General features: G+C 35.3%; 4 protein-coding genes across 4 annotated transcripts; all 4 read left to right on the forward strand.

The window, feature by feature from the left end:
* Positions 1-9,609: 9,609 nt before the first annotated feature.
* On the forward strand, positions 9,610-18,717 carry LOC108670405 (the record flags this gene model as incomplete). The annotated part of the gene is given in 10 exon segments (XM_018157875.1): positions 9,610-9,706; positions 10,448-10,510; positions 10,924-10,962; positions 12,171-12,329; positions 12,596-12,856; positions 13,782-13,907; positions 14,107-14,193; positions 14,566-14,718; positions 15,155-15,280; positions 16,867-18,717. Coding segments are annotated over 10 exon segments (1,215 nt in total), but the record flags the coding sequence as incomplete, so codon positions are not given.
* Positions 18,718-19,662: 945 nt separating this feature from the next.
* Positions 19,663-25,000, forward strand: LOC108670403. The gene is made up of 7 exons (XM_018157871.1): positions 19,663-19,684; positions 21,682-21,837; positions 22,138-22,407; positions 22,817-22,936; positions 23,368-23,457; positions 24,087-24,239; positions 24,993-25,000. Exons 1-7 carry the CDS (start codon positions 19,663-19,665, stop codon positions 24,998-25,000), a joined length of 819 nt encoding a protein of 272 aa, XP_018013360.1.
* Positions 25,001-30,030: 5,030 nt separating this feature from the next.
* LOC108670404 lies at positions 30,031-32,941 on the forward strand. Its single transcript, XM_018157872.2, has 4 exons — positions 30,031-30,249; positions 30,545-30,671; positions 32,019-32,177; positions 32,649-32,941. The coding sequence occupies exons 1-4, from the start codon at positions 30,241-30,243 to the stop codon at positions 32,939-32,941; spliced, it is 588 nt and encodes a 195-aa protein (XP_018013361.1). The 5' UTR covers positions 30,031-30,240.
* Positions 32,942-32,951: 10 nt separating this feature from the next.
* On the forward strand, positions 32,952-35,762 carry LOC108670406. The gene is made up of 6 exons (XM_018157876.2): positions 32,952-32,961; positions 33,037-33,159; positions 33,760-33,846; positions 34,263-34,430; positions 34,662-34,808; positions 35,547-35,762. Coding segments are annotated over exons 1-6 (633 nt in total). The 5' UTR covers positions 32,952-32,960; the 3' UTR covers positions 35,654-35,762.
* Positions 35,763-52,690: the final 16,928 nt, after the last annotated feature.

Genomic DNA, 52,690 nt, shown 5'->3' on the forward strand with positions numbered 1-52,690 from the left:
TGTAATTCTTGCTAAAATCTATCATTTTTCGCTGCATCATGTTCTTCCCGGAAATATTTTTCAGAATTTGCAGCATCAAGTAATTTTTTATACATGTAAATTTTTGTTAAACATATCACCGTGTAATTCATGTTAAAATTAATCATTATTTGCATCACCTTGTAATTCTACCTGAAATTTACCATTATTTGCATCACCTTGTAATTCTTACTGATATTAATCATTATTTGCATCACCTTGCAATTCTTACTGATATTAACCATTATTTGCATCACCTTGCAATTCTTACTGATATTAACCATTATTTGCATCACCTTGTAATTCTTACTAAAATTCATAATAACTTTCAGCATCGGCGGTGCCCATGACTCTACGCGTCACTACAGACGGTGATGAGACAGGCGAAAGATCCAATACAGGCTTCAGGCTCGCATACGAAATCGGCAGCTGCTGAGTGTACAGAAAAATTTCATACATAAAATAGTTAATTTTGCTGACCTCTGTGACCTAATTGCTACTAATGAATATTGTGCTTGTTTGATAAAATATAATTAGAGAAATATAGACTAATTTGAGCTGGAGTCTTACCTAATAAAAAAGTTCGATTATATCACTTCCAAAGTCATTCTATGAAGGTATAAATAATTATACATCCAAGTAACCCAGAGCAGGAGGAATATAGCTCTATATTTAAACATCGTTGTCGTTTATGGTGCCTATTTCCATTTATTTACAAAATATTCGGGCATTAGCATTCTCATTAGCATTGATTTTACAATGAAATCAATAAAAATCAATTATTACAAATTCGAAATATCTTTTCTACAATGACCTTAAAGAAATTGCGCTGCATTTTATTTAGGCATTGCGTTGTTTCTAAATATTAATTACTATTATTGGTTTATGTTTTACTCTACTTATTATTGAAATGCGCGCATTTTGACAGAGCAAACCATAATCTAATTTAATCTCATATTTTCTCATTCTGCAATCATTTTGCAATGGCAGGGCAAAGTTTATTTTAAACGATAAATAATTTAATACCGAGTTCAGAAATTTCAGCTCTGATTATCTAAATGTACCAAATTAGCACATTTAATACTAATTCTTCTTTCGTGATAATGACCGACCATTATTGTTAGCAATAAAAAATTAAATCAATTCGTCTGTCTATATTCTACCTTGTTGTATAATATTATTGTATAATATATTATTTTTCAAATTTAATAGTAGCACCAGATAGGGTAACATGGGGCAGCGAGCCCACTGCGGGTCACGGGCCCATAGCGGGTTTCTCGCTAAGTATGGCAGATATTGGTCCGTGTTCTCTAAATAATAACTTTCAGCATCGGCGGTGCCAATGACTCTACGCGTCACCACAGACGGCGATGAGACAGGCGAAAGATCCAATACAGGCTTCAGGCTCGTATACGAAATCGGCAGCTGCTGAGTGTACAGAAAAATTTCAAAAATAAACTTTGCTGACCTCTGTGACCTAATTGCTACTATTGAATATTGTGCTTGTTTCATAAAATATATTAGAAAAATATAGACTAATTTGAGCTGGAGTCTTCCCTAATAAAAATGTTGTATTATATCACTTCCAAAGTCGTTCTATGAAGGTATAAATAATTATTCTATATTTGCACATCGTTGTCGTAAAGCGTGTCTATTTCCATTTATTTACAAAATATTCGATAACTATGATTCTCATTAGCATTGATTTCTCAATGAAATCAATAAAAAATCAATCATTACCAATTCTAAATTTCTTTTCTATTATGACCTTAACGAATTTTAGCGGCATTTCATTCAGGCATTGCGTTGCTTTCAAATATTAATTACTGTTATTGTTTTTATTGCACTCTACTTATAATTGAAATGCACGCATTTTGACAGTGCAAACCATTATCTAATTTAATTTATAACATCTCCTATTTTTAAATTCTGTAATCATTTAGAAATAATGATAAATAAATTTAAAAATAATATGAATAATTTATACCGAATTCATAAATTTCAGCTCTGATTGGCTAAATGTATTAAAATAGCGATATTATTACTGATTCTTCTTTCGTAATCATGATCGACCATTATTGATCGACCAATAAAATAAAAAATTAACTTAATTCGTCTGCCTATATATTACCTGCAGCATAATATTCTTCTATAATAAAATATTTTTCAAATTTACTAGTAGCACCAGATATCGATTCAGAACGAGAGTAATAATATAAAAATGAACCATAGTACAATACATGCATGAGGTTGTCACCAAATCACCGAACAAACTGGTTAGTTAAATTATAAATGATTCCATTAATTGATTGTTCCGTCGCAAACAAATTTAAGTTATAAATTTTGACAAGATTTCGCTGTCGAAATCAAATCGTAATAATTGTAAATAATTACCAATTACTGATATAGGTACCAAATACTATATGATAGACATGGTACACCTGTGAATACTTAATACCTTTGGTTTATTTTTTATTCACTTGCTATTTTTATTCCGGATTTTTAATTCTTAAATAAAATATTTAACGAGAGTATTGTAAAAATTTCAAATTATTTTGTACTGAAAATTGTGATCTTTTTACCAAAATAAAAGTTTACAGCCTAAACATCAACATCTTATACTTCTTTACGTAAATCAACATACAGCCTCTTCACATAATTTCCTCAAACATTTGTTTACAAGGAAAATAACAGGTGAAAAATCTGCGGTGGTTATAATCATTGTACGGAATTTTTAATGCAGTTGGAATGATATATGCAGAACAATTGACTTGAAAATCCAAGATAATTGATAATTATATTAAAACTTGTCTTGATTTCGACAGGCAAATGATGGCTTACGGTGAGTGTCAGAATCACAAATACAGTACCTTAATTTATTAACTATAGAATATACTCGATGTGCATTTATGAAGGATTTCAAAGTTAAAATTTCCAATTATTATTTGTCCGAATTTTACTTTATAAATAGAAATTGTTACGGAGTTAAAATGCAAATTAAATTGACTATCAGATCATTAAAAAACTTAACTGAAATGAATATTCCGACCTCGGTATAGAAAGCCTCGCGACAGAGACCTGGTTTCCCATAGACGTTAGCCTCCCACAAAGTGTCATCAGAATAAAGGTCGGGAAAGCTCCACTGGAAAAGAGTTCCGTGCTGAGAATGACTAAACATTTTTCATGGTTTGTTCACTAAAACTTCAATGAACGCGTTTTATTTAGTTTCATTTTATCGGTGGAACCAAGTACATCGTGAGATGTACTGAAATGTCATTTATCGAGCCGAAAACCAAGTACATCGTGAGATGTAGGTTGCTCTACCAAAATGTTAAATAATGGGAAATTGTTAATCAATTGAAATTCGTCAGTGAAATGTACTTTATTGGTTATTTAAAAGTAATAAGAGAGTTGAAGCAAAACGAGAAATTTAAGGTAAACAAGACGTCGATAACTAAAAATAAAATGCACACATTACTTTTATAACTAAATAATATTCATTCAATATAATATCGGAGAAGTAAAACGGCAAGAATTTTTTGCAATTTAGCTTTATTAATTAGTAAAAGTTTAACGTTTCACGTGTTATCGCAAAACTTTCTTTTCGACATGCGACTTTCCCCTTCACTAGCCAGGTGACTACTTCCACTACAAAACCCTTAGTGCTTGGCAGATTGATTGATGATTCTCTACAATCACCACGTGCATTGTATAAGCTGATTAACAAGGGTGCTGAGTATGTAACAGAAAAACAAACCTGCTGAGTACGGTACAGTTACAATTTTTTGGAGCGCCGAATATTTGCTAAGCACTGACTTGATAAGGCTTTAAAGAATTGAAAGGCTTTGGGGTGATCGTAAGGCTGCAGTGTAATGTACACCGATGGTAATTCAGAACCTTTAGGGAAACGTTGACAACAGCGGGCATGACAAAAACGATCGAGAGAAAGTCTTAAATGTCGAACGTTTAATTGGAAGTCATTTTGGAACATCCTGCTGCTGATCGACACCTGCAGAAGTGCTCGGTGCCGCTACTCTTAGGCACCAATCTGAAAAATAAAAGTTTCGCTCCGCTAACGTTCCCGGGAACAAACTTTCGTCGGTGTGCAGTGACAATCAACTTCTAGAAAATTCGATTAACGCGCCTCTAAAAGGTGGCCAAATAGCCATTCAATTCGAACTATAAATAACGAGACTGTGACCTACTTCGCTTCCATTTCGAGAACAGCAGCCCCTGTCTCTTATACACATCTAGATGTGTATAAGAGACAGGNGAAGACTGACGAGCGTCCACACTATTCAAATTTTATTTGAGTTTAGTGCGCTCTCGGCAATGGGGGAGGTAGTATCAGCCTCCAATACCTCAATGAGGGTTGATAGACAGCATTCCTACCAGCACCAGACCGCATTGACGACTTCATTTCGGCACATTCTTTTCGATAAACCGTACGAAAAGAGTTTATTTCTTCGTTACAATGTATTTGTTCACTGTAGGATCAACTTCCTTGCACTTAGCAATCAATATCGCATAGGCATGTGCTCTCTTGTTCTTATCACTGTAGGTGTTGATTGAATTTTCCACAAACAAGGGAAACTACGATATAATTCGATAAACTCAAAAAAGAAATCGTGTGACCTGTGTCGGATATCATGTGATGACATTTTGATGTAAAAAACTAGAGCTAGCGAAATACAATGTCACACCTGTCAACATCTGTCTCTTATACACATCTATGAAAAAACTGGTAGCATTCATACAACTTAAAAACATCAATTATCAAAAACATAATGTAAAATCGTCTTCATTAAATTAAAATAAATTAAGATCGTCTCCTTCTGCGAGGTCAGTCATTTTCCCGTTAATTTTGGTGCTGGCGGAGGAGAACCCGACCGTTCGTTGCAATTGCTTCTCAAGATCCAGGAAATTATTGGGTATAATAAATTGATATCGTCTCCCCTCTTTGCGGCACAAGTCATCGTCCCGTTCATTGCAGTTGTTAAAGTATCTAAAATTTATTTTAAATTAAAAATTTAAATCCTTCCCCCACTCTACGGCCCAAGTCATCTTCCCTCTCTTGCGGTTGATAAAGTATCTAAATTTTATTTTAAATTAAAAATTAAAATCGTTCCCCCTTTTTGCGGCAGAAGTCATCTTCCCGTTCATTGCAGTTGATAAAGTATTTGAAATTTATTTTAAATTAAAAATTAAAATCGTCCCCCCTCTTTGCGGCAAAAGTCATCTTCCCGTTCATTGCGGTTGCTAAAGTATATAAAATTTATTTTAAATTAACAATTAAATCCTTCCCCCTCTCTACGGCACAAGTCATCTTCCCTCTCTTTCGGTTGCTAAAGTATCTAAAATTTATTATTATCATTAAAAAAAATAAAATCTCCCCCGTCTCTGTGGCACCAGTCATCTTCACGTTCATTGCGGTTGATAAAATATTTAAAATTTATTTTAAATTAAAATCGTTCCCCCTCTTTGCGGCACAAGTCATCCTCCCGCTCATTGCGGTTGCTAAAGTATTTAAAATATTATTCAAATCAATTTGCCCCCCCTTTTTGCGGCACAAGTCATCTTCCCGTTCATTGCGGTGGCTAAAGTATTTAAAATTTATCTTAAATTAAATTTGTCCCCCCTCTACGGCTCAAGTCCTCTTCCCGCTCATTGCGGTTGCTAAAGTATCTAAAATTTATTTTAAATTAAAAATTAAAATCGTTCCCCCTCTTTGCGGCACAAGTCATCTTCCCGTTCATTGCAGTAGCTAAAGTCTCTAAAANCTACTACTACTGTGGTAAAAAAGTATGATCGTGATTTAAAGTGAGTACTGTGGGTACATTGAGATGAATTATCGCACATCTTTAATTTTATTACTCAGAGATGAATGACTGAGAAATTAATGGATAGTTGTATGACTCGTATAAGTGAAAAGGCACTTCTTCTTTACCGATGTTGATCCTACTCCGACAGAGAAAAGTATTTGACATAAAAAAATGCCTGTTGCTAAATTGGTAAAAAGAATACACTAAATAGTAATTTTACGTGATTTTTATTCCAGTTACTCAAACATGCGGAGAAACTACAACCCGCAATGGATCATCTTTCATTAACCCCAGCAGTCCCAGCTCAGACACGACCGTGAGCAACTGCGTCACAACAGTCCAGCTGCTGGACAACAATATATGCCAGCTGAGGCTGGACTTTGTGAGCTTTGAGCTGGAGCCGCCGAACGTGAACGGCGTATGTGAAACTGACTTCATGACCATCACAGGATCAGCCAATGACGCAACGATCCCAAAACTGTGTGGCTCCAACACAGGCAAACACAGTGAGTGTTCCATTCTTGTGTAGCAGCAACACAGGCAAACACAGTGAGTGTTCCAATCTTGTGTAGCAGCAACACAGGCAAACACAGTGAGTGTTCCAATCTTGTGTAGCAGCAACACAGGCAAACACAGTGAGTGAGAACAGCACTGGATTATGCTAGTCGTATTTTCGTTAAAAAATCTCAGGAATAAAACGAGAACATCAAGAAAGGAATTGTAACTAAAGCATTGGAGGAATAAATTTTCAATGGGAAGGCGATAGAAAATTTCTTATAAAATCAAAAAATATTTTTAGGAAGAATATTTTATTAAAGTCTGTAAAAACTGCAGTACGTGCTTGATTTTTTACAACACTTTATCGACAGTGTACGTGGATGTGGATCCCAACGGAGGCAACCCAACCATCAACATCGACACAGGAATCACTTCATCACAGAGAAATTGGAACATAAAGGTGGATCAGATCGCCTGTAATTCTCCATACAAAGGTATTCATTACTTGCAAGATTTCCAAAAATTTAAAATTAAAGGAAGTCATTCCGAAACGTTTTACTTCATTCCGAAACGTTTTCGCTCTCCGAAACGTTTTCCTTTTTTAAGAAATGGTTAATTTTCTGGTTATTTTATTTGTTTTTAAATTTTTGATGAACTTGCTCTTTAAGCAGTCAAGTGATTTTAATACTTGCAAGATCTTCACTTAAATTCAAACGTATAACGCATCTAGTAAGCCTCTGCACTTAGTTTCTTAGTTATTAATTTGTTTCAAATTGAAAATTATACACCAAGCAAATCTTCACAGAGAAGTGTAGGAAATTCGAAAATTCTTTACTGCATATCCATGGAAATATTCTTGATATAATGTTGAAAAGTGTGAAATATTCAACACGTGAAATAAATTTACGTCAAATAATAAATAGGATATTGATATCTTATTAAAGCATTGAATTGCAGTGACTTAATTATTCTAGTCCCAGCGAGAAGGTCATGCCGAGCGTGCGTTGACCCCAGGTCAAACGGTACCGCTGATACAGAGTAGAGGCAGCGTTATTGTTACGCTAGTGCAGCGCAGGCTGCGGTGGAGGTCGGGTGTAAGTGTAGGGGCATGTAAAGTTGATAAAATAATCACGTATCTGACTAACAAGTCACTTTGATAGTCCTAATAATTTAGAATACCTTTTATGTGCGGGATGATTTAAGTGATAATACGCTTTGGGAAAATATTCTTGTTATCACTATTCTGTTTTATAGCACCTATAATGAGCTCCAATTATTGTTACTATCACGAAAAAGACTCGTTATTAGAATAATTATTAATGGAATAATATAGTTTTGATCACGAGCGCGGATGACTTCGTAAGGAATTTCTCACCTCACCCCGGCAGTCTTAACATATAGAGATAGAAGGTAACGACAGTGGCTGGATTAAACGAGATTAAGTTGTGAATGGCATTAAAATCGTCTTCCAATCGTCATATATTGTTCACGCGGATGTTTTATCAAATCAATACCGCACGGGCATATACAGTTGTCGCAGATTTGCGATAGAATATTTCAGTAAATAATAATAATAATCGCAATAATCGTCGCAATTTTCGACTGAATATTTCAGTAAATAATAATCAATGGATAATAATAAATGTAAATGGATATGAGCAAAGCTCATATCCATTTACAAAAATTACAATAACTAAACAAATACAGGAGCCTTGAAATAGGCGCTTTATTTACATAGTTTCTATCCTGTTCAAATATCTCATATTCACAATCTGAGTATGAGGCATGACCAGTGACATTATTCAGACTAGGAGGCATAAGTCATGCGTCGATGGAAGTATAGGCTGATGAATGGGCGGTATCCCATGGACATTGCCTGCTAATTGAAATCAACCATTACGTTGACTATTGACTGTTTTTCCATAATAGATCTTACTTTCTTGCTGTCATTCACGAACAAAATGAGAGTTTAAGCATAGACTTCAACCTATATGGAAGGAGTTACCGTGTAGAATACATACGACGCTCGGTTATATACATATTTCCCTCCTATGAAACACAGGCATATAAGAAACCCATTTGTAATCATAAAACGTAACTTAATAGGTGATTGTGTTATTAAGGTTCTCGGAATTAATTTGTCAATTAATTACAGCAAGAAGTAACCCAATTTGCGGCCATATGGGAATTCCGAGGAATGCAATATGATATAAAATGATTGCTCCTTGAAATGATAAATGTTTTTTGTATGAGGAACTATTACTAAACTCAATCAATGTCTGAAGTATTAATTTCATTTAAAGGAAGATTCTCCCATTGAGGTCAGTGCTAGAGAGAGTGCAAATCGTACGTGCCTAAGCGATGAGTACTTTTTCAGCAGTGTGAAAATTAGGTAAAATGTATAATAATATACCATTTCTACCAAGGAATTCTAGCGAAAGCTCGCAAAATAAAATTTTTGCAAGTCATGCCATTAAAAATTTCTAAAATACCTTTTTCTGTATCAAAATATATGAGAACGAAGATTCAGAGGAATGTTTTTAGGTCATTGCAAAGTCCGTCATCTGCCGAGACACTGTAGATCTCTGACATTGAATCATGACTGATAACTGTAAGCTGTTGCGCTCTATTACACGTCGTCGTTTGCTCATGGAGTTCAAACTAACACAGCCGAGACTCAAGCGCTACTGAAGTGCAAACGCGAAAAGCACTTCAATAGTTAATATTAAAAACCATATTGACGATTGTTTCAAGTAAACATATATCTGTATCTGTAAGAATAATTTATGTACCGTATTTCTCCATGGGAAAAACCACGTATAACTCCACATTTCATATCAAAACAGTTGCAGATATTTTTACCCTATCATATTCTTTGGAAAAAATAAAACTATTACTATATTTAGGCCAATATCAGAAAGTAATAAATAATTATTTAGACCTATATCAGAAAGTAATAAATAATTATTTAAAAGTAATAAATAATTATTTAGGCCTATATCAGAAAGTAATAAATAATTACTTATGCCTATATCAGAAAGTAATAAATAATTATTTAGGCCTATATCAGAAAGTAATAAATAATTATTTAGGCCTATATCAGAAAGTAATAAATAATTATTTAGACCTATATCAGAAAGTAATAAATAATTATTTAGGCCTATATCGGGAAGTAACAAATAATTATTTAGGCCTATTTCAGGAAGTAATAAATAATTATTTATGCCAATATCATAAACAAATATATAATTCTGCGTACACCCTCTTGCAGCTGGCTAGAGGGACTGCGATGGCTGCTGCGGTGTTGCTGGTGGCGCACGTGGCGTTAGCGCGGGTGCCCGCGTCCGGTGGCAGCAGAACACCGAGATGTGAGTGATAGCCATGGTTGAATTAATACATGTATTAATTCAACCATGAGTGGTAGCATTCTAACGTCGCCAATACGGCGGTAACTTTTGTAAATGTTTGTTTATTCCATTTTTGTTTGTTCTTAGTTTCACGACGAGTGAAATAATAAACTGTATTTGGGATTTAATTTTGTCAGCAGTGTTAAATCTGGCTTAATATAGTTGTACGATTAATAAATATAACAATCTTCTCCTCTTTAGATCGGTGATCTCTGATATGCAGGAATTTTGAGTACAAATATTTTAATCGGAAAAAGATTAAAGTTCCAAAACTTACTTATAAATGCATGCTGAGCTGGGCTTCGTTTATTGTCAGGTTTGCGGATTGCTATGTAAAACGTTAAACAATTTCATAAACACGCTTAAGCCTTTAGTTCGATAAAAACATCAGTTATGGCCAACCCAGGCCAGGTTTTTTTTCACGTGATAATTCCATTTATTTTTTTATGCTTACAGAGTTATAATTTTAAGAATATAATTATGATCTAGAACATATATTCATGAACTTCCAGAAATAACTTCCGATGATCAAAAGCATAACGATTAAAAAATAAAATTACTTGCTAAATTTTAGTTCTCCCGACTGAACAATAATAACAATTTCAGTAAGCGCTTAAAATGATTCCAGACAACCTAAAATTCTTATATATTATAAATACAATTAATTTGAGGAAAACTTTCAGTCAATCATTTTCTCTTCAGGGTTCTGGGACCGCCTATTTGGTGCCTTTCCATCCACCAGCGGCATCACCAATAGAGTGACGGGTAAGGAAGCACGTGGTCGGGAACAATATATAAAATTTCTAAAATACCTTTTTCTGTATCAAAATATATGAGAACGAAGATTCAGATGAATGTTTTTAGGTCATTGCAAAGTCCGTCATCTGCTGAGACACTGTAGAATCAACATTAAATAGGAAGCAATACAGTCGCATATTTGTTATTTATTATTTTATTCCTGTGTAAAATTCAATACAGTTGCATATTTGTTATTTATTATTTTATTCATGAGCAAAATTATTTTTTTAGTAATGAAAAACTCTTTAAATTCTGAAGCCAACAAACACGCGTTGCACTGTAGCATAATTGTCGCATAATTTCAAATAAATATTCCCTTCTCAAAGAATTAAATAAGTTCTCCAGTCTCATTAATAAAAATTAATTTGTTTCTTCCCAAGGTGCCTTCTCCCGGAATTCTATGGACGAAGCTTATTCAGGTGAGTTCTGTTCAGTAAAGAGTAAGTTCTCTTTAGTGTCACTAAAAACAGGCTGCATGTTGATTAATAAAAAAAACTAATTGAAAAACATCCAATCTCATAATTAATTCGATGCGCTCATGAAAAATTTTTCCATTCACGTTCGAATTTTATTATTGCTTCAGTACGGGCTTTTATTTACCGTACACGTTGGATTAATAATGACTAAATTATAAATCGAATCCGATTGACAATTTTGTTAATCACGAAAGTGAGAAGATGTCAATTTCAATTGATTTAAACTTTTTAGACACATCCTGTTTGTTCGATTACTTTTACCACGTAAAAATGGCTTCTGCATCGCAGCGATGAAAGTTTTGAACCCTTATTGCATAAAAACCGCTCTCAAAAGCACGCCTAACGCCCTTAGCGCTCGCCTTGGTAGGCCACAAAAACTTCAAGTTTCTTCTGACAAATTCCCAGGATCGGAAGATCGAACTTGACACACCGGTTGTACTGTCGCAAAAATGCACCTGGCCTTTTTCCACTTTATTCAACTTGAATAGTCATTGTTGAAATTGACATAATTACACTTAATAGAATGTTCCTTGTAAAAAATCCCTTGTTTTTTCGAAACTCGTACATCAACTTACGGTTGGAGGATGAATTTTCTCGCAACCAAACAACAGATGTTGGACAGTGGCTGCGCCAGTTCTTGAGAGGCTGTTCAGGCCGCTGTGTCTCGTGTTAAAAAACAGGACCCTTAATGAAAGCCTTCAACGAAAATGGACACTTGGACATGTCTACAATAGCAAATCATGTGCCTTTTTAAAGAGTCTAATATAGTCTCCATTCGATGGCTTAATTGGATGACACCATGGCTTGTGTTGAGGATTGCTAGCTTGAATGCTTTCTCAGTATTTGTAAAGAAGACTCCATGTTTGTATTGGTTGTAAACAATGGGACTTTTGTCCAATAACTTTCTCCTGTCATCTTTCTGCGAATATTTTTATATGAAAAGATATACAAACGTTTTTTGTAGATTGCACAATGCATCGTCGTTTCATTCGAGCAGACATGTGATAAGATATACGAAATCAGTGAGCAAACTTAGCATCACCAAAAATTGACGGATACAAATTTAAATTCATTCATAAATTTGGACTTTGAATGTATCCAAAACTCAAACGACTGATTACACGCAAAATGATTTTAAATCAAACCAACAGTGCTGATACCTCGAAGTGGAGCAACTCCAGTAATTTGCCAAAACACCAACGATGACAAATTTGAAGAAGGAGTGTGCCTGCGCGTCGCAGACTGCGCGCTCGCTGGTGGCACAAGCTACGGCTCATGCGCGGGGGGAATAATAGGCGCCTGTTGCGTGTGTGAGTCATCGAGATTCGCTTGAAATGGATATTAATTGTTTAATTTTATATTGACAGCTAAAATATTTGTATAGATCCTGTTGTTTTCTGGTTAATAAAAAGAAATTTGAGTTACCCTTCTGAGACATAGAAGGACGAAATATCTGTAGATATTACAGCCAGGAATGTCAAGGCTAAAATTCTCTGATTCCGAATTTAATAACCACCAATTTTATCACTCATTCCATATTTAATAACCACCATAATTTTCTTTCCTTCGCTTGCAGTCGAGAAGAAATGCGATCAAAATTCGAACGCGTACGTTACGCAGTTTACAAACCCACGATACCCGAGCCCGACGACCGGTATTGGCGAGTGCAAGCTCACGGTAAATCCAATGCACGATAATGTGTGTCAGTTCAGGCTGGACTTTGACGAGTTCAGCGTTGTTGGGCCAGATGACTCGTCAGACTGTGTGACTGACTTCCTCGGAGTGACTGGAGGCTCTTCTGTACCAAAACTGTGTGGTGACTTGACTGGACAGCACGGTTAGTGTAACAAACAATACTTCATAATATTTATGTATTAGAGGCTCTTCTATACCCAAACTGTGTGGTGACTTGACTGGACAGCACGGTTAGTGGAATAATACTTCATAATATTTATATATTAGAGGCTTTTCTGTACCCAAACTGTGTGGTGACTTGACTGGACACCACGGCTAATGTAACAATACTTCATAATATTTATATATTAGAGGCTTTTCTGTACCCAAACTGTGTGGTGACTTGACTGGACACCACGGCTAGTGTAACAATACTTCATAATATTTATATATTAGAGGCTTTTCTATACCAAAACTGTGTGGTGACTTGACTGGATAGCACGGTTAGTGTACCAATACTTCATAATATGCATATATTAGAGGCTTTTCTGTACCCAAACTGTGTAGTGACTTGACTGGACAGCACGGTTAGTGCAAGAACACTCCACGACATGTGCATGTATGGTGGGTGGCATGTAAAGAAGCACTTCGAGGATTATTTGATATGAGTGTGCAGCATCGTATTTACCATGATTGATAAGACAGTGACAATCTGAAGACTTTTTCGATAAAATTTTGATTAATAATTTTTAATTTCTCCCGGGCATGAATTGGACTAGAAACTTACTAGCATGTGATGAAATTGAATATTAAACAATCGAATAGAACTTTAGATCTATGAGAAAGAATAGCGATTTAAAAATGATTACCACTAAAGTTTAATTTTTTTAAATATCAGAGGGATGCGATGCTTTTTATATATATTCTAGCTCTCTCCTAGTTCAATTTTATATTTTTTATTTATTTATTGTGATGCAGGAGGCGAGCTATCGTAATAAATTCAATAGCATAATTTGCAAAGTTCCTTATAAACTTCGCAAATATGTTCCAAATATGTTGAATAATCATATAAATAATTTTTGTGACAGTTTACGTCAACGTGAAACCGGCTTCAGGTCCGATTGAGCTAAGCATGGACACCGCAACCACGGATTTTGGTTCTCGTCAGTGGAACATAAGAGTCACGCAAATACCATGTGGTTCTCCACAGCTCGGTGAGTGAACTTATAAAGATGATCTTCTTGCCATATATGATTCCGCTAAAGGTATAGGATATAATTAGCCGAAATATTATCCAAGTGCCTCTTTCTTATTTTGTGTTTAGCACACAAATGTTACTCTAATTTTCTGCTAAAACATAACTCAAAAGTATACTGTAATTTTCTCTTATTAATTGCGTTCAAATTTTTTCAGCGCCACCCGGCTGCCTTCAGTTCTATAATCAAACTTCAGGAACTGTACGCAGTCTAAACTTTAGGGACTCACTTCCCCTTGCCGGAGGTAAATCTGCGCGAAGTTTTTTTTAAATTGTGTAATTAGTATTGAAGTTTAATATCTGTACGTTTTCAATTTTGGCATTAGATATTTTGTACATTTTATGAAATAATTTTACACATATTATGCATGTTGTACTACACATATAATGAATCTATTTGTTTTGAAACTTACATATTCTTACATCTGTACGTGTTCAATTTTTGTATTAGATATTTTGTACATTTTATGAGATAACTTGACACATATTATGCATGTTGTACTTCTTATATAATGAATTCATTTGTTATGATACTTCCATATTCTTTGAATTGGGTAAAAATCAGCGGACTGAGTACAGTATCTTCGAATAAATCACTATTATTTATTCGTTGGCAGAAACTTTCCAACTTCAGAACCAGAACTACGGTGTGTGTATCAACTCTAAAGTTGGTTACTGCGAGCTCACATGGACAGCGTCGAACGAAGGCTTCGGATACTCGTTTACGGTCACCGGCGACGCTTCTGCCAACAAATCGACGTTCGAAACAAGTAAGTAAACAACAATTTCAACGAATAATTTATACTTTTCCTGCTATTTTATTGTGAATAAATATTGATTCCACTTGTCGCTACTAAGTATTATGTGTCACATCGTTTCAAATTAATTTGTAGAATCTTTTCTCAAGTATTCTAATTACATGTCAAAATTAATCGTTTTCAGCGCTTCAAGAATCACCTTCCAACGCAATGCTTTCGAATTTCAAAATTGAAATCACGAAAAGAACCTCGCCGTCAGTGTTGATATTGAACAATACTTCTCTACATTTCATCATTTTGATCATTTTCATTCGTAACTTTAGTTCATTTTCCAGCCACTGACAATGATATTGCAATGATGTAACATTAATATTATCGATATTACAATATTAATGATGCAATATTAATATATTTTTAAGCGATACTAAGATAATAATTTTATCCCAAGTGTACGGCCCGGCGCACTGTAACAAGGATTACGTGACGATCCCGGGGGGCATCTACGAGGATGCTCAGGACAATCCTCAGCAGGAAGACCGCTACTGCGGCACAAAATTCCCCACCCGCGTCAGAAGTGAGACCATTATTTACGAGTATATTTATGATAAATTTGGGAATAACGGATGTTTATGATTATATTTATGATAAATTTGGGAATGATGAATATTTATGATTATATATATGATATTATATTTATAATATCATTTATTTAGTATTATATTATATTTATGATAAATTTTTAACGGAGACTATTTTTGATTACATTTATGATACATTTTTTAATGCCGAATATTTATGATTACTCTCTGATAAATTTGTGAATACCGAATATTTATGAGGACTCCTCTCGATCATTGAACGTATAAAATAGTTTATGTTGCGAGAATGAATTAGTTAAATTTTTAAGACATTTCGTGGCGAAATTGTTACGGCGCGGTTCGAATCAGCGGTAACGGATACGAAAGGTTACGGTTCAAATCAAAAGTTACGGTTTGAATCAACGGTTACGGATATGAAAGGTTACGGTTCAAATTAAAAGTAACGGTTCGAATCAGCGGTAACGACATATATAAAAGGTTACGATTCAAATCAAAAGTTACGGTTCGAACAGCGGTTGCTGATATAAAGGTTACGGTTCGACTCAAGCCGCAGTAAAGTCATGATTTCAAGTTTTTCCATAATTAACTGTCACGCAAGGCTTTTTGTGCGGCTAATAATAATTTCCAGGTAAGTTGTTTGAGGAAGACTAGTTCAAATATAAATCTTAGTGTTTTACTTGTATAAATAAACATGGTCAAAGTTATATGAGCTTATTTCTCTTAAACGAGTACAACGTTATTCACTCAGCGTCACTTCTCATGCTAACATTGTAATCAGAAAAATTTTCGAAAGCTTGCATAATTTTCCTTTCTTTATTACTTCATATTTTTTATCATTGAGAGTGGGTATATTGTAGAGTGTATGGCTGCTTGTGAAAGTTTTGATTGCTTTGAGGAGGCTGCAATAGAAGGGATTATATTTAGCTGCATATTAATCGTTATCCGTCAACAATTGCTATATGCAGCCACAATTGACTTGTACCCAATTTGATTAACAAATTCCTTGGTCCATTAATTGGTCATTTTACTATCTTGAAAAAGTTGGTGGTTTGCATCTCTTGCAATCGCTCAGCGGGTGTGCGCTATCTAGTTGATTCTTACACGCTCTCAAGAAAAGGATCTAGTGCTACGCTTTAAAAAAATCAACTTTCTACTTTAGCGCGCGGGTTAGAATTATAAATGCAGAACGGGGCCTCATTCTTTTCAGCTGGAGGCCGAAAGCTGTTTGACCTCCAACCTACTTTGAAACATTTCTCCTTGAGTTTCTCCCTTTAAATTGAAATAGATTAGACTTGCTTTACATTTCAATCATGATTGATTGTTAAAGCTTTTCATCTCGCTGGAGCATATCTGAGCGAATTATTGCTTCGAAGTTGATCATCACATGCAAATTGAGACAGTAGTCATTAAGTGGAATTCTACCCTTCACTTATTTATAATATGGTAATATAATATAATATAATATAATATAATATAATATAATAAATAATATAATATAATACTTATTTATAATATAACTTTTAGAATTTAATTATTAATTTTACACTAACGCTCCTCCTAGCCTCGTCTCAGCCCTACCGCCTCTACGTCAACACGGACGTGGCAGAAGACGGCGACATTCGCAACGCTGGATTTGCTCTGAACTTCCGGCACAGTTTGTGCTAACCTCAACGACGGTTATATTTTTGTAACGCCATAAATTTCTGCTAATTTTATGGTAGAGATTTGAACATCCAGGATATACCTGAGTTACGAAATGGATCATCAGGAAAGGTTTACACGATAATAAGACTTCGCGAATTAATTTTGTATTTTTTCAATTAGCAACTTTATTTCGATTAATTGAAAGTGCATTTAGTAGGATAGAAAGGCAGTCTTAATCAGAGGATCTAGAAATTTTGATTCCTGCTCGTGGCAAATTTTAACTACGCGGAAAATTGTTCCATCCACTGCTCTTTTAGCATTTTTTTCGTGTAGATACACTGAAAATCGGCTTTGATTACCTGATTTAATTTTCATCATTTCCGCGTGTGAATTTATAACGCTGCGTAAAATGAGCATCCATCACTCTGCCCTTTTTTTTGCAAATCACGGAGACATTCATGAGGAGAAATTCCTGAATTCTATCGATTTGAAATCTCGTATTTTCACACTTTCTGTTTCTCAGCAGTTTCGCTGGCTGACTTCGTATTTAGTTTTTTTATACTTGTCATACAAGTCTACGACCGAAGTCTTAAGGAGTTTCTACTTGTGCCCCCAGCTAACTCTTTACAGCCTTGCTATCTCTAAGGATTCCAGTTTTTTGATCTGGCTTCGTTTCTTGATTCCAAAAGAGAAGGAAGTTGGGCATTATCTGGATATGAATTTTTCCCGTCGCTATCGAAATTCCATGCATACCCTTCCTATTCATTGCATTACACTGAATACCTTTTAGAAATATGTTAAGTTCATCGAATTTATGATCATGGTAAACAGTACACTGAATACTTTTTAGAAATGTGTAGAGTTCATTGAATTTATGATTAGGGTAAATTTGATTTCTTGAATATGCAGCCGAAGTTCACATGTACAATGTATATTGTATAAATAAATGTCGCTTTCGGTAACATAATGAGAAAACTCGCTCTGTTAACATAATGCCAAATAATTTTTCTCTAGGGCTTGACTCAGTTCTAAGTTCAAAACTTTTACACGAAATTCAAACTTCAATTGATTTTTGCTCATTTCATTTATACAGACATTTTTCAATGTGTGTCTGAATTGAGAAACGAAACATTTTTACATTCAAATGTTTCGTCATGAATATTTGTATATTCAATATTTGTTTAGAATATTTGTATGTTCAAATGTTTCCTGCAATGAGAGGTCTTTGTGTTTCCTTTGTATAGCTATCACACGAGACCAGCATTTGTTCCAGTTGTTTGGTAATGTGTGCGTAGTTATAGTTAAGATATTTATTTATTTATTCGATTTTTTGGTCAGTTAACCACTTTTTCTGTAATTATAGGATCTAATATTAACTACAGCGCCTTGAATTCCTCTTCTGAGCATTTAGTAGATAATAGAATATGAATATACATAATAAGAAGCATCTTACATCTGCATGAGGGATGGTTTAACCTGATAACAATCAAACTACATCCGTATGCCAGAATTATGTGTATTTCAAATATTTTAAAACAAATATCAATAGAATTGTGTTGCATAAAAAATTCCTTGTTATATATGGTAGTGACTTGAATTCGCTATTTTCATCATTTAATTTTCTTTACCAGTTAAAGATACATAAAATATAGCTATATGAGTTTTTTTCAACTTCTTTGCCCCTACAATGGGGCTTCAGTAATTAGCCAACAATTTTTCCGCACAAATAAAATACTGTAAATACATACTGAGGAGAAAATCAAACAATGGAGTTGTTTATATTTAATCCTACCTTCAGAGCCTTAAGACATTAATTACTGCACTTGTGCGGCCAGCATTCAATCGAAAATAACTCACTAGATTGCTTGAATCGCACATTAACTAAAAATTTAAAAGCGAAGAAAACTCCATAAAAATTCAACATATCTCTATTGAAAACGTTTCGGAGACCAGCTCCATCGTCAGTTCGATAAATCTAGAACACAAATACAGTCAGAAAATTAAAAAAGTATGAAGTCAAAAGAAAAAACTTTATTAATTAATGGAGTCAAAAGAAAAACTTTTTTAATTTTCTGACTGTATTTGTGTTCTAGATTTATCGATCTGACGATGGAGCTGGTCTCCGAAACGTTTTCAATAGAGATTTGCTGAATTTTTGTGGAGTATTCTTCGCTTTTAAGTTTCTACGAAAATAAATATTTTATAAACAAAACGTAAATATATTTTTCTAAATGGATCGTAGCAGCTTCATCGTTATTCAGCAGTACTCTAAATAATTCTGATTCAGTATTATATGATTTTTAGTGAAGATCGGCGAGTTAAGTGAAGTATTTCCCGAGACCTAACTCGTGTATTATTGACGGAAGCTACTTAAGTATCTGGCCAAGATTATAATTAACTTATTTACTTTTACTTGTAAAAGAAAAAAGTTGAGGTGTACGTAAGAAGTATAAATTCTTGATTCCATTTATGCGAACATACAAATCTGCCGTTACAATAAAAATGCGTCAAAACTCATTTAAAATTGAAAATATTTATACATTCAGACTTTTAAATGAGGAAGAGTAATGGAGTGAAACTCTTGCTTGAAAATATCCGGATCTCGCGTGTTTCCAATGAAAAACGCTGTTGAATCTTTTCCGTTATTTTCTATGCTTCATATATATGAATAACAATAAATTTATATATCATAAATATATCAAGTTATATAAATATGACTTCAACGTATGAGCTCGGTGAACCTTGATTGCAACTTCCTAGTTGAAGGTCTGCTCTCGAACGCTCATATTTATCAAGAACCGAATCAATAAGCCAGCCTTTTAGCTGCTGCCTCTGGGGCATCAAGTTTTTATAAGAGAATTGGTTGCAAAAAGTGCGCTTTCTAGGAGAGGTTCCGGGTGTCATCTTGATATAATGCTATATTGAAGCCTTCACGCGCGAATTTATTTTGCTTCTTTTCTTAAATATTTTTTGCAAAATAGATGATGGGAACAATCAATTTTTGCTGCACGGATATATATAAATGATTAGGAACAAAATTTGCTAAATTAACTATGAAATGGTGGTATAAAATTAAATTTTAAACGGACTTACATTCCTGGAGATAAATATTATTATAAATCGGCGAATCAAATGTTTTTTACTGTGACAACCTTATTTAAAATAAAATATTACGGGTCGGGAAGACTTCAAAACAGTTTAATCAACGGTGTAATGCATAAATGCATTCTATATTTCAGCCTGACATTCTGTCCTATTTTAGAAACTTCTCTAACCCGGGCCAGGTCCAGGTTGCATTTACCAGGCAAAGCATTTATTTCCCGTTAATTTTTGCGATTTATGATTTTTTATAAAGCGATTAATTGTTAAAAATTTTCATAAATTTAATGTAGAAATCATGCATAAATAGAAAGGAACTACATTGCATCGAAAATTTAATAAGCATCCTGAAATAATTTACTGATTTTTCATTGAATTGCAGTGATTCAATTGTTTTAGTCCCAGCGAGAAGGTCATGCCGAGCGTGCGTTGACCCCAGGTCAAACGGTACCGCTGATACAGAGTAGAGGCAGCGTTATTGTTACGCTAGTAATAAATAGGATATTGATATCTTATTAAAGCATTGAATTGCAGTGACTTAATTATTCTAGTCCCAGCGAGAAGGTCATGCCGAGCGTGCGTTGACCTCAGGTCAAACGGTACCGCTGATACAGAGTAGAGGCAGCGTTATTGTTACGCTAGTGCAGCGCAGGCTGCGGTGGAGGGTGGGTGTAGGTGTATGGGCATGTAACTAAAGTGGATAAAGAAGCATGTATCTGACTAACAAGTCACTTTGGTAGCCCTCATAAGTTAGATTTAGTTATGTTTGGGATGATTTACGTGATAATAAGCTTTGGGAAAATCCTTTTGTTATCACTATTCTGCTTTATAACACTGATAATGAGCACCAATTATAGTTACTATTACGAAAAAGAATATCTATTAGTAAAATTAATGGAAGAATAAAGTTTTGATCACGAGCGCGGATGACTTCGTAAGTAATTTCTCTCCTCACCCCGGCAGTCTTAACATGTAAAAATAGAATGCAACGACAGTGGCTGGATTAAACTAGATTAAGTTGTGAATGACATTAAAACCGTCTTCCAATCTTCTTGCACAATTAGAAAAATTACCGTTAACGGTATTACCGGCGTTTCAGTGGCAGGTCGGCACGTGAAAAGAAACACCGTGTCGTTGTTTTTATTCTAATTTAGTACTAGAAATTCATAAAACATCTGATAAAAACGGCGGAACAGTTTATTTTCACGGGGCAACCGGCCACTAGTGGAATGCCAGTGGGACCGTTTTTTCACCGTTTTTATAACAGTGTATATTGTTCACGCGTAATACATGAAAAGAAATTAAAATATTTTATAAAATCAATATCGCATGAGCCTATACAGTTGTCGCACATTTGAGACAAAATATCTGAGTAAATAAACTCGCAATATAGCAAAGCTCATTCTAATTTAAAAAATGTCAAGAACTAAATAAAGACAGGAACCTGGAAATAGGCGCTTTATTTACATAGTTTCTATCCTGTTCAAATATCTCATATTCACAAATTTATGTACGATTGAAAGAGATTCAAATTGTGGTTCCAATCCTAGCTTATATTTCAGTGTAGTGCAGTGAGATATTTTAACATAGAATTATAATAGATGATTAATATTATTAATCTTTCACGTTTTAGTCATCAGAGCCTCGTTGTTGACGATAGAGCCAAAGGTGTGTACAACAAGCCTCGCTGAGCACCCTCAGGGCTACTGCTACTCCAGACAAGACTGCGCTCTTCTCAACGGCACCAGCGCTGACTCTTGTGATACAAACTACGGCTTCTGCTGTACCTGTGAGTCTTGTATCGCACTAACTTTGATGATGAGTAACTGTTTAACTTATTTAATAATTAAATAGTTTAACATTAATTTAATAGATGAAATTATTATAGTTTTGATTGTGAAAAAGTTCCCATAAACGCTATAAAATAAGTTTATTTCAATGGTGTTACAGAAACCAATGCTAAATAATCTAATTAAGGTCCTCTTATTTAATGTACTCGTTTATTATGATTGAACTGAAAAATAATGATAAAACTAAACCGAACTCTGATTTATCACCCAAAAATTTTTATCCCTTATAACGTTTCCAGTCAGTCGTACGTGCGGCGGCAGCACACTTACTAACATCACAAGTTTCGTCAACCCAAGCTACCCAAGCGTGGATAAAACGTCCGGTGACTGCAGCATCGAAGTCGCCTTAATAAGTAACAACATCTGTCAGCTGCGCTTGGACCTGCAGAAGTTTGTTCTGGCCCAGCCAAACTTAGATGGCGTTTGCGACACCGACTATTTGAGTGTTAGCGGGACTGCCAATGATGCGGATATTCCGAGAATTTGTGGGACGAACTCCGGACAGCACAGTAAGTTAATTAATGTCTTGTCCTGAACAAATTGTCCTAAGCATAGTAAGTTGTCCTTAAGAAATGTCTTACCCTTATGTCCTAATTTTTTTAAAATTGATCGAGAGTTTTTAAAGTGATTGTTATTTTCAAATTTGCATAGTGTTTCATCAATTCGCATTCATCAGCTTAGGTTTAGAAGTGTTAATTTAACATGTTTTCAAGGAAAATATTATGTTTTGGCATTAAAATTATTAATAAAATTTTCAATTTAAATTCATCTTTCAATTCAAGCCAGCGTAAACTAACATTGTCATTATTAGGATCAAATTAAAAATTTAAATTGAAGTTTATCTGCGAATAAAATCAACACTTATATAGTTTTGCCTACGGTTCATAGAAATAAACCAATTCTAATATCTAATTTCAGTTTACGTGAATGTGGATCCAACGCGAAGCCCAAAGATTATTATGAAAACCGGAGCCTCTGAATTTGAAAGATCTTGGAACATCATCATCACGCAGATTGATTGTAACTCTCCTAAAAAAGGTATTTCAGCCACTGCATTACCATTAATTAACTGAAAAACTTTATCCAAACAATGATGTAACGAATCACTTTAACGCCACATCGGAAGCAAAGGTAACGTCTTAAATAACCAAACTTGGGCTTGTGTCGAATCGATTTTGTAGTTCGAACCATATTTTGGAAACTTTCCAATGCGAGAATTTTTATATATTTTTCAATTTATATGACTTTAAATACATGTTTGATTGAAATCAATTGAATAAAAACATTAGAGTCATATTGATATAAGTAATTAGATTCACGTCATAAAGAAAATCGGCATGAGTTCATGTTGAGAAATTTGATATGCTAATTAGGCACAGCTAACAATAACATTTAAATTATCCCGAAGCACTTAGTGGCATAAATGCATAACTCAGAAAACAAAATAATTAATTTTCTTAACGTTACAGCTCCCGATGGTTGCTTACAGTACCACTCTGAACTCACGGGCGTCGTCGAGAGCTTCAACTACCGGAAGCCAACAAATATTATTGAAATAGGTCTGTGAATGTTGTTTTTTTAAATGGGAAGAAAAAGAAACATTTTTATTCAGCCTAGCGCTTAGAATTTCAAATTCCAAAGTAACAATTATTTACAGTCAATCAATTCCAGAACTTTTTCACATTTAGGAACTCTGATAACTGGGTTTAGCTTAATTTTTGAATAATGTCACATCTTAAGACAACTAGCGTTCCCAAACGTACGATTCATCATGCATGGATGACATCGAAAATCCATAATGCTTAGCTTTATTTTTCCGGGGGACATTTATTTCCTTCTCAACAAATGAGACTTGCAGGGCTAGCTAGATACGTGGGAGACAAAATAAATAGGATTGAACATTCACATGCCTGCGTTTATTGTGTAGTTACGAGAAAATTGCCCACAGCGATTTTATTTAAATATTAAGAATATTCTCCTCCCATATGCCACTGCTTATTATGTTGTAACGAGGGAATTAGGGAATTATCCATGATGTTTTTGTTAAAATTTGAAGATAATTCAACATTCACATGTTGCATTTTCAGAGTAGTTACGAGGTAATTATCCACTTGTTGATTTCTCAATAATATTAATGACATTCTAGTCATAAGCCAACGTTATTAAATGAATTATCTACTTTTTTCAGACAGTAATCAAGTGCAGCGTCATTTGGCCAATCTGAACTACGCGGTGTGTCTGGCTCGTATGGGGGGATGTAAGATAACTTGGACGCCATCGCAAACTGAATCACCTTACGCTTTCATCATGTCCGGAGATGCCAAAACAGATACGGTCCAAAGTAAATATCAATTAGAACATAAATTAATTTTTCTCGAAGTCCAGGATTCCTCAAGTGCAAAAAATATCCTTTTTCGATTGAGGAGACTTAGAACACAAATAATTTTTCCTCATAGGCGACGTGCATTCCGAGATTTAATGTCCTTCCTCGAAGGAGAAGAAATCGAACAAAAATAAATTTTTCTCGTATTCCAAGATTTATTACGGGGATAAATATCCTACTTTGAATGAGAGGAAACATCAGCTCACTTGCATGCTTCTATCTCATATTTGAACTCACCAACTTTTAATCTTAACTTTTATTGTGGTTAAAATTTCAGAGGTTAAACCTTCCTTTTCGCGAAACTCTTAAGTACCTACACTATCAAGTTATGCATATAAAGAAAAACTTTCATTGGCATCTAGCGTTGGTATATTTGAGCGTTTGCGTGTAAACCAAGTTGCTATTGATAAATAAGTCTACTCACTTATGCTCCATTTCACTATTCAATTATAAACCATTCTTTGCAAATTAGTAAATAAAAACAGAAAATTTATTTGCAGCAGAAAATTCAGTTACTTTCGTGACATTTTGTTGTCATTAGAAGTTCAAAATATTGATTCCGAGTGAATTAAATTACAAAAACTTGTTGGAGCGTTATTTTTTACGGTATTCGGCTGTTAAATAACACTCAATTTGGAACATCTCACTATTGGATTAGTCATTCCTTATATCTTGACTAAGGATTTTTGATTCAAATTTATCTGCCATCAGTTGTGTAAATTATTGAAGGTATATTCGGAAAATTCTTCCCATTCATAGGATGGGAAGAATTTCAGTATTTGTTGGACTTCTTGTATACTTTCCATGCGACTATTCGACAACCTGAATGCTTTCCAAATCTGACGTTGTTCTTAGATGAAAAAAAACTAATAAAGTAACCCTCAATACTCTTACTTGTACGATGTATAATGAATTCAATCCAGCTACCTTTATTTGAATCAGAAGTAATATTAACTTGTGAAAGCTTAGCATAATCGGATTAAAAATTACTTAGGAACGGCCTGTATCGAGAAAGACTCTCAGCACCATTGTAATTTTTACAATTGCTTGAATCCTGACCTCTGTTTGCAGTTGGAAACCCGGACACCGGAAGCAGGAAAGGCGACCAATGCACTAAAGACTACGTACTCATCCCGGGCGGACAGTTCAAGCCCCCCAGTCCAGCTGGCTCTAGTGATAGATATTGCGGACTGAGCTTCCCCGATTCCGTGCAATGTATGTGATCGTAGCCAGCTTCGTTGTTATTTTGACAATTTTAATTTTGATAACAACAATAATTTTAATTTTTTTAATTTTTAATTTGAAGTTTCAGTTTCACATGGTAAATTAATTTTTACAATAAATGGCTGATTTTTTTCAATGTTTCTACGCGTTGTTTCGGTGAATATGCCTAAAAATAAGAGATGTGGAGGAATGTATGATATAAAAACAGCGAGGATACCCCAATTAAGGCTTTGATTCAAAATTTAATTCAACGTTATCGTTGAAATAGCATAGAATAACATAGAAATAGCATACCAGATTCAGAATACCAAGTATATAACATTACACTTATAACATTACACTTATAAAAGTACACTTATAACATTACACTTATAACATTACACTTATATCTCAGCTAGTGCATCTTTATTTGTGAGAACATAATTCATTTTATCAACCTTCCTCATTCGGCGAAAAATTAAACATTAATATTTCAATCTAGCTTGACAATTTTACAAATAGTATTTCTGTAGAATTTGTTCTCGTAGTGAATAATGGAAATTATCAAGTCTTCGATCATTGATTAGGTTGAGTAAACTTGCATCAATGTAATTCAATTCTGCAGTGTGCTCATAAAATCAAAATTTTTCTTGCAATTCATCATCATTATGAATAGATAATTATTTACAGGATTCAAGTAATTCTTGCTTAAATTCATCATATGTTGCAGCATTATGTTAAACCTTCCTACTAACCTCTCAAATAATTTACAATATTACGCATATTTTTGGTGAAATTTAAAATTTTTTGCAGCATTATGTAATTATTTTTAAATTTTTTCCTAATTTTCAGCATCATGTAATTCATGCTAAAATCTATCATTATTCGCTGCATCATGTACTTCCCGCAAAATTTTTTCATAATTTGCAGCGTCATGTAATTCATTATACATGTATTATTTTCTTAAGCATATCACAGTGCAATTCATGCTAAAATTAATAATTATTTGCATCACCTTGCAATTCTTTCTAAAATTCATAATAACTTTCAGCATCGGCGGTGCCAATGACTCTACGCGTCACCACAGACGGCGATGAGACAGGCGAAAGATCCAATACAGGCTTCAGGCTCGAAATTGATTGTTCCGTCGCAAACAAATTTAAGTTATAAATTTTGACAAATTTTCGCTGTCGAAGACAAATCGTAATAATTGTACAAAACTTTAGCGTGACCTCCTTTTTCGGTGGAAGGAAAGGTTGAATTACACTTCTAGAAAATAATGTAAAGAAAACCATTCAATTTAACTGAATTTATTTAATCTAATTTGTGTCGAGTAAACACAAAAAAAAAGAATATAGACGATTGGCGCGAGCTGCTGCCCGGTGGAAGTCCTCTGAATCGGGAGCAGGAGCTTCACCTGGCTAGTGTAAACCAGCCAGGTGACACAGAGAAACTGACACGCTAAGCTCCGTGCAGCCCATCCTGTCTAAACAAATGCCAACTGATTTTAATGTAACGAAAGCCAAAATAAAAAACTAGAACAAGCTGAATATTAGGGCCTAACATATTATGAAATGCTTAAATTTACGAACCTAGCAGCTATGCTCTTGATATATAAAAAGCAATCTTAAAAATAAGAGATTTTATAGAACAAATTGGCTTTCTAAGGAATATATACATATATTCAGTTGGAAAACAAGAAGGGTTTTATTATTTGGGTTGAGAGTGGTGAAGGGGAGACGGTTATCCATAATGGAAACCAGCCGGGGCTACAAGTTTCCACAACACCCTGAGCTTTAGTGACGGACAACCAATCTGCAAATGCCTAGCAAATTACGGACCAGGCAATAAGTCCAGCAGCTATCTCAATGAATCGTCAGTTATGGAAAGATCGGGTTCTAAAGGCCGGATCCCTTGTGAATCAAGTCTCGAAAATCCAAGAATCGTCAACAGGCCATGGGCCTATTTCTTCAGTGCCGACACTCCTATTCTATTCTATTCGGCAGCATCCGGTTCTCTCTTGAGCTCTCGCAGAGACCCGTCCTCCGTAAGAAGACAAGCAGTTGCCGCAGTCCCCAGATCGTCCCAACACCTCGAGGCCGCCACCTCCAGACGAGACGCACGCTGGAAGTCTCACTCCATAGTAGTGACGATAAAGCGGACGAAAAAAATGCAAGTGTGGCGTAGTCGGCAGTCGAAAGGAGTCCCTCCCTGACTCTCTCGTTGGTGGGCTGTCTCTGAATCTATTTATTATTTGTTTATTGAGGATGTGGGCTGTCTCTGAATCTGACTAGAGGTTGGAGTTAGCTTCTATCTTCAAATGTGGATTTGAAGAAATGCGGAATGTTGCCCACACCATTGTACCAAATGCTGGGAAACTGTAGCCGGCCAAATAAAATCACAACTAACACAAACCCAAACAATAAACTTCAAACTGGAAATATCTTAGTAAAAATAATAATTTTATACAATAAATGTAAATAATTACCAATTACTGATACAGGTTCCAATTACTATATGTTATACATAGTACACCTGTGAATATTTAATACCTTTGGTTCATTTTTTCATTCACATGTTATTTTTATTCCAGATTTTTTATTTCTCAAATAAAATATTTGACGAGAGTATAGTAAAAATGTCAAATTATTTCTCACTGAAAATTGTGATCTTCTTACCAAAATAAAAGTTTAAAGCCTAAACATCAACATTTTGTACTTCTTTACGAAAGTCAACATACAGCCTCATCAGATAATTTCTTGAAACATTTGTTTACAAGGAAAATAACAGGTGAAAAAATAAAGCCATGTAATTACTCTGAAGCCTTTCGATTACCCCAAAGCCTTTCAATTATTTATAAGGCCTTTCAAGTCAGTGCTCCGCAAATTCTTGGGGCTCTGAAAAATTGTAACTGTACCTACCGTACTCAGCAGGTTTGTTTTTCTGTCACATACTAAACACTCTTGTTAATCAGGGTATACAATGCACGTGGTGATTGTAGAGAATCAACAATCAATCTGCCAAGCACTAAGGGTGTTATCGGGGAAGTAATCACCGAGACTGGGCCATACTTTCAAAACTCGCTAAGTGAACGTAAATACTTACGCTCTATTTTATTGTCTATATGATTGGGGGATTTGGCTTGAATGGCCGTCAATGATTGGGTTATAAACTTACGATGTCTTAACTTTTTTTGAAAGTTTAGGCCCTGATCGACATCTGCAGAAGTGCTCGGTGCCGCAACTCTTAGGCACCAATCTGAAAAATAAAAGTTTCGCTCCGCTAACGTTCCCGGGAACAAACTTTCGTCGGTGTGCAGTGACAATCAACTTCTAGAAAATTCGATTAACGCGCCTCTAAAAGGTGGCCAAATAGCCATTCAATTCGAACTATAAATAACGAGACTGTGACCTACTTCGCTTCCATTTCGAGAACAGCAGCCCGGTCTGTCGGTCGCGTGGACGTTTTGCGAGGCTTTTAAATGCATCCCACGTGTTAAAAACATGCAAAAATTTTAATAGTACGCATTAAAATAACAGAATTAGCAGAAAATCATTATAAACTGGGATTTAAATATCTATTGAAACGATTTTTATTTAACAAATTATCCGCGTTTACCGTCAGAGTCGAGATAAAACGTTTGATTGCAGAAAAGGGCTACTGATTAATATGAAGAAGTAAAAATATAAAATAAGTACTGACAGAATAGAAATAAAATCAAAGGGTAATAAAGTGAATACGAGTAACTGGAAGATACTGAATAAAAGATACTGAAGAATAAAAGAAGATGCTGAAGAATAAAACGAAGGGTATTACGTCACACTACAAATGTTATGACGCCATCTTGCACTGTATAATGCGAAGATTAGATATATCTTGCAAGCGGAGTTCGGTGTGAGCGTGGGGAATGACTTAGCATCGAGCAGACCGAATATATGAATATCCACAAAACACAGCGCGAATAATAAGGCAGTAAATTTATTATAAAACAGAAATAATTGATAACTGTATTAATAAGATGCATTAAATAATCTAATAATAATCGCAGGGCTGTGTGCCCTGCGATTTGTAGCAGCCACTAAACAAAAATATCAAATTTTTAAAACGTAAAAAAAATTATTCAAATAAATTGGGAAATCACTGTAAAAATTTTATATTGCTTAGACATCAGTCGAGGCATTAGCAAGCATCATTAATCTAAAAAACAAATGATAACGGTTCTACATGGAAAACTATATACATATGATTTAAGGGTTAATAAGCCCCTTTTAAACTGCATGATTTTACTACGTTACTTATAACAGTACCAGGTTTAGTTACATTCGTACCTATGCAATCAGATAACGGTTAAAACACAATCCGATAAAAGATAAAACACAAAATAATTGTATTACATTCTGCAGATTAAGTTCTTACTAATCACAAATTTAGAGGTTACAACTTCGCAGTCGATTATCCCGCATGACCATGGCGGCCAAAATAGGCTTGCTACATTGCTATCATAACAGCATCTGTTGTTCCAGAATGTAAACTAATACTATTTCACAAGTACTTCTAGAAATTTATTTAAAAGACAGAAGAATAACTAATTCAGCAATAATTTATATTTAAATATAATGCTCTTCGTAGCTATGCAAAAAGGTAGCATTTGGTAATAACCAAAGATCGAACATCATTAGTTGTCAAATTTAAACGTGCAAATTTTTCTTTTGATCTAGCTAACATTTTGAATAAAGTGATCAATACATCGGACGCCATGAAAGCGGTAAGTTTGCATCATACTTTTATTTTTTCCAGTTGATGATTTATTCAATCAAATTATCACGTTAAATTATAATGAAACCGAACCTTTGATACGCATCATAGTTTTCGTTTATACCAAAGCGATGATAATTGAATCACTCAAAATATCTCGTTTGGTTTTAATCGTGTGGTTTTAATTGTGTTTGTTTTTATTTGTGTAGAATTGTGTGATACGTTGTCTAAAAGGGTTAAATACCAATAATGTTCTCTCTGAAAATTTGAAAATTCTCAGTCATTCATCTCTTATCATATGACAGCTATGGTGGACACTGCTAGTGATGGGGATGTCGAGAAATGCTGAGCCAGGAGCCGTGAACATCACAACTTCTTCTGACCACCAGAGCATCTTTGCTGACGGACTTGAAACACAAAGAGATCCTCGCTGTAAGTATATACTTCTCGATGATGATGAACTTTATTTGTATATATTAATATTTACTTGTATAAAATCTGTAAGTAAAATATTTATTTTTTTATGATCTGCAAGTGAAAATAGTAAAAGAATAGTCCAGGTGGATAAAATTCCCAGGTTGCCCGGAAAATGATAAGAAATCAATTGAATTCAAAGATCTCAAAAATTTGTTCCATTAAAGGCGCAAGAAATTATTCAGAAACATGAATTTCTAAAATAAATAACATATCTATTAATATTTAGAATGAATATGAGGTTGTCCATTGAAGAATATGATTAATTTTGAATTTTTTTGAAGCATTGGAGGCTTTACTTCCGGTCTCATATTCACAAAGTGATTTCATTAAAAAAATCCCGGATTGTTTACTCTTAAAACAAAAAATTTTCAAAATTTGAAGTAAACAATAAAACAATAAAAAAGGCCTTGATCGAGGGTCATGATAATGAGCGACAACCATTTCCGCTAGAATTTTTTATATATAATATTAATGAAAAAACTGGTAGCATTCATACAACTTAAAAACATCAATTATCAAAAACATAATGTAAAATCGTCTTCATTAAATTAAAATAAATTAAGATCGTCTCCTTCTGCGAGGTCAGTCATTTTCCCATTAATTTTTGTGCGGGCGGAGAAGAACCCGACCGTTCATTGCGATTGCTTCTCAAGATCCAGAAAATTATTGGGTATAATGAATTAATATTGTACCCCCTTATCTGTGGCGCCTGTCATCTTCCCGTTCATTGCGATTGCTAAAGTATCTAAAATTTATTTTAAATTAAATATTAAAATTGTTCCCCCTCTCTGCGGCACAAGTCAGCTTCCCGCTCATTGCGGTTGCTAAAGTATCTAAAATTTATTTCAAACTAAAAATTTAAATCGTTCCCCCTCTTTGCGGCACAAGTTATCTTCCCGCTCATTGCGGTTGCTGAAGTATCAAAAATTTATTTTGAATTAAAAATTAAAATCGTTCCCCCCCTCTACGGTACAAGTCATCTTCCCGTTCATTGCGGTGGCTAAAGTATATTAAAATTGTCCCCCCTCTTTGCGGCACAAGTCATTTTCCCGCTCATTGCGGTGGCTAAAGTATTTAAAATTTATTATATATAATAAATTAAAATCTCCCCCCTCTCTACGGCCCAAGTCATCTTCCCGTTCATTGCGGTTGCTAAAGTATCTAAAACTTATTATATATAAAAAAAAAGAATTAAAATCTCCCCCATCTCTGCGGCACAAGTCATCGTCCCGCTCATTGCAGTTGTTAAAGTATTTAAAATTTATCTTAAATTAAATTTGTCCCCCATCTCTACGGCACAAGTCCTCTTCCCGTTCACATTCATCTCGGTTGCGGCTGACGAGTGCACGACGTTGTCAACGACCGTCACAACGGGCGTGTGTCAAGCTGCCAGTAGCTGCCCACAGCTCGGGGGCACAGCCTCAGGCACCTGCGCGGGGGGCTTCGGAGTCTGCTGCTTATGTGAGAACATTTTTTATATATAATTATTTTCGTATATAAATTGTCGGTCAGATTAAATTATAGTGCAGTTGTCTGTACTTAGTTGTCGGTCAGAGTAAAAGTTTTATTCACGGCCGGCATAAATTTAGTCAAGATAATAATGGATGTTTGTGAGCTACTACTGTGGTTAGCTGAGGGTGAGGGGTAACTATTACTACTAGTACTGTGGTAAAAAAGTATGATCGTGATTTAAAGTGAGTACTGTGGGTACATTGAGATGAATTATCGCACATCTTTAATTTTATTACTCAGAGATGAATGACTGAGAAATTAATGGATAGTTGTATGACTCGTATAAGTGAAAAGGCACTTCTTCTTTACCGATGTTGATCCTACTCCGACAGAGAAAAGTATTTGACATAAAAAAATGCCTGTTGCTAAATTGGTAAAAAGAATACACTAAATAGTAATTTTACGTGATTTTTATTCCAGTTACTCAAACATGCGGAGAAACTACAACCCGCAATGGATCATCTTTCATTAACCCCAGCAGTCCCAGCTCAGACACGACCGTGAGCAACTGCGTCACAACAGTCCAGCTGCTGGACAACAATATATGCCAGCTGAGGCTGGACTTTGTGAGCTTTGAGCTGGAGCCGCCGAACGTGAACGGCGTGTGCGAAACTGACTTCATGACCATCACAGGATCAGCCAATGACGCAACGATCCCAAAACTGTGTGGCTCCAACACAGGCAAGCACAGTGAGTGTTCCATTCTTGTGTAGCAGCAACACAGGCAAACACAGTGAGTGTTCCATTCTTGTGTAGCAGCAACACAGGCAAACACAGTGAGACTTTTTTACAACACTTTTATCGACAGTGTACGTGGATGTTGATCCCAACGGAGGCAACCCAACCATCAACATCGACACAGGGATCACCTCATCACAGAGAAATTGGAACATAAAGGTTGATCAGATCGCCTGCAATTCTCCATATAAAGGTATTCATTACTTGCAAGATCTCCAAAAATTTAAAAAAACAAAGGAATTCATTCCGAACCGTTTTCCTTTTCAAGAAATGGTGAAGTATCTGGTTATTTTTTTTTAATTTTTGATGAACTTGCCATTTAAGCAGTCAAGTGATTTTATTACTTGCAAGATCTTCACTTAAATTCAAACGTCTAACGCATCTAGTAAACCTCTGCACTTTGTTTCTTAGTTATTAATTTTTTTCAAATTGGAAATTATACACCAAGCAAATCTTCACAGAGAAGTGTAAGAATTTCGAAAATTCTTTACTGCATATCCATGGAAATATTCTTGATATAATGTTGAAAAGTGTGAAAATATTCAACACATGAAATAAATTTACGTCAAATGCTCGTAGATTTGCGCTGTTTTATCTTATTGTGCTTAACTGAAGTTCAGTGCTTTTAAATGTTGTTAACAATTAGTAGGTGTTGATAACAATATTCTTCTAATTTGCCCGACTTTATTGCAAAAATTTTGGTTTATTGGAAAGGGCCTGCAAGTTTAACTGAAGACATTCTCTCGAAAAAAAAAGTTTCCTCAAGTAAAATATAAATCATACTTCATATTAGCTCCTGAAGGCTGCACACAGTACTACACCAACTCGTCTGGTATCGTCGAGAGCTTCAATTACGTACAACCTACAGCGGCCCAAATAGGCGAGTGCCGTTTGGTAATTTACACTAATATAGCGTATTAACTAATAAATAGTCTTCTTAGCTTAATTTGTTAATTAGTCTTCTTAGCTTAATTAGTTAATTAGTCTTCTTAGCTTAACTCATCAGTGAGGCGACCATGTGCTTGGGAATCGGCTAAAGGGCAATGACTTAATCAATATAAGAAAGTGATAATAATTCATTGTAAGCCCATTGGAAATTTATATATTGTAAATAATTTAAACTTACATTCATTAACGTTTAAAATTTATTATAATAACTAGTGGGAACCACAGTAAGAATTGTCTATAGAATCGAATGCAAGGCGCCCATTAAGTCCACCCTTAAAACCTCTACATTCGTGCATCTATGTAACTGAAAAATGAGGATGAGTTTATGTATATATCTGGTTCTTGCAGCGGATGCCTCAGCTTCTCTTCACTTGAATAACCTGCGCTACGGCATTTGCGTGGCGTCGCGCTCAGGATACTGCAGTATATCTTGGACCAAGGGTGACACTGTAACAACTAACCCTTACACATTCGGCATCAGTGGGGATGCCCAAGGACTAAGTCCTACTTTGATAGGTGAGAAACTGTGGCCCCGAAGTTAGCAATGCTAGAAACTGTAATCTAAGAACCGTATCACTTGAGTTAAATTAATATTTAGAAGAGAAACCATAGCATGCTATTTTTCTTATATCATTAGTATGTTTCAATTGCAAATTAACTAATTGAATTTATTCTGCATTTTTCTTGATTTTACATTTTTGAATAACATTTCCTCCTGTTTTTGTAATAAAATTTAAATATTGTCAGGAACCGAAACGGCTTCTTTGACGGGCACTGCTAACTGCTCAGCGGACTACGTGCTTATCCCGAGCGGGGAGTACGTGGACACCGCGGGAGTCTCGGTCATGGCGGACAGGTTCTGCGGCCTCGGCTTCCCCGAACAAGTGGTGGTCTGTGAGTGTCTTTAATAATTATATAAATAATTGGTTTCCCCAATCAAATGGATGGCTGTGAGTGTCTTGAATATTTAAATAATTGGCGTCCCCCCGAACAAGTGGTGGTTTTTGAGTGTCTTGAATAATTAAATTATAGGTGTTCCAGAACAAGTGGTGGTCTGTGAGTGTCTTGAATAATTAAATAATTGGTTTCCCCGATCAAGTAGTGGTTTGTGAGTGTCTGTCTTTAATAATTGGTTTCCAAAAATTCAAGAATCGGCAACAGGCCATGGGCCTATTTCTTCAGTGCCGACACTTCTATTCTATTCACTTCTATTCTTGTGAGTGTCTTTAATAATTTAATAATTGGTTTCCCCAATCAAATGGATGGCTGTAAGTTTCTTGAATAATTAAATAATTGGAATCCCGATCAAGTGGAGGACTGTGAGTCTCTTAAATAATTAAATAATTAGCTTCCCGAATAAGTGGTGGTCTGTGAGTGTGTTGAATAATTAAATAATCAAGTGGTTGTTGTGTGAGTGTCCAGAAAAATATGCGCAAACTATTTATGCCTGGAATCACCTTTCCCGAAATAGTGATTGTTTGTGAGAATCTTGAACGAAAAAATTAAATGGAATGGCAGCAGCAGACAGTTTTTACGTTGTTTGCTACTCAGTGAACATAGCAATTTAATTGAAACCAAGTACCTGAAAAACACACATTTACTACCAAAATTTTATAATTTCTTCTTTTACAGCCGATATTCAACCGTTCGTCATGTACGTTGTGACGGATAGCAACGAAACAGGCGATGCCGCAAACTTCGGCTTCAGGCTGCAGTACCGCCAAAATGCCTGCACATGAAACCATAGCCGCACTCGACTTCTATATTGATAGATTCTTCTCAAGAAAGTAGTTTAAAATTGCACTAGATTCGAGAAGAAAATGAAAAATATATTGCACTCAATTATCATGTGATCTCTTCTGACAAATTAAAAAATACATATATATATGTATAACATGAAATGATATAAAATAATATATAAATAAGAAATATTATAATGTGAGAGGCCAATTTTGACGTATTTTAGAGATAGCAGATTAAAGCAGCTAGCTGTGAGTCTCGAACCCGGAATTTACTCTTCCAATATAGCTGTGCTTAACCCTGCGTTCATATCGTCAACTTCAACCCGAATATTGAATATGATAACTATAGCTTCGTGCTACTCCTAGATACAATAATATTTTTTAGACATAAATTTCAAGATGTAATTTTGTTCAAGGATATCTTAGGAAAATTGTGCTGAAATGTGTTTGAGAATATTAGAATGTGCTCAAGCAAAAAAAAAAAAAAAAAAAAAAAACAGTCAGAATTGAATGCTAAATGAATATGGGACGCAATTATCGTTTCGTTTCCTAATAATACAATAAACCTAAAAATAATAATAAACCTAATAATAATAAAATAAGAGGCCAAAAGATCACTCCGCCAAGATTGTGTCTGAGTTCCGTCAACGAGAGATGCAGTGGTGTCACAAAAAATACAGATTTGTTTTGTCAAAATCTATGCAATTAGGAAAAATGTGAATAATTGAATCAATTCATTAAGAAATGAGGCCCTCTGTAATATCAATATCGATCTGTTCATAACGGATAATACTATATTCTTTGAAAATAATAGTTAATTATTGATTTATGATGACTTAATCGTAACTGTTGCACTTTATTAAGCCCTGTCCACGCACTCAAACTTATCGTCAGTCTTGCATGGTATGCCAAAGTTTGACCGACAAGACGGAAGACTGACGAGCGTCCACACTATTCAAATTTTATTTGAGTTTAGTGCGCTCTCGGCAATGGGGGAGGTAGTATCAGCCTCCAATACCTCAATGAGGGTTGATAGACAGCATTCCTACCAGCACCAGACCGCATTGACGACTTCATTTCGGCACATTCTTTTCGATAAACCGTACGAAAAGAGTTTATTTCTTCGTTACAATGTATTTGTTCACTGTAGGATCAACTTCCTTGCACTTAGCAATCAATATCGCATAGGCATGTGCTCTCTTGTTCTTATCACTGTAGGTGTTGATTGAATTTTCCACAAACAAAGGAAACTACGATATAATTCGATAAACTCAAAAAAGAAATCGTGTGACCTGTATCTGATATCATGTGATGACATTTTGATGTAAAAAACTAGAGCTAGCGAAGTACAATGTCACACCTTTCAACATCAGTTCACACTGCGATAGAGTAAAAGTTTGACCTCGGTTGCCCGTCCACACACTCAAACTTATCGTCAGTCTTGCATGAACCCCAAGTACTCGTCCGTCCATCTTTTCCAGGTTTGTCAAACCTCAAACTTCGCCCACCCGTCTTGCATGACGGGTGGGAGGTCAAACACTCCACATGCTCAGTCTTGTCGGTCAAAGTCAAACCTGGCATGACATGCAAGACTGACGATAAGTTTGAGTATTTGGACTGGGCTTTATATATAATATATAGCATAGTGAAGTCGGCGCTGAAGAACAGTGCCTGATGTGGCCTGTCGCAGATTCCTGCACTTTTCGTGCCTCGTCCACAGGAGATCTAAAAACAGGTCATTCTACCGGATCTTTTCCAAACCGTCGATAGTTTGTAATTTTTACTAGATTTCCACAGGGTTCGTTATGGTGCTAGGCATTTTAAGTCTGAACATTTATTTCTCCATAGCTTTATCTAGTCTGTTCTTGAACGCTTATATGAGCGGAGCGTCAACGATGTAATTGGGGAGGCCGTTCCGCATGTCGGTGATTCGGAGCGAGAAGAAATGTTGTCGCGTGGATGAGTTGCAACGCAGTTTTTTAGTTCAGAGCCTTGGCCCTTGGTGTTGGTTCTTGTTTCAAATTCTAGAAATCCTTCTGGGGCCTTGTATAAACCATGAATATACATGTTTGCTTCATAACAGACGTCAATAACAGAGGCTTGGAAGCTTCATAATCTCTAATCTTTCTTCACAGGACTTTCAAGCCTGGAATTATCCTTGTTTACGAAGCTTGCATTGTTTTTAATGAGTAATAACCTTTCCCTATGAATAAACTAAACCTAGTTAAATTTTAAATTTTCATCGTGTAATGTTTAGTCGAAAAAGAAATTATTTGTGTGATATCTATGATATACGTTTTTAATTTTTTTTACATTAGTCAACTTTTTTTGCGGACTTCGTTCAAGAGACCACTGCACAATTGCAGACCGTTCAATAATCACGGACCTCCTGGCGGCCGGAACATGAGAGTTCAGTCTGCGACCAGAGTTATAGCTGGTGCCTGGTGTTTGTAGTTTCATGGGTTTCTCCCTCTTCTTGGTCGTATCGGCGACGGATAGTTGAATAACTTGAATTAATAACAATTACCTGGTGTCTGTTGTGGGTCGCAACTAATCTGTGAGTAGGTACGATTAAATTTTATTGGAGAACTTTTGTTTCAATCATTTATATACCTAATTATAACCTAACGAGTAACGACTGAGGAGTGAGGAAATCAGAAGGAATTTTTGAATAGGCCTAACACATCCTTTTTAAGCATTATTATCAATCTGGAAAAGCAGATTCTACCAAAAATTGTAGCATGTGGAGGCATGGGCAAGTCGTAAGTGCAAGCCATTTACTTGTTGATTTTCATAAAAATGATGCGGGGGCAGAGTTGAAAAACTTGTCTTTTTCACTAAAGTCTTGCTGCTGGCCTGCTGTCAGTGTCAGAGTGTCAGTGTCAGCTGTTATAGGCTACTATTAGTATTATTAAATTAATTCTTTAATCAGATAATGATCTGAAATTCTGAGACTGAAACATTACTGCTTGTGCTTGATATTTTTGGGTCCTCAGGAACTAAAGGTAAAAGTGGAATTTTAATAGGAAACTCTAAAATGCAATCATAAAAAACCTGTGAAATTAGGTATAATTTTTTCCTGTAATTTCAGGTTTGCCCAATATCCCAAATTGGGTTAAAAGGCCCAAAGTTAGTGTCTGTGTCAGTCAGTGCCAGCCACTTGGTCAGGCATGGAATATATCTACTTGGCGAGCCGCGACTGAATTTTTTGAGCACGCGAGATTTCATACCTACTGAAATTATATGATATTTGAGCAGCAATATTTCAGACAAAAATAGGACTTTTCCAGACTAGCACTTGGTTAGTCATAGGGTTAATTAGGGTTTGCCCGGTTTGGCCTAATTAGGTAATTTAATAAAGAAGAGGACAGAATGATGAGAATTTCTGTAATTCATTTCAGTCTTTGAGAAACAATATATTTAAATTTTATCCATATCTTTTGGAAAATTCTGTAAAATATTCCAGATTTTTATGACTCATAATTTTATGCATTAAGTTAGTTAGCCTAGATATAAAAAATCTACCTACTTCCTACATTCTACCATCAAATAGTTTAGGATAAGGGACAGTTTTGACTTGTTAATAACTTCTTGCCATGACACATTTCATAAACAAATTTGGGCTCATTTTAAAGGCCTTTGCTAGGGTTATTATATGGCATCTCTGAAAAATTTCATTATTTCCATATGCTATTTGTAAGGTGCCAGACCCAAAATAAAAACATCCCTAATTAGCTACCCCTGGGCCACTATGCAGAGGGCGGATGCAGCGTCGGCAATATATGGATTTTTAAGCCTAAAGCGTCGCCGGCCATTTTAAAGATGCGTCGCCGGGTAATTTTTAATGAAAAGCCATTTACGCTGAGTAATGACGAACTATTTACAAGCCACGAACTTATTACAAGGTTGCATGCACGTGTTACCCCAAATAAATAATTTTACCCTGAAAACAGTCCGGTTGTACAGCTAGTGTCAACTGAACAAGTAATAAAGCAGTCTGACTGCTCTAATGCGACCGAAACTACGCAATCGAAAAAATGCTGTTTACATTTTTTGCGGGAACTCATCGCAACTGATTTCCGGACAAGCTTCGCTGCATCGTAATCCATCCAACGTACCGGAATAGTTGGCTGAAGACTGAGAAATATATTAAATGCAAGAATTTCAATCTAAATGTGTCGGCAAGATCTTCTGAAGGCAAAAATTTTGCCGATAATGCGTCGCCGTAGGTCTTTAAATCTTCGTTCACTCTCTGCACAGTGGCCCCTGGGAACAGAGTAGGTAGGTAGCTAATTAGGGACACTTGAAATAAAACCCAATTTTAAAACGTTTGAACCTTCTCTTCCTTTGCAGATGATGCAGATGTAGAATAAATTACATTTTCTGTGATTTTTACACATTACATTTTCTGTGATCAGGACTGTCGTCCCACATTTTGTTTAAATGTTATAGCAGCTAAACTAATCAAAATATTGCAAAACTAAAAATAGTGGCATAAAGTTGAAAATTTTTTACTTTCTATGTAGCATAAAGCAAGTTAAGAAATCATACATTTACTACCTCTAAAAAATCCCTCAAAAAATATGTTAAAAGTGAGATTTTGGAAAAGTACCTTTACTAAGGTCTGTAGCAAAAAAAAAAAAAATATATATATATATATTTGCTGTATTGAAAAATTTTATAAAATTTTACTTACATAAAAGTTGCAGAAAGGCATTGTCTTGAAAAACGTGATTGACCGAATTTGGGTATCTCATTAACAAAAAAAAAGGGCAGCCATTTCCGCAAGACAGCGTCCCGGATTACCCAGTTTCCAGGGGTAAATCAGGACCCTTTCATTTTGCGTGTTGCCTTATAAATAGCATATGGAATTTTTTTTGAAGATGCCATACAATTACCCCTCACAAAGAGCTTTAAAACAAGCCCAAACTTGTTTATGAAATGTTTCATGGTAAGAAGTTATTAATATAAATGCTTAAAACTGTCCCTTATCACCCCGTTTGATGGTAGCAAGAGGGAGTTAGATTAAACAAGTAAACTTATTATTATATACTTACATATTACAATTGAACTCATTACATGGAATATACTCAGGATAATTTAATCATATAATTAACTTTTGCAGAGATGGCTGCTCCAGCTGGTGCAGCTGATCCATGGCTTGTGACTCCAGGCGAGAGAGCAAAACATGAGGAACAGTTCAGGACACTGGCGGGTGGCACTGGCATGGTGTCTGGTGATGCTGCTAAGAAGTTCTTCCTGCAGTCACGTTTGCCACCTCAAGTACTTGGTGTTATTTGGTATGTATGCTGTAAATTTAACCTGTAAATTTGTTTGGTGGATATGTTATCAATAGTGCATTGAATGCTTTATTTTTATCCTGTTGAGAATATTTTAGCATGTAAATATTATTTTACTGCATGGTCTCATTATCACTGCATAGTACCTATGTTGGAAAATATTGTAACTTTCATTTTTTACTAAAATAATTGTACAGCAGAGGTATGTACTATACGCTGCAAATTCAACATTTGCAGCATATACCTAGTACATAATAATAATAATAATAATAAAATCAATATTAAATTATTTGACATTGTGTGTTATCAGTTTCTAGTGAGAGAACGTACATTATTTGATAAAATTTTTGAGATGTGTTGTAGGTGTTTCATGACATAGGTAGGTAAGTTGNGGAAGATATACCAAGGAGTACTTTTTAACGTTTTCTTCAATACTTTCAAAAAGCTAGGGTTCTGCGTCATTATTTTATAATTATTATTAGTTATAATTAAAATTTATAATTATTTTATAATGATTAGTATTTTATTAATAATCATTATTACTAGTTATGAAGATATGTGATATGGAATAGAAATTATCTGAAAGTAATTTGTCAAAACTGTTTGAGTTGCAACAATTTAAAAAATATTCTTTCGGTTCAAGTGAAACCACAAAAATACTCATTTTGCAATTACAGAGATGATTATTGAACAATAAATTGATCATTTTTGTGTTACTTTTCCTACTGATAACTAGCATCTTTATCTCTTCTGACAGAGTTGTCTCTCCTCCAAAAACAACCCATGACTTGAATGCATTTCCTATTAATTTAAATTATATCAACTTTGTTCATTGAAAAATTCACTTATAGCCTAGAAAATTGAAACCCTTAACTGTAAATTAGTCATTTAATTGGTTGTTAAGCTGATAACTGAGTTGGTCGTCAAGTTGGCATTTAGAATAAGTTGAGATGTTGATCCCAAATACTTGGAGACATCGCCGATAATCTAAATATAATTTGCAGAGTTTGTAAACGCCGTATTAATCAGCTGAAATTAGCTCAAATTTCTTGATGTGCCCTGCTCAATTTCTTGATGTGCCAATGTTCAATAACTGGTAGTAACGGTAAAAATGCACACAAGTTCTGGAATAATGCGTATAGTATTTTTATCTGCTAATATATTTGGCATTGACTATATAGGACCGCGCGGCATGTACTTATACACGATTTTTTGTGACTATTTTCAACAAGTTGTATGGCGACTGAGAATTTGTCTCAATTTTTGGTGATAATTATCAATTAGTGCTCAAAGTATCGCATATAGTTTGATCACTAATTGTAAATAAATCATAAATGCGACTCAACATACGAGAGCCAAAAGTATACGTACGTACTGTAATTGGTTGGCAATTCGTACTGCATCTGGAGTTTTCTTGAGCTGTTGTTAAATTCAAAGCACGTTTTTCCTTGTTTTGTATGTTTTACTCGGAAAATATGTGGCATATTTTACTGGGGATCGCTCGCAGCTGTTCAGCCCACCTCAGAGGGATGGGCTTCATTCCGGGCGTCCGCGGGGTCACCCAAGCCTGCGCGACCCCCACCCGTGTCGGGGTCTGCCGCGTCCCCTTCCAAGCCCCCAGGCCGACCCCCACCCGTTCATTATCCGCAAGTGGACGTGGACCTCTTAGGGGACTTGGGTGACCTCATGGGTACTTCTGGTACCACGTCCACCATGGCACAGGACCTTATGACTGAGTCACTCCTTGACATGAAGACAATGGATCCTATAGGGAGCAGTCAAGTCACGCCTTCTGCCACCGCCGCTCTTATGGCCTCTTGTGAGTTAGCTGTGATCAGGGGCCATACTTTAAAAGCTGGCTAAGTGAACGTAAGTACTTACGCTCTATTTTCTTGTCTATAATTGCTGGATTTGGCTTGAAAGGCCGTCAATGATTAGCTAATGAACTTACGATCTCTTAACTTTTTTTGAAAGTATAGGCCCAGGTCATTTCCGCTGACTCTGCTGCGTGTCTTATTTATGCTGCAGTCTTATATTATGTACTCGGTGCCTTCCTCTCTTCTAATTGCCACCTAAATGCAATCGCATAAATTTGATCGCTCCAATCACTTGAAATCAGGATAATGCAGCATGAATAATTTCATCGATTAGGAATAATTAGTATAATCAGCTTAATTTGAAACTGATACCACGACTCGTCGTAAATAATCCTTAAGTGACACTGTTTTTTTTCTATTGTAACGAATGGTTTTTATTTCTCTACTATTTATGTTTTGAGAGGAAGACACCTAGAATGTTTCCTACATTCGTTACGACAGATACTGCCGTATTATTCCTGGCTGCTGCAATCTATTTAGCATGGCTTGTATGCGCAGTCGTGTGTCCCGACACATGCAAATTTGTTGTATTGTTGCCTGTGTCGACTGTTTGACGTCTGTGTCCGATGCCTGCAGGATTTATGCTCTCAAAATTCGGTCTATTCTATTTGTTTCTACCTACAAAATTCGATTTGTTCTGTTGGTTCCAATCGGCTGTTTAGAAAATTGTATTTGTTTAAGAAAATTTAAAATTATATCCGATGGAAAATTCTTCGGGTTGCTATACTGTGTTAAAAAAAAATTTTTGTCCTTCATTTTTGCTTGGATTCAAAAGCACCTCTTAATGTACTTCTATTACACTCGCTGCTAAATTATTTTAAACGAGGATTTCAATTTCTTGTATTTCTTGTTTTCCGAGAGAATTTGTATGTTGAATTTTTTCCGGATGAAATTCGGTGTCTTTTCGGTAATACTATAATGTAATTACTCATATAAGAACAACGTTATAGATAAGGATAGTTAGGTATATTAGATAAGTCATTCTCAGTTGTTTTCGGCATCACAACCTTGATGCATTTAAACTAGCACTCGCTACAATTTTATACCTGGTACAGTCTAATTCTAGATATTTTTTCTTCTGAATTGTAATTTTTTCTTAATTTCTTTCATTTTGTTAAAGGAAAATCAGAAAGTTTTAAGTTTTTAAATATTTGTGATCATAGTATTCATTCACAATAAATTGGCGACACTTTTAACAAAACATAGAAGAGAAAGCATAGGCAAAATTAGAACATCGCTTGTTTTGAGCAAAATTTGTGTTCCAGCTTGACGTTGTACATAGGTAATTGTTCATTACCGAAATAGGCATTGTTACCGAAAACAATACATGTTTGCTTGGGCCTGTGTGGACATTTTCAGAATCAGGACTGACATTTTTTTCTCCTTGAAAATTTAAAATAAACTTTACTTTAACTTCTCACTTCTGTAATCGGAAAAACTCAGATCTTTCCTCTCGAATTCGAATTGTAGTTCATCATGAATTGCTAGTAATGTATTAATATATCAGGTTTTTATTCTCAAGGCGCCGTATATTTTTAATGAAGAATGGGACAGTTGATTCTGTACGAGGACTAATGCTCGCCGGAGACGCTTGACAGGATGAATTTCAAAGAAGATTTTAGCTTAAAAAATAGATTGTTCCACGGTATCTAGCTTAAAAAAATCTTTGATGACTGGATCTAGCTTGAAAATTTTTCAATCTCAACTAGATATAGATTAATTAAATAACTCTATGCAGCAACATGTACTGGGAAAATTGAACATTTCTAAGAATTCGATATCTTGTATCGGAATGATTTTAAAAAGTGAGTGATTACAAAACTCATTCATAGCCGGTAGGCTAGGTATTGTGGTTACCGGGTGATTTAATTATGTATGGGATGTTTTCCAGTATCACTAACTTGAATTCATCGTGATTCATGTATAATCTGGTTTTTAAATATATACATTGTATATATCTAGAAGCCCAAACAGTCTAATCTATTCGGAACGTTGAAATGTTAAATATTTTTCAAGACTAGTCGATTTCTTAGACGCTGTTATATTGAATTAAACATTTAGAATATTTACTGAACATTAAATTTTATAGTAGTAAGGTACTTCTAATTTGTTCTGCCATAGAGTCCCTCGATCAAGAAGTGCTGTCGCACATTCGTAATTTTGTAACCCGTAACATTGAAGCTTCTTCGGTTGCAAACTTCTAGTGTATCTATTCATTTCAGGTTTCTTCACAAAGAAAACATGTGTGTTTCATTTCCTTGAAGAAGATATTTATTTTTTACATATTAATTGAACGAATAGAAAGTATAATATTTAGTTTGATTTAATTTAAGAAAAGATTAATTTTTCGGAACGTGTTTATTTAACGAATCGAAGCTGGAATTACAGGTTGCATTTCATTGGAAAAGACCTGAACTCATGCTCAGAGGCTGGCTACGGTTATTAATTTTGCCATATCGTTTAATACAGATTTTTCGGTACCGTTAACTGGGGTGAATTCGGCCGCCGGGGTGACTTCGGTCGCGTTTTTTATTTGGTTTTACAAACAAAAACGGGGTCGTAAACGCCGGGCTCATAAAGGGCAGGGTCGTAAACGAAGTCATAAACGCCGGAGTGACTTTGACCATCGTTTATGACCCCGCTTTTGTTTGCAAAGCAAAAGTAAAAACGCGGCCGAAGTCACCCCGGCGACCGAAGTCACCCCAGTTGACGGTAACATTTCTGTTAACAATTCTATTGTAATACGAAGGAAATTTGCGTTGGATTTTCCGTTGATCGATTCCGCTCAAAATTTGCATTCTCTATTGATTTTAATTTATAAATTCCTTTCCTCGCTTCTTATTCATTTTTCGTCCGACTTGTTAAATGTCTTAACAGACTCAACAGCTTCCTTGCATGGATTGTCTTGATTATGTATTGATATGATCGGATAATTATTTGTCAATACTATGAATATAATTTCACCATGCATCATTATAATCATAATTGAGTATACGATTTCACCCTGCATCGAGACACTATGCATTTCTTATGTGAATAATTGTATAGTTTCTGTTCACTGAATTTTTCATGTTTATATTTACGCATTTATCATTCATTAAAAATTACGTACTGTTATTTAAATATTATTTCGGGATGTACAGGCTTTAGAACTTCTATAAATTCCAAGACTTGCACTGTAAACGTAATGTTAAAATCACGATGTTGTTTTTTGACTACAACTTGATGACAAAACCCCAAGAACGTGATACTAGAACTTTCAAGCGTAAAGTAGCTATTAGCTTCATGAACTTTATTGCATCTAAAAGTAAATTGTAATATCTTGAAAAAATTGTATTGTAATTGTAAAATTGTAATTGTATGTTATAACCCAATTAAAAATAATGATGTAACCTTATATAAAAATTTTAATTGAATAATATATAACCCTATTCTAAAACCGAAAATGTAGCTTGCGGCCTTTATCTGAACTTATCTACTTTATCAAACTGTAATTACCTCAGACTAACTTATGTAACAACTACCTACTGTAATGAAATTAAAAAATCATCATATTCTAAGTAACGTTAATATATTTAAGTTATCCGCACCTATATTCCTCAACGATTCTTGTTTGTATGTATTTCTTCATCCCATTTTCGATATAACGCATTATATTTTATGTTGTTTTCTTTCAATATACTGCAGTTTTTGAATCATTTTCATTTTTGACATGTTGCAAGATTGCTATATAACTTAGATTTAATTACTTAAAACGCGTGACGAAACGACTGGACTAACTCTTCGGGTTGCTGCTTCATCGTAACTCACTGTGTTGTAACTGGAATAACTTTTGGTGTAGCGGCTNACGTTGGTGTAGCGCCTGTGCTATAACGTTGGTGTAGCGGCTGTGCTATAACGTTGGTGTAGCGGCTGTGCTATAACATTGGTGTAGCGGCTGTGCTATAACGGTGTAGCAGCTGTGCTATAACATTGGTGTAGCGGCTGTGCTATAACGTTGGTGTAGCGCCTGTGCTATAATGTTGATGTAGCGGCTTTGCTATTATGTTGTAATGGGTCATCTTTATTGGTTAAGTGAGGGAAGGTATTCAAGGTTCTTTAAAATCTAAATGGTTAGATAAAAAATGGCCTCCCAACTCCCCTTATAGCCATCCTTGTCCACCAGGTGTTTTTTTCTTTTTTGTTCAACTTTATTTAATTCTAATACAAAACTTTATTATAAAGGGACTTGAAATTAAACCTAAGAGAGAGTGCTAAATCACAAACCTAACCAACAACTGGATGATTGTTTAACCATTAACTGGGGAACTGGGTGGAACCCATCTAGCAGGCATCACCTAAACTACAAACTGGGTAACCAGATAACCGTATGCCCGAATAACCCTATAACGGGGAAACCTGACAACTGGCAACTGGTCAACTGTACAACTGGACAAACGTGGCATGGGTCACTCATGAAAGTATTTGAAGATTCTTCTGTAAAATATTTACATTATCAACACCTAACACAACTATTATTAAACACAACATCAATACAAACTTCAAAACATATAAACAATAAACTATCAAGCAGGATAACATAAATATATTTCTCATCAATAACAGTATTATCAAAAACACAACATTGAAATCTTTATCAATGAATATATGAGCAGTGATTTAAAAAAGTATATTTTGGTAACTACTCCCCAACCACAGGCAGTAGTGTGAGTATAGGGTGTCAACTGACAGAAGATTTGGAATTTGAATCACCACTGACACATAAAATTATGGTCGGCAAAAAGGGCAAAGAGAATGAGATGGAGAGCACTGATAACACAAATATAGATAATATTCACCATGAATTTCAGGATTCTAAGCAGGGTTGGCAATGATTAAATCAAAATGAATAAATCTTGTGATTAAATCACTTGATTTTTTTATAAAAAATCATGATTTTTTCGATTTTTTTTATTTTTTTGATTTTTTCATATATTTAAAAATATTTAGTGGCAGTCTTTAATTTATATTGAGGTATTTTTATTCATGGTTTAGTATAAATGTACTATGAGTGACAAATTGGTATATCAACTTGTTGCCTTTAGTGCGTATTAGGTTCCAAAAAATTGAATGTTTTTGGTACAGAGGCATCAAGAGTGCAATACATTGTATGTAGCTAGCAGCTTAGCTAATTCTTATAGGGCTATAAGTAGTCTAACTATTTGACTATTTGTTATATATTGATTACAATATACAATTTAAATTGTTTGGCTTGTTCATTCTATTTGCACTCACTTTTACTGACTTCACTGAACTGAACTGAAATTCGGTTATTCTCTGGCACGGATCATAAAAAATGCGAAAAGAGTTCCGAAAACGGCACAGTAAAAAGTTAAAAATTTAGAAATTTGGGACCACGAGCACGAGCGTCCGCTCTCGACCACGGCTTAACGGAGAGAGATTTTTAACGATGTTAACTGATAGGCTTTGGACTTTTGATTGTGATCAGATTACATTTTTCAAGTACTAGAGATTTTTGTTAACGTAGGATGTGAACTTAAATTTCTCAACTTAATATGAAATGTATCAGTGTTTCATTACAACCCTCTCTTTGTACTATATTTTGCCGAAACCTTTCCACTCGAGAACCTATTCCTGAATATGAAATGTATCAGTGTTTCATTATAACCCTCTCTTTGTACTATATTTTGCCGAAACCTTTCCACTCGAGAACCTATTCCTTGTTGCACGTCTTTGAACACTAACCTAGTTCAATTTAAAAATTTCCTCAAGTAATGTTCAGTCTAAAAAGAAATTCTTTGTGTGAAATCTATTATATAAGTATTTAATTTTTTTCCATTAGTCAACTTTTTTGCGGACTTCGTTCAAGAGACCACTGCAGGTCTGCAGCAGACCGTTCAATAATCACGGACCTTCTGGCAGCCGGAACATGAGAGTTCAGTCTGCGACCGAGTAGCTAATAGCTGTGGCCTGTGTGTGTAGTTTCATGGGTTTCTCCCTATTCTCGGTCGTATCGGATACGAATAGTTGAATTAAGAACTATTACCTGGTGTCTGTTGTGGGTCGCAACTAATCTGTGAGTATGATTAAATTTTATTGGAGAACTTTTGTTTCAATCATTTATATAATTATAATATAACGATTAACGACTGAGGAAATCGGAATAAATTTTTGAATAACTCATCCTTTTTGTGTATTATGATTATCAATCTGGAAAAAGCAGATTTTACCAAAAATTGTGGCGTGTAGAGGCATGGCCAAGAGCAAGCAATTTACTTGTTAATTTAAAAAAATGATGCAGGGGCACCGGGCACAGTTGAAAAACTTGTCTTTTTTACTAAAATCTTACTGCTGGCCGGCTGTCAGTCTGTCAGAGTCACGGAGTGACGAGTGTCACTGTGACACTGTCAGTGTCAGTTGTTATACTTATACCTACTATTAGTATTATTAATTCCTTAATCAGATAATGATCTAAAATTATGAAACATTACAAAGGTAAAAATGGAATTTTAATGCTTTGAAACTTTAAAATACAATCATGTAATTTTGGGTTTGCCTAATAGGTATCCCAAATTGGGGTAAAAGGGCCCAAACTTCGTGACGTTAGTGTCAGTGTCAGTCATTGCCAGCCACTTGCTTAGTCTAAGGCTCTTGCCTACCTAATTAATTTAATAAAAAATAGGACCGAATGATGAGAATTTCTGTAATTTAGCTATTTGAGAAACAATATATTTAAATTTTAGGTATCAGTATCTTTTGGGAAATTCTGTAAAATATTCCAGATTTTTCTGACTCATGAATCATAATTTTATACATAATACATTGAGTTAGATATAAAAATCTATCTACTTCTACCGACTACCATCATGATCAAATGGGTTAATAGGTAAGGGATGGTTTTGAGCATTTTTTGTTAATAGGCTAACTTCTTACCATGAAACATTTCATAAACAAATTTGGCTCATTTTAAAGGCCTTTGCTAGGGCTATTATATGGCTGCTGCTATTATGGCATCTCTGAAAAATTCCATTATTTCGAAATTCCATGCCGTAAACTGGGGAAACTTAGACTCCCGGGGTAACTTAGACCACTTTTCGTTTTTTTAACAAAAACCCCCAAAACTCAAAAACTATTTGACATAGAAAAATTCTGTCAATGGGCATTAAAGGCCTAATGCTGAGGCTACGTAACACAATAGAAAGATTTAAAAAGTTTACATATCTAATAGGTTAAAAAATTAAAAATGTGACCCATGAAAAAAAGCTATTATTAAAAGCCTGTCAGAGTACCCACTCCAATTTTTTTATTTTTTGGCAAAATAACTCCAGGTTTTGATGCATTGTAGTACAACTCTTTTAGTTACATATGCAACAAACAAATTTTAGGAAAGTCTCATAGTTTGCAAATGGGGGGCGCCACCCCCAATGGGGGAACTTAGACCACCTAATGTCAGCCCTGACGGGGTAACATAGACCGGCTTGGAAATTAATTTNAATAAAATCAATATTAAATTATTTGACATTGTGTGTTATCAGTTTCTAGTGAGAGAACGTACATTATTTGATAAAATTTTTGAGATGTGTTGTAGGTGTTTCATGACATAGGTAGGTAAGTTGAATTTTAAACATAAATTAAATTCTCTAGTATTCATGCTGGTAGCTTCCAATTAATTGAGTTAGTTTATGGTCATTTAATGAAAAATTTATTTAATGGCAAATATACCTACATTTACCAGCACTGAACTTACGTACCACTTCCTTATTTTTTTGTTAAAAAAACGAAAAGTGGTCAAAGTTACCATGCCGGTCAAAGTAACCCCATTTTACGGTAGGTATCTCATTTAAGAAAAGGCAGCCATTTCCGCAAGATGGGGTAATAAGGGACTCTTCCCTGAGGTTTAGTCAAATGGGGTAAGACAGGATCGCAGCTTTCATGGGGTAAGAAAGGACCAGCCCATGGTGTGCAGTCTAATTGCACTAAATTTAATTGGACAAAAGAATATGTTAGCGTTAGAGCAATCATTGCCTGTCATTTCAGTGTTTGTTTCAACCCTCTTCTGCAAATATTGAATTCATGGCTAATTTTTAAAGAAAACCTATGTGAAGAAGGGTCACAAAATAGTTAACCCTGTTTAGGAAATACCGTAAGCTCTGTCTAATGACAAAAAATTTTTTGGCCAGGTTTGTGGATGTAGGCAGGTACCGGTAACCTCAAGTAATAAGCAACTTTTGAGACATACTTGGCATTCCTACCTGCTACCATCACTGCCTGACATGTATTCTAAAATGGGGTAAAAAAAGATATCATGTGATGACATTTTGATGTAAAAAACTAGAGCTAGCGAAATACAATGTCACACCTGTCAACATCAATTCGCACTGTGATAGAGTAAAAGTTTGACCAATTATTCGGTTGCCCGTCCACACGCTCAAACTTATCGTCAGTCTTGCATGAACCCAAAGTTCTCGTCCGTCCATCTTTTCTAGGTTTGTCAAACCTCAAAGTCCGCCCACCCGTCATGCAAGACGTCAAACTTTGAGCGTCCACAGTCACTCCACAAACTCAGTCTTGTCGGTCAAAGAAAAACCTGGCATGACATGCAAGACTGACAATAAGTTTGAGTATTTGGACTGGGCTTTATATATAGCATAGTGAAGTCGGCGCTGAAGAACAGGCCTGATGTGACCTGTCGCCGATTCTTGTACTTTACGTGCCTCGTCCATAGGAGATCTAAAAACAGGTCCTTCTACCGGATCTTTTCCAAACCTTCGATAGTTTGAAATTTTTACTAGACTTCCATCGGTTCGATATGGTGCTAGGTATTTTAAGTCTGAACATATATTTCTCCATAGCTTTATCTAGTCTGTTCTTGAACGCTTTTATACACGGAGCGCCAACGATGTAATTGGGGAGGCCGTTCCGCATGTCGGTGATTCGGAGCGAGAAGAAATGTTGTCGCGTGGATAAGTTGCAACGCAGTTTTTTAGTTTATAGCCGTGGCCCCTGGCATTGGTTCTTGTTTCAAATTCTAGAAATCCTTCGAGGGCCTTGTATAAGCCATGAGTATACTTATATACTTCATAACAGACGTCGATAACAGAGGCTTGGAAGCTTCATAATCTCTAATCTTTCACGTCTCGGACAAATTTACGGCCGGACCCGCGGCCGCAGGACTTCAAACATAGAAAAAACCTAGCCAATCAACGAAAACCTCGCAGGTTAGGTCCAGTTAGAAACAGGTTCCATTAAAAACACAAAAACCTAGAAAACCCATAAAAACATTAAGAAAACCTTTCCAGCCGCGAGACCGGCCGTGGGTCCGGCCGTAAATTTGTCCGAGACCTTAATCTTTCTTCATAGGACTTGCCTTTCAAGCCTGGAATTATCCATATTTACGAAGTTTGCATTGTTTCTAATGAGTAATAACCTTTCCATATGAATAGACTAAACCTAGAATAGAATAGAATAGAAGTGTCGGCGTTGAAGACATAGGCCCATGGCCTGTTGCCGATTCTTGAACTTTTCGTGACTTGATTCACAAGGGATCCGGCCTTTGGAACCCGATCTTTCCATAGCTGACGATTGATTGAGATAGCTGCTGGACTTATTGCCTGCTCCGTAATTTGCTAGGCATTTTAAGACTGAACATATGCTCTGCATAGCTTCGTCTAGTCTGTTTTTGAAGATGTTCAAACTCGGAGCTTCAACGATGCTATTAGGGAGGCTGTTCCACATGTCGGTGACTCGAAGCGAGAAGAAATGTTGTCGCATGGATGTGTTCCAACGCTGTTTTTTTAGTTTATAGCCGTGGCCCCTGGTGTTGGTTCTTGTTTCAAATTCTAGTAATCCTTCTGGGA

Source organism: Hyalella azteca, unplaced genomic scaffold (genome assembly GCF_000764305.2).
Source record: "Hyalella azteca isolate HAZT.00-mixed unplaced genomic scaffold, Hazt_2.0.2 contig8555, whole genome shotgun sequence".
Taxonomy (NCBI): domain Eukaryota; kingdom Metazoa; phylum Arthropoda; class Malacostraca; order Amphipoda; family Hyalellidae; genus Hyalella; species Hyalella azteca.

Coding starts and splice junctions, on each gene's coding strand:
- LOC108670403 (XM_018157871.1), top strand. CDS start 19,663: ATGACTTCAACGTATGAGCTCG. Junction 22,408..22,816: donor GACGAACTCCGGACAGCACA/GTAAGTTAATTA, acceptor ATCTAATTTCAG/TTTACGTGAATGTGGATCCA. Junction 22,937..23,367: donor TTGTAACTCTCCTAAAAAAG/GTATTTCAGCCA, acceptor TTAACGTTACAG/CTCCCGATGGTTGCTTACAG.
- LOC108670404 (XM_018157872.2), top strand. Junction 30,672..32,018: donor AACACAAAGAGATCCTCGCT/GTAAGTATATAC, acceptor CTACGGCACAAG/TCCTCTTCCCGTTCACATTC. Junction 32,178..32,648: donor CTTCGGAGTCTGCTGCTTAT/GTGAGAACATTT, acceptor TTTTTATTCCAG/TTACTCAAACATGCGGAGAA.
- LOC108670406 (XM_018157876.2), top strand. Junction 34,431..34,661: donor ACTAAGTCCTACTTTGATAG/GTGAGAAACTGT, acceptor AAATATTGTCAG/GAACCGAAACGGCTTCTTTG. Junction 34,809..35,546: donor CCCCGAACAAGTGGTGGTCT/GTGAGTGTCTTT, acceptor CTTCTTTTACAG/CCGATATTCAACCGTTCGTC.